We start from the raw sequence: 67,469 nt of genomic DNA, 5'->3' as shown, positions 1-67,469 counted from the left end.
CAGACGCGTGCACGCGCGTGCATCTTCATAAATCTTCAAATGCCTCGCGTGCTGCGAGGCACGGCGGCGGTGCACGGCGCGTAAGATTTGTAAATAGAACTAGCGCGCGGAATTCCTAGCCGTCGGGGAAACATTCGCGCGGGGGAATCGCCGCGCTGGTGCTCTCCTGCAAAGTAGCACACGCATCGCGCGCGCGCGTGTGTGTGTGTGTGTGTGTCTACCTGCGCGAAACGTCAACAAGTGTGCACAAGTGGAATTCCGTATCCCGGATTTCTCCCGGAGATGCGCCCGAAGAATATCGGGAGCGCTCGCTCGCGCGGATTCGCGAAGAGAAGTCACTGCTTCTGTCCCGAGTCTCGCCTGTCCGCGAGTCGCGGACCCAAAAAGCAGGATATCCACGAGGAGACTGCGGGGAACACGCTAGATTGTATATCCCTCAAGATCTCCATTGTACCGACATTGATTAGCGCTAACCGCATTTAATGATATCCGCTTTCTGTATCGTAGATAGGGCCGCGATCCGGGCAGAGGAACGGCGGCATACCTGCGAGAACCTGTGTCGATCGATCAGAGACTGGCTGGCTTGCGCGAGCCAGCCGCGCACGTCGAAGATCAGACAGTAGAGTCGTAGACAAGCGGAGACAAGCGGAAACGAGACAGAGAACAAAAGGGGGGAAGAAAGCACAAATCGCGCCGCGCGCGCGCGGAAATTGCGGAAAGAAAGGGATAAACGACGCGCGCGCGCGCAAACATGGAAGAAAGACAACGCGAGATCGTCGATGAAAAGATCCTCCCGGGTCGGATCGGATCCCAGACATACGCCTCTTCCTCTTCCCAGACCCGCCTCACCCCTCCCCCCCCTACCCCACCCTCATCATCATGTTAAGAATAACATACATGCGCGGCAAAACGCGATCGCAAACGGCGAATTCGAGAGAGCCACTCGAGCATCCTCGCCGCGAGCGCGAGCGCGCGGCGTGTTGAACGAGAGGAGAGGAGAGGAGAGGAGAGAAGCGAAGCGAGAGACGAGAGACGTGTGCAAACGTCGACGTTGATTGCGATCGTATCGTTGTGGCGTAGAGCAATCTGTTAGTGCAGGGGCCTTATCCTTACTGCGTGGGTCCTCCCATCGAGGATCGTCGCGGTCGCGCGAGAGCCTTTCACGCCCGCCTCGGCGTTTCTGTCCGTCTCGGACAGGAGGACACGAGGCTGGGCTGGGCTGGGCTCTCGTGTCTCTCCCTCGCGTTCGAGTGCGAAAGGAAGATCTCCTGGCTGGAGAAGCAGCCGGAGCTGCGCGGGCCGACGGACGATCTTCGCCGGGAACCCGACCTTTTACCATTACGCAAGGCAATCAGCTAAGAAATAAACTTAGTTTTTATAGGATATTGAGAATCGCCTCGCGCCCTTCCCCGGCGGGGCGCGGAGTCGAAGGGCAAAAAAATGAGCCTTTCCTCCTCGTATCGCAAAGGAAAATAAAGATCGACCAGCGCGACCGGGCCGTCGCTCGCGATCTCCTCGCGTCGTGTAACGTCGCGCGACCGAAGAGGCTCGATTGGCACGACCGGCGCGACGACTCTTGAAATTCTATCGCGACCTTCCGCCGATCGCCTTCGTCGCTCGCTAGACAGCGCGGTCGCCACTTTCAGTCGAAGGGAATCGAGCCCGGGACGAAAGAAGGAGAGCCGGTCTTCGAGGAGTCTTCGACCAGAGCTGAGCGTCCTGTCTCGCGTCCGATCGGGCTTCTTCCGCGCAAAATATCGCGCTTTCTCCCGCGCATAAATCAAGGTGATGAACTGAGAGAATCGCGCGTGTGACGAGGAAGTAGTAAGCTGTCGACCACGTAGCCGAAAGGTCACCACTTGACGCGGTACGTTCAGGTGCCAAAGAGAGAAGCAAAGGAAGGATAGCGAAAGACAGAGGGAGAGAAAAATCGATCGTGTGAAGAACTCAAGTCGCCGCGAGCGGCTCAATTCTGTGCCAAGTTACTCTAAACGTGTAACCGTCGCCGTCGCCGTCGCCGTCGCCGCCGCCGCCGCCAGCGGCATCCAGTACGTGTGCCAAATGGTCGGTCATTAATTAGTCGCCGCCGCCTGTTTCGGATCGCGAGTCCCCGCCCTGACGTACCACCGAGTGTCGACGAGGTGCGCTCGCGTTCGCTTTCCCCGAGCCGCAAGCTCAGCTCTCTGAGCTTTTCTCGACGCGAGCCGTTCTGGTCGACGCGTTCAATCGCCGCGCCGTCTCTCCCGGCGATCCATCTCGCGACGGACCCGCGCGATGTCTCTCGCACGTGGGTTCAAAACGCGTTGATTCGTCACTTGTTCGGGGCTTCATCATACGTAGAGAGCGAGGGTGTTTTTCAAACTTTAGAGAAACGGTCGACGAAAACCGCTGAATACGTTTCAGACAATCATCGAGGTGTTAACGTCGCTGATATTTTTATAACGTAATCTTCTTTCTTATCGTGTCGATATCTTATATGTATATGTGTGTATATATATATATGTACGAGAGATCGCAGTATAACTGCATTCCTAGGGAGCGTGAGAAAATGGGATTTTAATGTCGCCAAGTGTGAGAGAGAGAGAGAGAGAGAGAGAGAGAGAGAGAGAGAGAAAGAGAGAGGGAGAGCAAGAGGTCTCCTCCAGTTTAACCCGTTCCGCGCACAGTATATTCTTCCGGGTCGCGCTGCAAGCGCGAGTCTTAAACGTTTCAGGCGCCTTGACGTGTCGATATCTGGCCATCGTTATTGAGAAACCACACGAGCGCTCGTGTCGATTACCGTTTTTCGAAGTAGGCCGGTTCTGAATACCGGCTGCGAGCCGCTCGTGGATATCCGGAGCAGGATACCGCGATCCTGCTCGGCGCGCGAAGCACGTCGCGGCGATCTCGTCGAATCGACGCGAAACGTCAGGAAGGGACCGAACTTATGATCGTTTTCGCGGCGGAGTTCGAGTTGAGGTGAAATTAGTGAATTTCGAATTACGAATTATATTACGAATTATACGAGCATAGGGGGCTTCTTTCTTCGGTCGTTGTGCGCTTTGCGGTATGCTGAGAGAGAGAGAGAGAGAGAGAGAGAGAGAGAGAGAGAGAGAGAGAGAGAGAGAGACAGAGTGACTTGCGCTATCTCACACGAAGATTAAACAGAGTCGAAAATTTTTTCGCTCTTGTTAGTGTAATTACTTCCCATTGACTTTTTCTTCTTCTTCATCTTCTTCTTCTATTACTATTTCTTCTTCATCATCTTCTTCTTCATCTCTTCTATTCCTCCTTTTCCTCTTCCTCCTGCTCCTCCTCCTCCTCCTCCTCCCCCTCCTCCTCCCCCTCCTCCTCCTCCTCCTCCTCCTCCTCCTCCTCCTCCTCCTGCTCTTTCTTCTCTTTGACAATTAATAGACTAACGTACCGGACTCGCGGCACAGTCTGTTGTTCGACCTGCGACCTTTCACGAGAGAGGCGGGGGTCTGATCTCGAAAGCAAAAAGAAAAAGAAAAAAGAAAGAAAAACGAGACACACCGAGTTAGGTAACCGAAGTAATCTTATCTTGTAACTCGTCGTGAAGGTGTTCCTTTTTACGAGAAACGTAAATCATATCAATTATCGATGGAGAACAATAAATTTTAGATATCCCCTTCTTTGACGAGAGAAAAGTGTGTTCGTCGTGGAAGTATTGTATTTTCGTAGAATAAAAAACGCGACTCGACTGTACGGGGAGGAAGAGGGGAGAGAAAGAAGAACGAACTTCCTCGAGTTATTCGTTATTCTCGACGAGTGGTGCGCTGAAAGGAGAAAAAAAGAGAGAGTGTATTTAAGAGAAGCGAGAACGCGCGCTCTAATTTTTCAAGACGGTAGCGACTTTTTTATCGTTCGGCCAGGCGACGAAAGAAGCGTCTCTCCTCGATTGGGAGAACGCGCCATTGCGGATTGTTGCGACCCGATCCATCGTCGAAGTCTCCACGTAACCCTTCCAAAACGTCGGTTAGTCCCTTCCGTTTGTCCTCCCTCTGTGTTCGCCGTCGAGAAGCGTCGAAGAGAAAAAAAATGAAAACCACGAAAAAAAAATAACAAAAAGAGAAAAACGCGTAAAACATTAACGAGAAGGGTAACGTAACGTCCGCGCGGACGAACGAGCCCTTTGTTTCTCCTCCCAACGCGATCGCGTCTTCTCGACCCCTCTTTGTCCCCTCCAACCCTCTCTCTGTCTTGGATCCCCGTTTCCTTTATCTTCCTCGGCCAGGATCGACTTATGTTAAAAAGCCTTTACGAAAACAGGGTCATAAATACTTACGTGTAATACGAGTATTTAAAATTTTTAATGCAAAGAAAAAAAAATCGTAAGAGAGAAAGGGATTAACGAAGCGAGGTGTAGTAGTGCGATGTAACAGAGATGAGAGAGAGAGAGAGAGAGAGAGAGAGAGAGAGAGAATGAGCGAGAGCGGGAGAGAAAGAGAGGAATAAACTTTTTTACGAGAAGAATAAGTAACGTGAGGTGTATAAAAAATGTCGCGAATACGACTCGCGACTACGTCTTTCAATATCGTCGCTCATTTGTAAAGTGTCGCCCCGAAGACACGTGCGCGCACTTGGAGACACACGTGTACGGAGCGCGGAGATGTGATCTCACAGTCGCTAGAGCTAGGCGAAGCCTTTAATCCTTTCAGCACCGGACCGAGAGAAGATGGTAGTGTGTGTCTTCCAGAGTCATCTTCCGTCATTCGGACCGTCCTGGGGCCTACCGGGGTCTTGCGTTAATTAATCCCGCACTAATTAACGTTACATTTCATCGCGTTTATTCCGCGATCCTGCAGCCTCCTGCAGGGCAGGGCTTTGAAATATTTGTCTGCTGATGTGCCCAGCAGTGAGAGCCCAACGGGGAAATTACCTGCGTAGTCCTCGGCGCGGTGGGTGCTGAAGGGCTTAAGCGAGAGCAGCAGGCGCACTGCACCCGATCGCGCGCGCGAGATACCGATGTCGGCTCGGTCGTCACTAAGTGTCGTCGCGAAAGCTGTCAAGCGATGTCACCAAGTGAATCACGGGGGAACGTCGAAAGTACCGATCGCGAGGATTCACGGACGGGACGTGCCCCGACCAGGCTCACGTGGTGGCAGGCCTTGTCGTGCTTGCGCCACGTGGCGGCGCACGTAGCAGGAAGCAGGAAACGCCGCAGCTTTTGCCCGCGAGAAGTGCAATCCGTCACGCTCTTTCGCGATCGGTCGCCTCGCGCACAGCGTAAAAGTACATTATTCCAGGGTAAAGTTTTGTAAAATCGTCTGGTACGCAATATTTTATGTAAAAAAAGTACACATACACACTTACATATAAACGTGCGCACACATACACACACACACACACACACACACACACACTTTTAACGAGACATGCTCACGACTAGCATGCTCACATGCAGAACACGCGATGGGTACAAAGTGAGAGAGGGAAAGGAGAGAAAGAAAAATAGAGAGAATGAGAGAGAGAGAGAGAGAGAGAGAGAGTTAAGAAGCGAGAGAGTGAGTGCGTGAATGAGGAGAGAGAGAGAGAGAGAGAGAGAGAGAGAGAGGGAGAGAGAGAGAAGATACGCTCTCGTGATGCTTGAACGCATCGGAGCGCGAGAGCGAGAGACGAAATAAAGCACCTGCTGTAGGCCGGCGGTACGTACATACGTATATATACATATAGGGATATGTATATATATACATACATACTTGCATACAATATACAATTACCGTAAGTGTATAAGAGATACTTTATATAGCTGTATTCTACGTCGTCACTACGTATACAGGCTTGCGAGCGTTGACAGGTGATTTGTCTCGGCTGGCGCGTTAAGGAAGTGCTTTTAGCATAGTGGTCGCGTGGATGAGAGAGAGAGAGAGAGAGAGGAGAGAGAGAGAGAGAGAGAGAGAGAGTGCGTGTGTGTGTATGTATGTAGGAGAAAGAGAGAAATAAATGGGAAGACGAGAGAGAGAGAGAGAGAGAGAGAGAGAGAGAGAGAGAGAGTGCACATTAGGAGGAAATTTATATCTCGCAGTCGACATATCTTTGACTCGTTAGTTTTCGAAGCGTCACACCGTTCAACGCGTTGCGAGAGTATCGACAAGTCGGCAAGTTACGCCGACGTGTTGCGGAAAGGACGGAACGTTAGTGCGGTTGCCGAGGAGCGAAACAGTTCAAGCGCAAGTTCGCGTGGAACGGCTGGAGTTTAGCTGCGTTGAGCTCGGCAGCCGCACGCTCGACGTGGCCGGACGCGAACGGACTCGGCGAGGAAACACACAGGCGATCGTCGCCCAACGTCGATCTACATATCAGAATTTAGTTAGCACCGCGGGGACCTCCCGAGGCCGATTCCCAATCCCGACTCGGCGTCCCGAGCCAAGAAGTTCGATCGAACGTCTCGTGCTCGACGTACGACGAGAGGAGAAAGCGACGGTGCTCGAGAACGTCGCGGAGAAACGGCTCTCGGACTTCCCCGATCTCTCACCCCCTTTATTATTAACCCTCGGACTCTCCCGAGTCTTTTCACCTCCCCTTTCCCCTCGGGAGGGGGGGGGCGGTTCTCACTCAGTGCATCTTAGCTTTAGATACGGTACACTTGTTTCGTTACGATTGCGTCCCACGTGGAGACACACGCATACACACACATACGCACACGCTCCGCTAACAATGGAATATCCTCGCACGCCCCCACGAGCTGTATTATTCTAATAGTTGTTATTATTATTCTTTGCATCATCACTCCGTATCGCATCATCCGTGTGTGTAAGCATGCAACATTCGTTGCTGGGCCGATCGATTGCGGAGGCGGACGCTAGAAGGGGAGGAAATTCTGGAAAAATGAGACTTCTCTCCAGAATTCTGCAGTCGACTTTGTGTGGGTGTTCTCGCTTTTCGTTTCCGAGTTTCTCACTTTTCTTTTCCCCTTCCCTCCGCTGACGCGATATACATACACATTATTATAAAATGAAAATCACCCTTGCACGCATTGCACACACACACACACACACACACACACACACACACACACACACACACACACACACACACAGACACATACCCACACACACTCGTACTCTAAGAAAAATACTCATTGCTGCGTCATTGTCACTTTTAGCGCTCGATTGCACGCACTGAGAGAAAAGTACAGTCTTAATTACTCCCGCAGTTATCTTAATTAATCGACACGTAACACGATATCATTTCCCCGCGATCAGTTTGAACATGGTGTGTGTATGTGTGTATGAGAGGGAGAGAGAGAGAGAGAGAGAGAGAGAGAGGAGGAAGAAAGAGAGAGCGAGAGCATTCTGCTAAGATAAAAGAGCGGCAATACGATGTCGATTGTTCTCGTAATACGCAACGTGTCACAGTATACGACGCAAAACTATTAGCTGTGCCAAGTAGCGGTTTTTTTTTTTGTAAGAAAAGTGAAACGAAATAAAGACGATTGCTGCAAAACGAAGTCATATGTCGATCCACTTTTGATGCAACGTGCTCGCACCCGTCGGGAGTCTCGTTGTCGCGCTGTTCGACGCGACTTCATAACAAAAAGAATCGCGATCGAACCGACAATGTTTTCTCTCAGCGACAACGATCTCTCCTCCTCCGCGGAGGAGGAATGTGTGAATCTGCGTGAAAGGAAAAAAAAAAAAAAAGAAGTAAAATAACGCGGCGTCTCGCGCGCGACAAATTGCGTCCGCGGGACGCGCGGACGTGCTGTCGCCGTACGAGCGCACACTGTCATTGTCATTGTCATTGTTGACCTGCGGCGGAGGAACATCGCAACAGTCAGCTTCGCCACACGACGCGCGTCACATCCTGATTAATTGGCGCGAGTTTAATTGGTCAGGGCGCGGCTTCGAGCGCGCGTCTTATCACCCAAGCTGGACCTTCATTCATTCGTCGCGGCGAACGACGATCGCTGTGTGCGCGCGCGCGTGTATGTGTGTGTGTGTGTGTGTGTGTGTCATCTCGTATCGTTTTCGCTCTTCTCCTTTTTTTTCTTTCCTCCCTTTGTTTTCCACACCGTTTCTTTGCTCAAGACGCGAGGTGTGCCAAGCATACCGAGTGATCTAAGGTGTTTGAAAGAGGAGATCGCGCAGATCGTGAACTTGGAGAGAGCGTAGCGCTTTTAACGAGGACGCTAATAAGACTCGAAAAGAGGGACCATAAAGCTGAACTTTTAGGAGAAACTGCGCGCGTCGAGTGATAGCGAATAATCTTACTGCGATCACATTCAACTGTGTATCCCCCTGCCCCTCGTAGATGAGCAATCAGAGCGCGTTTGCGTTCGTCGTGTTCTCACGGGTGCCGCGTGTGTGGCGCCGAGCTCGATCGTCTGCGATTTTCAGTTGATTCCTTTCCGTTCGTCCTTGTCTCTTAGTCGTCGTCCGCGCGGCGGACGCGCGCGCGCGTCGGACGTTGTTCGGGAGTATCGAAAATCGTACGAGGATGACGTTCTCGGCGTCAAATACGGGCCTTTGTTATATATTTTTTATTCTTATTTAGCGCTCCCCCCTCTCCTTTTCGAACACCCTAGAATCAGTCGTTCTTGAACGGCGCGATGGATATCAAACGAGCAACGGAGGAAAGGGTGGTGGTCGAGGGTGGTTCGGGAAAGACTCGATCGTTGATCGATCGATCACGCCGGTTGATCGTTAAAGTTTCTCAGCCCATCGCACCGTTCGTGAGAGTTAACGCGTCGTTTTTCTAACTTATTCATTGTACACGAATGATCCGAATCGCTGACCGCTGGAAGAAATGAAGAACTCGAGACACGTCTTTCGCGAGACGTCTTCACCATTCTCCGATCAGTGCCCGATGAGTACACACATACACACATATACAAAAGAGAGTCGCTCCGTTTTTTTCATGATTGATTCCGCTTGACAACCCCGTCTTGATTCTCGCGAGTTTGAATGAAATATTCTTCTTCAACGTTCTTCTTCAGCGGTCGGATCGAGAGAACGAATATAAAAGATAGTGAGAAAGTGTGTGTGTGTGTGTTCGTGTATGTGTGTTGAGTGAATGCGTGAGAGAGAGAGAGAGAGAGAGAGAGAGAGAGAGAGAGAGAGAGAGAGAGAGAGAGAATGTATGAAAATAAAGTGAGAGTGAGAGAAGGAACGCGGCTCTGTACCACCGCTCGAATAGAGAGATCTGAAGAGGATCCATGATTGCCGGATTGTCGTACGTTCTATGCTTTAGAAGCGAGATGATTTTCAGACTTGGCGGTCATACGCACACATCAGAACGAGATAGAGAAGAGGGAGAGAGAGAAAGAGCGTATCGAGATGAAAGCTATGTGTAAATCACCGGTTATCCTCGCAGTCGTCGAAATGCTTAAGACTGGTCGCCACGTGTATGTGTGTGGGTGGGTGGATGTGTGTGTGCGCGCGTGTGTGTGTGTGTGTGTATGCATGTGTGTGGTGCAACGCCAATTTCACTTAATCAAACTTTCCCTCCTTCTCCGTGTATCTCTGTATCATGTGTCTGTAATTAATATTGCCATCTCTCGGGCTATTTAATTGCTACTGGTCGTTGACACAATTCAGACTGCTTCGCGCGCGCGCGCGTGCGACGCGTTGCACTCCTCGCTCGCACTTAACGCGCGGCAATTTTGCGCGAGAAGAAGACGCCGCGCGCGTCTTCTCGCGCCTTCGTTGAGGATAAATAGACGCTCGTGTGTTTGTTGTACGGCTATTCGGCGATCGCGGTTCCCCTCGACGTTAAAGATGTAAGGGCAATAAACCATTGTACATTTCTCGAGTACACTTGTATTTGAATGTGTAAGTTGCATAAAAAAGACAGATTTTTTAGATATTGCACTGTCATATTTATTATTCTAAAGTAACGAGACCGATCGGCTCGCAGATCGACTGCGCTCACGAAATCGCGTGCCGCGCGGCCGATTTCGATCGCGCGTGGGCTGGGAGGAAGTGACAGGATTCGTCCCTCCGAGACGATCCTGCGCTTCTCCGGGGATCGAACGGCGGCGCACGAGCACGGTCGATCGCGCGCGCGCGAGCGCCATTATGAATTAATATTATTAATAATAAAACAAAAATGAGGAAAACAAAGAGGCGAAAACCGAACGCATTGTTCTTTCCAATAAGAAAAGAAGCAAGGTTTTTAGTGTTTTCACTACGATTGATAAACGATTCTATTATTATATAATATTATATTAATAACAATATTATTACTGTAATGTTTGTTTTTGGTTATTAAAGTGTGTATATAGTAATATATTCTAGAAATGATCGCTCACGTGCATTTACTTCCACACCGAACCTCCAGCTAGTGAGTAGAGAGCTAAAAGTTTCTTCTTACACATGTATTTATCTAATTTTTGATAGAAATTAATTTCACATGTAAAAACGAGACTGAAATATGATAAATAGTTAAATAGTTGAACGATCATCACCTCTACTGGCAACTTGATACATCTCGACGAAAATATACAGCATTGTAGTTTTAATATTCCTGGCAACTTGAAACTACTTTAAGCTGTAAGATACCTTCGGAACGATCTCATTTTCATAACGTTCATTGTAGTTATAGCTTGCTGAATTTATTTATTCTTCCTGATAAGAAGACACCCTTCAATTTTTGGGTGATTTACAATTTGCCTTTCTGTACGATTAAATTATTCTATTTGGAAATAATATCGTTCTTACGATCTGCAGTTTGCTCATAAAATTTATAAATAAAAAGTTTGTTTTTTATTTGTGCTCGAATCACAAAACTTAGAAATATAAGGAAATTTAAGGAGGACTAATTTGTACTATATGAATTATGCTACTTGTAACACAAACTTCGCGTCTTGAAAAAATTTACCGACACTCATAAAAGTTTAACAGAAATTAACCAAGCGTTGATTTGTAAACTTTTTTAGAAGTGCATTCAATAGTACACGTCGAGTCACGTGAGACGACACTACCTCCAAATCTTTTTCTCCACTGAAACCGCTCTAAAATAATTAACGGTTCAAATATTCACAGTTTTACTGTTTACACTTATTCTTTACATTTATTCTTGAATACTTCCGGTGGAAGAAATTCGAGGATAATCTTATTTTACGTAATTCATCAAATACTATCGATGCAAATTTAAAAGCTTACAAAGACGCTTCTGGTTTAGTATCGGCATCGACAACATACTAATAAAGACCGTTGGTCTTATGGGATTTAATGTACCAGAAAAATCTCGCTGAGCGTCCTCTTGGAAATATCGTGACGGGAATATGAAGCTGTAGCTCGAAATAGCCACAAATGGTGACCACAAATGGAGCCACAAATGATAACAGATATGGAAAAGACATCGGAAAGTATCAACGTCGACGAGGTAATGCTAAAAACTGTTAGCATTTACGAAAATGCTAACAATCTTTAGCATAAATTTTCATATTGGTAAAGGTGTCCCGAAGGAGACACTGGAGATAATTCATGACAAGAGTCATGACAATACCGATTGTTTCAGCTACACCGAAGGTAACACGACGTTTGTATCTTTACTTTAGAAATTGACGAATCACAACTTATTATTCTTCTCATATTCGACTGTAGTTGGTCAATTTCTTACAGCTGAAAGCGTACTACATCTATTGTAAATCCACCCTTACTATGGTAGTACTATGGTAGTTTGAGATTGTTTAATAAGGAATGGTGTAATGGGGAAAACCATAGACATCTAGTATATCTAGTCTGCGCGTTCTTCCAAATTTCAAGAGTAGGGGTATAACTCTCGTAGAAAAGGAAGCTCTGTGTTTTTACTGTTCGTTCTCTCTCGCACAGTCCCGATGGAAGGGGAATAGGGGCGGTGGTTACTGTACAGCACTGTACAGCAGTTGTCTCCCCTATACCCCTTCCATCGGGACTGTACGAGAGAGAGCACGAACAGTAAAAACAGAGTATATCTTTTTCTACGTGAGCTATACCCCCACTCCTCGAACACGCAGTCTAGATTTACTATGTCTATGGGGAAAACCTTAAGCTCTAAACACCATGCCAGGCAACAGGCAATAAGAATAAAAATAGACCAATCACAATAGATATTATTCTTGTAATAGTCGATTGTGATTGGTTTATTTTTATTCTTATTGCCTGTTGCCTGGCATTGTATTTAGGGCTTTATTCTTATTTCCCGGAGCCAATTGGTCTGTTCTTTGTAGCTGCACTGCGGAACTAGTGCAATGAGTTAGAATGAGACAACTATATTTTCTCTCACTTTAACTTATTGCACCAGTTCAGTAGTGCAGTTAAAAAGAACAGACCACAATATTGAACTGAACTGAACTGAACTTTGAGATTGTTGAGGTTAGCTCCTGTGCCTCCTCTGCTCTGAAGTTAGTGGCCTCTGTAGCTTTTTAAACACGTGCCAGATTCATAATATATATAATTGTAAGTAAAATGGATTCAAACAATGAAAGTGAAGAAAAAACAAAAAATTTTCATGAATTGGAGCTAGATGACAGAATACTAAAGGTGAGGCTTGCAGTATTGAACTTTAATATTATTAGGTTAAGTTTGGTTTAAATATATACAACGTAATATCTCGAGAATTACACGTTTGGTTTGTTTGTTAATATATATCAATTTTGAAGAATTAAATAAATTTTTCTATGTATATTTCGTTTTACGTCTTAAATATAACTAATCAATATTAATAATACTGTTTCTATTTATCATTTTTGTATCAAAAAGAACTTAGAAATTAGCATATGTTGTATATATGGTAAATATATTGAGTAATGAATTACACAGGCTATAGCGAAACTAGGCTGGCCAGAACCTACATTAATACAGGAGAAAGCAATACCATTGTTGCTGGAAGGAAAAGATGTCTTAATCAGAGCTCGTACAGGATCCGGAAAGACAGGTGCATTTGCTGTGCCACTTATTCAGAAAATATTGGTGAACAAATGTACTCAAGAGAAACAGGAGATTAAGAGTGTAATTGTCACACCCAGCAAAGAGCTGTGCAAGCAAATTCAAGAAGTAATCGTAAACTTAACTGTAAAGTGCAGCAGAGAAGTCAGGGTAGTTGATATCAGCCCTCAGACAGATTTGAATGCACAAAAGCCATTACTAGTTGAAATGCCAGATATTGTTGTGGCTACGCCAGGTCGTTTGCTGCAACATTTGAAAGCAAAAAATTTAGTTTTAAAACGCAGCCTGGAAACATTAATTATTGATGAAGCTGATCTAGTATGTATTTATCTTATAGAAATATTGCAAATTAAATTGTCTCATTGTGTAATAATGTCTCAGAGAGATTTATACAATGATGTTCAAACTGGTGTTAATTTCAGATATTTTCATTTGGTTATGAGGATGACATGAAGGCAGTCTTAGCTTACTTACCAACAGTTTATCAGGCAGTTTTAGCATCAGCCACATTGTCTGAGGATGTTCAAACTCTAAAAAAATTAGTTCTGCATAACCCTGCAATTCTAAAGCTGGAAGAACCACCTTTAGCCCCGCCTACTCAATTGGCACATTACACTTTGGCTGCTGAGGAAAATGACAAAGCAGCTATTTTGTATGCTCTGTTGAAATTACACTTGATCAGGTAATATATTTCGGCTAGTAGTGAGAAGAGCTTGCAGAAATTCTTGCGAATAAAAAGAGTATTTATCAATCACTCAAGGATTCTACACTCTGAAATTATGTTAGAAAATTATAAGTTTACATTTAACAATTGGTCCTTCATTAATTTCTTTAATTGCAGGGGAAAATCCATAATATTTGTAAATACGGTAGATAGATGCTACAAGTTGAAGCTGTTCCTGGAGCAGTTTGGTATTCCCACTTGTGTCTTAAATTCTGAGTTACCAGCTACTTCGAGATGTAGGGCTGTGACACAGTTCAACAGTGGCACTTACGATGTAATAATAGCGTCGGACGAAAAGGCATTAGAAGAGGTAAAGTAAGGAAAAAAAAAAGATGGATATTGTGTGAACTTGTAGGAAGATGCATGTCATCACCTCCATTTTTTATAGCCACATGTAGTAAACAAGAAGAAAGGCAAACGAAAAAAGGACAAGGAATCGGGCGTAGCGCGCGGCATTGACTTCCAATTCGTGTCTAACATTATCAACTTCGACTTCCCGTTAGATGTAGACTCTTACATACACAGAGCAGGACGCACCGCCCGTGGGAAGAATCAAGGAACCGCCCTCAGCTTCGTGGCGATCAGGGAAAGGCCTCTGATGGAGAACGTGGAAGAACAACTGAAGCACACTTACAATCGCAACAGTCTATTCAAAACTTATCAATTCAAGCTGGAAGAAGTGGAAGGCTTTCGGTACTTTTCTTCTCTTGATTTTCCTGTCGCATCAGGATACTGCGATTACAAACTACGAACTGTAAACCTGTCGCTTTAATTTCAGATATCGCGCGAAGGATGCTTGGAAGGCAGTCACAAGGATCGCTGTTCGGGAAGCACGATTGAAGGAGATCAAGCAGGAGGTCATGAATTGTCAGAAGTTGAAAAGTTACTTCGAGGATAACCCGCGCGATTTGCAGTCGTTGCGCCAAGACAAAGCGTTGCATACCGTCAAACTGCAACCACATTTGAAGGACGTACCTGAATATATAGTGCCGCCTACCTTGAAGGCGCTCATGGGAATCGGCAGGAGAAAAAGAAAATTCGACAGGGATGCAGCGGCGTCAGGAGCTACAGCTGCTAAATCGAGATATCGAGCTCGTGCTTCAAATCCACTGATCAGCTTACAGATACCAGAACAGAGCAAGTGATTCTCTTTATATATTGATTCGAGAGGCACATTGAATTTGATTCGACTGTTGAAAGAGGATTTTTAAAAGGTCATTCATTTCAGCTTGTTCTGTTCTTTATTATTAATAAAATTAATTGAATAACAATATTGCTGTATGTCATATTCGTTTACCAAGAGTCTATTACCTGTCTAACAATTTATTACCTACAATATCTGTATATAAATAATTATGTACAAAATTATGAATTATACGCATATATATATATATATATATATATATATATATATATATATAATTTGTATTTGTATAAGATGGAGATACCAAAAAATTAAAAGTATTTGAATATATTTTCAACAATATTAGTGTATCTAGTCACAATTTGTATATATAGCATACTATTTGATCACTTCTTACTCTCCTTTGGTTTATATGTTTTCCGTACAATATCATTGAGGCCCTCTTTGTTCCTTGCAAGCTCAATAGCATAAAACTGTATTCTAGTTGTGAGAATGCTGTTTTCCTCAGAGTATTCTCCAGTGCAATCTGCTCTCATCAATGTACCAAAACTATAGTCCTCTACAATGTTTTTAAATTGCTGGCAAAAAGGTCTCCATTTTTCCTTCTGTTCATGAGACTTAAGGTCCTCTTCACTTATTTTGTCTACCTTCATATCAGGGAAGGTTTCTCGGAATGTTTTGTAAATTATGTCGTCATGAGGTGTGAGTCTCAAGAGTTTTGGATCAACTGAGCATAAAATCTAAAACATAACATATCGTTTCTCTCCTGTCACATTCGTACTTTTTTTTTTTTATATATTTTATATAATAATAGCGAAACTTACATTGAAGTAAACTTCTGCGTGCTCCATAGCTTTCATTGCCCACATTCTTTCGACACTCGGCTAAAGAATAAATGAAAAATTGAAGCACAAGGAAAGATGAGTACATATTCCTCTCCATATAAATTTAAAGCAAGTAATAATTTTTCTACGCGATATAATAATATACATGTTATTTGTGCATTCACCACTTACGTCATTGACAAATTCCTCGGCGGGTCTCGACAATACATCGAGACCAGGATGCTGCTGATGCTGGAACAATAATTTACGATTAGTTGGGTTATAAACGAGTCCGTCGTAAAATTGTCGATGAGGGGAGAATAAAATCCGCATACCATACTAATGTCTGTCATTGTTTCACCCGCAATTACTTCAATTACAGCGAAAGTGCAAACGTCTGTTCGAGAACAGATAAACACAATCTTCGCAATTGATCCGATCGCACACGCGACGTTCGCGCAACACAAAAACTTAGCATGTGCAAAAAGTATGAATCAGGCATCGACGAGATATTATAAAGACTGTTGATCTTACGGGATTTAGCGTACCAGAGAAATCTCGCTGCGCACTAGCGCCCTCTTACGAATATCGTGGCCGGAATATGAAACATAGCTCGAAATAAGCATGGATGGTAACGGATGTGGAATAATGAGAAAAAGGTATCGAAAGATGAAAAACAAAAAGCCAAACGAATGCAATTAAATGTTATTTATCATCATTGAATATTAATTTATAAATGCATATATGGTATATAAGCATAATTCTTTCAATAAAAAATAAAATAAAATAAATTTATAAAAAAATAAAATATATAAAATGAATTTATAAATGCATATGATATATAAGTATAACTCTTTCAATAAAAAATAAAATATATAAAATGAATTATAAATTTATAAATTCATACGATATATAAGTATAATTCTTTCAATAAAAAATAAAAATTCAATAAAAAATAAAATATGGCATACGTTAGTTATGTATACACACAAGACGATCGGCTCCTGCTCGCTCCTGTCACTATTGATCTGTTTTTTGTAGCTGCACTGCTGAACTGGTGCAATAAGCTAGAACGAGAAAACCTATATTTGTCTCACTTTAACTTATTGCACCAGTTTAATAGTGCAGCTACAAAGAACAAACCATATGAGCAAGGGAGTAGGATTAAGAGCAGCCATGAAATATAATAGTTGTAGATGGAAGTGTGTACTGCTCTCTACAGATCCAGATCTCACTCGCTCCACTCTCGTTATCGTAAGCACCCTCTGATATTTTACCTCGTCGGTGGCAGCACGGCCATCGACAACGCCGCGATGCGTCTGTCTTTTTTCCTCGAGGAACGATTGTCGATCACGGAATACGATACGCGAAAAACATGAGGCGCCCAAGAGGAGTCTGTCAAAGCCAATGTCTATCAAGAGGAGTCTGTTCATGAACTGGAAGATACGCATGAAGGATCGTATCCTTAGGTACAGTACACCTCGATGTATGACGATGAAATAACGCGATGGAATCTCACAAGAGTTCCTTCTTTTCCCGGAATAGCGTGAGATCATCTCTTCCTATATCTACGCGCGGCAAGGAAAACTTAGCGCTCGCGTAAGTACGCAGTTGTTCTTGTGGTTCGCGAGGAATGTTTTCAGCGTTACTCGTATAACAATATCGCGAGCAAGCGGCGTAAAAGTAAAACGGCGTAAAGTCCACGTGAGATCCCTGAAAGAAAATATTTGTCGCACAAGAAAGTTTCGACGGCGACTCGATTAGCCGGCTTTGCTCGTCGTCCACGCGATTTCGCGCAACTTTGAACCCCGTTTAAATTTCCATCTAATCCCAGCGCACGGCAGCACACGAAGCACCGCTCTTGCATGCTTCTCGCAACGGTTTCTCGCATAACGAAATGTAAATACGACGACGCGCGCTCGTTGCGTAAAGCGCCGCGAGACACAAGCTTACGCGCGAGCGGCGCAACAAAGCGCGCAATTATCCGTTGATTACTGCCGACGTTTAACAGGTTCTTAGGTAACTGCGGCTCTGGCGAAACAATTCCTTTCTTCACCTCATTTCTCACCTGAGCCCATAATCTCGCGCGCAAGATACGCAAGATTGCGTATCGGGCTGCTTCGTTTTTCTTATCACAAATGTCGCCGCGCGCTGAGTGTAAATTGCTCGAGACTTATCATCGAGCGACGTTATTCGCCACAATCCATTCATTGGAACGGAAGCTATAACGGGCTGCGATGAGCAAGCACCTCTTCAGCAGCCGGGCGATGGAGGAAGTCTCGCTAGTCACGTTTGCGATTCGCTCGCGATCGGAGCGGTCGATTTCACCGGTGCGACGAGAGCCTGGCGGTTCGCCTCGCTCGCTTCCCGCGAAGAATTTCGTGTCTTTATCGTCCCGCGAACCGACTGACACGGGAATACACTTTGGCGAATAGAGTATTGCACACCCGTCTTATCCGCGATAAGATTTTATCACCTTCCACCCGAAGAGCGCGTGTTATGAGTCGCGCTGGCCGTTATTCACGCGAAATTAAAATAGAATTTTTTGCGCGAGTTGATAACTAGCTGCTAATTAGTCGCCCTCTCCTCCCCCTGTCGAGATGGGAAACGGACAGTTCAGAAGCGGTAATTCCAGAAGCTACCATGAGTCTCGGATGGCCGACAGGATGTAAGTCTCTTCGCTCATTCGCGTCCTGTTCTCTCCCAGATTTCTAAAAACCGTCTTAACCTTTAGAGGACCGGCATTTTTTCTTTAAAATTTGCAATTTTTTTCGCGGAAAATTTATATATATATTTTTGTTTGTTAGTGGCTTCTCTATAGGAACCACCCCGGTCCAGAACGGGACGGCCAAAATAAAAAATTTTCAAAATTCGGATCTTGGCATTTTAAGGGCATTTTTTTATATCGCAGATCATCATTTTTATATCAGATTATCGAAATTTTACAAAGAAAGACAATTATTTACCTAAAATAAGTCTATATTACTATAAGTAATCTCATACGGTAATAAAACTTTCCTTTAGCATAATCCAGAGCTAACAACGTGGACGTAGAAAATTATGTAGCTCCTTTGTTTCTTTATATTCTTTGTTATTTTAAAATTAAAAAAATTTTTTTATTTTTTTATAATTTTTTAAATTTTGGTTTTAAAAAATTTTGGTTTTGAAAATTATTTTATTTCAGAAACTGTTTTTCTGTATTTTTTACACTTATTTGTTACTTTTAGAGTGATTGTTATCACGCACTGTGCGCAATCGAAACTCTAATAGTGTTGTGTGCTGATTTTATATAATTCTGAAAGTGGATCTATTATAAATAAAAACGTACTGAGATGCAAATTACTGTGCAGTTAAAACGTGTACTTGTTAATAAATGTTTACTTACAAGTAAGGTAAAAATCACACGGACACATATGCAAATATATTTTTAGAGCACATAAATATCGACATAAATGTATAAATAACTATAATATAACTATAATTTAAGAAAACACTGAATGCCGATTTATATGTGGCTCCTATAGGAGCCACCCCGGTCCTCTAAAGGTTAAGGAAGTTTTAGAGGCGTCTAGAGAAGTAGGAGATATCCGAAAAGAACAGAACGTCTTTTAAACGAAATCCTTCTCTATTCAAAAGCGCCCTGAAATTTCTACCGTATACGAGCAGTCTGAATGTTTGCTACAATTTAATATTCTTCATTTGACGAAGCCCTAAACTTAGGATTCGGGATACACAATGGGTTGAGCATGGGTTGACGGACTTATGACGCTAGATTTTTGTGAGCGTATAAATTTGCAAAACATCTGAAATCAGCAACATTTACTCGTGCGTATTTTTCCGCACGCGCCACGACGAATGCGGGAAGCAATCTCTGACTAACACTGCGTCGCCGTTTTCCTCGATCCTGGCGGCTCCGAGCGCGTCGTTGCGGTGAAACGTTCCGTCCGATAACTCGAGCATTTCCGCGAGTTCGCGAAGAACCTCTCCCTCGACCCGGAGGAAGAATGTCGAGAGACATTCACTACCGGTGGAAGCGCGCGGGCCGCACGATTCGGCCTTTCAGAAGCTCACAAAGACGCTTAAGCCCGTGTCACACCACAGGTTGAAGATCAAGGATTGCGGATTGAAGATTGAAATTTGACCAATCGGAATAAAGCGAATCAAGACCGTTCGTTCGTTGATTTGTCGTTGAAATCTAAGCTTCAATCCGCAATCCTTGATCTTCAATCCGTAGACCGTGTGACACGGGCTTTACGCCGTTTCGAGGTGCCCGTTCGCGCTATTCACGCGCGAGATTAGGAGCTCTTCCGCCAACAACGGCGCTTTCTCTATTTCGCCCAGCTCGCAAACGTAGTACGTCCTCCTTCCTTTCAACGCGCGATCACGTAGGTAGGTACGCCGTTCCTCTCGCGCTTAGAAAGCGCGACGAGGCGCGCCAGCTGACAGAGTCGTCGCGTCGGCTGCGCGCTTGTTATTATTGTTTGTCATCGGCACGGCATTGTGATAACTCGGCATGACGATAAGAAAGCGCTGAGCAGCCAACGGCCACGCGCCGCCCGGCGCGTCGGACTCACATATCCGCATTGATTTGTCGTCGGCCTTCACGCTCGTGCAACGCAGGGAGGGGGAAGTCGATAGCAGTAGCAAATTACTTCGAAACCGTCGCTGTGCGTTACATGCACATACGAATGCGATACGTAGATACACGCGTCACAACACGGTACTCGCGTCGCCGAGCGCGACTAGACTGGAGGATCGCGGCGAGAAGGCAGTTCGTGCAGAGAATCCGTCCGGATGCTCGCTCGCGCGATGTCCTCGAGACAATTCCTGCGGCCGCTCGGCCGCCGATTCACGGACACGGAGTCCTTGCGCACCTGGTCAAGCGGGCTGCGTTACGCCGCCCAGGACCTTGAACCTGATACCTGCCGGCGGCGTCAGCTGCGCGACGACGACAGGTGAAGCGAGCAGCGCGCGCCGCCAAGTACGACAATCGAATTCCGATACGACGGCGCGCGATCCTTGCGTCGTTTCCTATTCCGTTGACTTTTACTCTTTGTCCGATTGCGCTCGGCTCGGCTCGCGGCTGGCTCGCGCGCCGCCACGTCGGGGCGGTTGATTAATTAGGTTGCCGCGCGGTCGATTAATTAAGGTATCGCGCGCTGTGCGATGGCTCGATCGAAGTTGCATTCGAGTGTGCATCCGAGGTTGTGAATTAATTTATTTGTCGCCGTTTCTTCTTCGTTCACTCTCCGTGCTTTCCTCTCCCTTCTTCGTGCAATGACGTCTACCACGACAATTATTTACGATCGCTCGGCGAGTAATACATAATTAATATGTAAGGACACACGACAGCTCGGTCAAAGTTACTCTTCCTCGTGGATCGTCGCCAGTGGATTATTCTGTCCCGTTTGTTCTTTAATTTCGATTTCGTTCTTTCCAGTCTCTGACTCTCTCTCTCTCTCTCTCTCTCTCTCTCTCTCTCTGTCCTTCCCTCCCTCCTCCTCTCTTCTCTGTCAATCTTTTTTCTTTGTTTTTTTATTCTAGTGTCTTTACGACATTATGTACTACCTCGGTAATTGTACTAATTATCGTCTTTCTTTCTTCCTCTCTCTCTCTCTCTCTCTCCCTCCCTTTCTCTCTTTTTTTCTTATTCTGGTATTACGACATTGCGTTCTATCCCGGTAATTGCACGAATGATACGTAGTCGCAGCTCGTGATTCGCCGTAAACTTTAAACTTTGATCCAGCCGAGGCGGAAAGATGGAAACGCTCGTCGATCGATTCTGACGGGCCGCGTCGCAAACTTTGCACCCGTCGCGACATGGTGGGGACTCTAATGTTTCATCGAATCGATATCCGCGATCGTTTGAGGACAGGTTCTGCGCACGCTCTCGGCGGCGCGTAATCGGACGCGATATATTTTCGTCGTTCGATAATCGCGCGACGCGCGGCTGCGCGAATCAACACGCGTGCGCCGAGTCGTGCCTCCTCTCAGGTGCGTACCCACCTTCTAGATAAATGGTAATGCTGAAATAATAAATAAAGCGTATACGAAACACGGTGGAAGGTGATATCGTTCGTTACGAAGAACGATACTTCTCGCGTGATTCCCATCGAAATCATTTTGCCCCCTGCACAATGATTTCGCGCGTCGTGTACAATCAAACCAATCACACACATACGTACAATATCAAATATTAAGCTAAACGTTTAACACACACGCGACGTCAATTACAGTTTCGCACGAAATCCTCGCTACGTAGAGATCTGTTTCGACTTTGCCGGCGAGTTTTACAGCTGAAGGACCGCTTCGTATACACCCGCAATATTTCATATGAGAGAGCAAAAAATCTTATACCTACATGTACATTCAACTTTCTTAAAAAAAAAGAAAAGAAGAAAAAAATTAGGCAATAAGAGAAACAAAAGATACGTCCCTCAGCCGTTTGAGATCGAATGTAACTTTTGTTTCTCACTCGGACTTGGCGCGCCGACAGATACGGCGGTGCTCCTTAATTCCCCGCACTCTTTGATCTCGCCGACGCGACGTTACGTCAGCACGTCACTATTGCGTCCTCTACCCTACCGGCGTACCGTCGGCCTTGCTTTTGTCCCTCCACTCCTGCTCACCACCGGGCGTTCGCTCACAGGACCCACGGCGGTAGTCAGCCCGTACGCAGCAAGAGCAAAACATCGATCATGTCGAGCTTGGAGCGCGATCAGCTGGGCCAACGGGGTAACGGCGACGCGCCCTGCGTCGGTCTTCTACGCGGCCTCGACCACATCAGGGACCCGCAGCTCAACAAGGTAGGCTCGTCACGCTTGTCACGTAACGACAATTAAATATCGCCCGCGCGATAATCGGACAATAGTTAAATAGCGCCGCGCGTTCGATGTTTGCGCGTGGCGAAAAACGCGTCTATTATCGACACACTCTCATATTTATTGCCAGTGTACGAAAATCTGTAAGTATCAATATAAGCTATATAGATTTTCAGTATTGACACAGTAGATATCGGAACGCAGCCATGATCGACGGAGCAAGTGACGAGAGAATTCGCGAAGAGCCACGTTGGGGAAGTGCCATGAGAGGATCGTTAAAACATTTATTTTGTTTTATAGCACGACGATAGATAAGCGAGCTCGCCGGTCGCCTCGTCGGTTCTCAGTCGAAAATTTCTTGTCGACTCTCGCGCATTGAGTTTCGTCCACGAAGCAATGTCGAGGGGAATTTTTCGAGGCGCTCGTGTGTTTCTTTCTATGAAGACCATGCTACGCGATAGTCGTCGGCGGGATTCCGATCGATCGCTCGAGGGTAGAGCCGCGTTAGCGGTTTTCTACCATGAGACTCTACCAAAATAATGAGGAAACAACAGGGAGTCGCAACTTTCGAACGCGTTTATTGGTACGCGATAATTATCAACGAGATTATAGCTCGATCGATAGCCACCTGTTAACTCTCACCTGGACGGGCTTGAGTTTGCGTAAGGCGATACGATTGATCGCAAAGCGACGTGAATTAAATCCGAGTTTCGATCTCTCGAGCAACGCGCGTCGCCGCTATTTAGGCCTTGACAGACCGAATTCTCCAAGCAACAAAAGGTTTCCGCGAAAGATACTTTCACCGGACACCCGAATCTGATCCACGGGAACGTGTGATCGTGCAATTTTTGAACTCTCGTTATTCCGTGCAAAAGAAAAAAAGGAGGAAACCCGCGAGGAATAAGGCATCTGGGACGCATGCTTAACTCTGGACGTCCTTGTTATTTCAGCATGTAAATACGAGTATTTAAATTTTCAGCATAGAATATTCGTATTAGGGGCATATATACATGCCTTTAAATAACAAATTCGCCAATAATTCGAAACGTGATAAGAACGCTATGATTCGACGGCAGATTTAACATAAAAAAAAAAATATATATATATTCCACGTTGAAAGTTCAACTTAAAAGCCAAAAATAAGAATGTCCACATGTTATCAGCATTTTTGCCTTAAATGTATATCGCGCCATTGATACTTTTACTTTACAAACATTTATACGAGACGGAAACTAGAATATCTGAAAACTAAGATAGTTTCACTTCGCGTCGAAGAATTTTCAGCCACGGACGAAACATCAGAGCGACCAAATGAATGTCATACCATGTTGCGAAAGAAATCACATTTCGAAAAATTTCGATAAATCGCGAGCTGTGATTTATGCGGATTGACGCATGACACGTGCGAAGGAAATTCGGCGATTTCCTTCGCATGCGCTAGCCGAGGGAAAGCGCGTTGCGTGAAAATCACTAACGGTTCGAATGTGATAAGAATGCTATAATTCGACAAAAAATCATAGGATGGCTGTGCAAAATATAGGAGGTGGGGAGTCCCTCGTGGTAACGCAGCAGCACCGCGATTGTGCGCAGTCTCGGCAGTGCGTTTGGTTGTTCGCTCGACACGGCCCTGGGCCGTATTATGACCTTATTTACCAAATTTTCGCACGAATTTGGGTGGGTCCGTTCGCGAAGTCCCCAGGACGAATTTTGACAGGTGAAGGATCGGCGCAAGTGATCCGATCCTGTCGCGCTGCCCGAGAAAGACAAACGCCCAGATACACACATCGACGATAGTTCCACGCACATATTCCATTCTCAATTTTTTTCGCGAATAAAGCGCCATGGAGATTGCCAAGGACACATTCTCATAGATAAGAAATTAGCACAGGTTACGCGAGTGATTAGAATTCGATCGCCAGTCTACGAAAATATATTGTTTAATATTATCGCCCGTCACGACTCGCTCGCGGCTAGAAACGACTTCGGGACGTTTTCCGATCGGAGATCGCACGCTCGTCTCGGCTGTGTTCAGCGAATACAACGAATGACCGAAAGACTCTTGAAAGATGGATGTCGTTGTTACAGCTAAGAGCACACACCAAAATCATATGTAATTTTTCTCGAACAACATTTGTCCGAGTGCAATTGCAGTGTTCTCTGAGCGCAGTCCTCCGCGATGACGTTCTCGTTTCACGAAATGAACGAACGAACGAGCGTGCGTGCGTGCGTGCGTGGGTCACTTGCGGTAGGTCACGGAGTCACTTTATATTCAAGAATTCTTAGGGCGGCCTCTATCGATCCGCGCACGCCGGCCGAAGGGATGCCGTGCCGTCACGGGGAGTCAAGAACCCCGGCAACCGTTTCCACGGCCGGTTGTTTGTCGCGGGATGCGGAAATTCGGATGTGCGAAAGTTCAACGGTAGATATCGGTGAGAGTGCTCCGTGATGAAGGAGCTGAAGGACTGGTGGTGCCTCGTGCCAGAGCAGGATCGAACGCCGCGCATCCCCGAGGCTTTGCTCGCTCTGGATGGAAGGGTATTCGTCCTGCTTGCTTGTTCCGTGCGGTTTTGCAACCGGATTCGCACGCCCGAATCCTCCTGTCCTCCCGCGGTCCTCCACGGGACGAGGAACTCGTTTTCCGCTTTTTGACGCTCATCGGATTTTTTAACGGTCACTCGCCCTCCCACCCCTCCCCCGTTTCTCCCTTTTACAACGTCGCGTGACCGTTCTTTTAACATCGAGGAAATGCCTTTTGTATTGTGAAATTGTTTGTGGGACTAGTTTACGCTCAGTCGACGAAAAGTGAGTTTCAAGTCTCATTAATTGTTTTTTTTTTTTTTTTTTAATACTCTTCGTGTATAATTGAATGCGAACGCGCGACTTGAGTATCGTTTTATTCCGCGCAAACCGTAAGTTTCTTCAAAAATAGCAGCGAAGAACATTTCCGCAGATAGCCTTGTGTTGTTATCATATTACTCATACCTGGATATAGACTTATCTCGAAGATCCCGTTAAAGGATAATAATATGTTTGTTTCTTGACCGTTCGGGAAAATAGTTTTAAGCAGCGTGAATATCGAAAAAAAACGTATTTATAGCTGCCTGCGGAAAACTTGAAGAAAAGATGTAATAATAATATAAAAATTCTTAACGCGTTGTAGTTAAATTGCATTGAGAGCATTTTCATACATTCATATTCTTCAAAAGCAAAGTTCGAAATTAGAGAAACAACTGTCTCCGAGAGAGAAAAAATTGTTATCAAGCATTACGGCAGCGAGTGCTGTCGTAATGGAACTTAAATAGAAATTTTGATTAGTCATCTATCGAATATGCAAACTAAGAAATGGTTTGATACGACCGTCTCGGTGGAAAAATACAGGCTCGGCGTAACGAGCGCGTGAACCTATTGAATTAGATACAATTGTGAGACAATTGTATTATACATTATTTAATTAATTGTATTATACATACAATGTATAATGTATAATAATACAATATTCATCGAGGTAATCAAGTCTTTCACATTTTGGAGGTTAGATATCAAATTTAATTAGAAAATTATTATTAGTCAATATTATTCATGTATGTATGAATGCTCCATATTTCTTGAGAATCAATTTTACATAAAAAACGCGATGTAATTATCACCGCGGTAGATACGTTATCTGCATTTTCATTGGACGAGTACGAGATGTAATATTACATTGTTATCGAGAACGTATCGATTCTTATCTATTTATTTTCTTTTGTACTTTTTTTATATGGACCTAGATAACTCGTGTCGCGCGGCAAACGTGTCCGTATTGTACAAAATTTGTTTCAGAGAGAAAAAGAAAGAAAACTAAAGAAAATAATTAAATTGACGACTGATTAAACATCGAATTTCTCTCGACGGGAATTTTCGAGTTAAGAAAGAGATTCTTGCAAAGGTCGAATCGAAGATTCGCGAAAGCGGAGGGGAGCGAAAGCGGAGGACACGTTCGCATCTCGTTACGTAGTTTATCACTTGTGAAAACGGGAAGTGCGAGTTGCATGATATTATAATATCACGATGCAGCGCGAATTGACCTAGCCAAAGGAAATGCAGCAGACGTCTCGATCGCCGGTGTGAACGCGAACAGAATTCATTTATTGTGTTGCGCGCGTAAGTAATACGTACGTAACCCCAAGTCTTTCCGGGTGGCGGAAAGTAATGAAATCATCGTGAGAGAAAGAGAGAGAGAGAGAGAGAGAGAGAGAGAGAGAGAGAGAATGCGGTTCATCAACCGCGGTTAAATAACAAGCATAACAGGCAACGAGTACAACCTCGCAAATCACTGTGGTCTTCGATGTTTGACGTTTCACTGATTGAGACATTTGTCACGTTATCGCGCTATTATTTTATGTCGTTACGTTGTTCCGCGCGTTCGCGGCTCGACGATTTTTCGGTCGAGAGGAGATAAGGGGACAAAATAAGGGGACTGGAGAGTCAGATTGCTGAAAAATCGTGTTTGTTTTTGATAATATTTTGTGACGAACTGAATAAATGCGCAAGAATGAAAATTTTAGATATATTCATACAACGTATGAAGAGTAGAAAAATTTTGTTTATTAACAAATATTCATGTAAATATACGATATATATAGCTGAAATATACTCTCTTTTTTTTTCTCAAGTTGTCGTTTCTGCAGTAATATCTGGGCTCTCGATGGTCCGAAGCGAATTTTAGCTAGAAATCTTGAGGAGGCTTATCATTATCCGGTGAACCACTACAAAAAAGAATCGAACAAAATTAACAAAATGGCAGCTATTATTACGAAAAAATTCAAATTTTTCAGTTCTTTCACAATATAAAAATTAATATCTCGAAATGAAATATTTTGATGTAATTGTCCATAGTTTATCTGAGAGCCAGATGAACAAATATTATTGCTTTAAAATTTCAAATCGATACGAAGCTCAGTTTCGGAGAAATCATTGCAAAAAGTTGAACAATAAAATTTCGAGAAAAACGCGTTTAAAATTTACGTGGACGTATATTTATATGAGTATTTGTTAATAAACAAAATTTTTCTACTCCTCATATGTTATATAAATGTATCTAAAATTTTCATTCATGCACATTTATTCAGTTCGTCACAAAATATTATCGAAAACAAGCACGATTTTTCAGTAATCTGACCCTCCAGTCCCCTTAATGTACGTAGCCGTTCCGCTCGTGAAATCTCCGTTTTCTAACAAAAGATACTCGTTATTCTCTCACATCATGGTGAGTCGTGATTATTGCAATTTTGCAAAGCGAGAGAAACCTCTAAGATCTAAATTTGAGTGAATCTTTTCGCCAAAGTCGACGAAGTGACGAAATCAAGTGAAAAGGCTTGTTCGTGGAAAGGATTCGACCCTCAATCACCTGTAATTTCGAAAGCACCGAATTTTCTGCGGCACACACCGAAGCGCGAACGACAATTAATTAATCGTTCAGCCATGTGCATCGCGCGTATAATAACGCTCGTCGATATAATTGTCGATGCAATCGATGTTAATCTATCCGCTGCAATGAGGGGGAAAATTGCACGCAAAATGCGAACGAGCCGAATAACCGCTCGATTTCAATAACGGAACAATCATAACGCGTTTGTGACGGTGCCGCGCGTTTAATCGGGCGACGGTTCAAGGCTGATCCGACTGATCTGACTAAACATTCACTTAAAAAATCACTGGCAGTGTCCCTGTTTAAGATATAACCATGTCACTCTGTCAAACACACTGTGTGCATACACCTCTCCGTCCATAGTTCGTCCGAACATACGGAAACTTCTTTTATTCATGCCACATCGCGATTATAAATTGCAAGTTGTGACCTATTGCGTAAAACGCGAATGACGTTGCGCAACGCGATGGATTGTTCGCGAGAAACGAAGAATTGAAGATGCGGGGCTGTTAAGCGTCGATCCGGCCGCTCATAACATTTGCATTTCTCTAAATCGCTTTTTTATTACCTATTTTATCGTACCTATTTCTGGCTGCTGTGTGTGTAAATGATTCTCTCCTTGTATCTATCTCGACTTCGTCTCTCGTTCTTTCGCTTTGATTCCTCCGTGAGATCTTTATTTAAAACTCGGCCCCGTTCAATTTTTATCGTCTTTCGCGTAACGCGCCCGTCGTAACGAGCTCGCTTAAGCGCACCACGTTCATCACTTCGTGCCGCGGAACACAACGCCGCGAGCGGTTGCGCTGGCGTATTATCCTTGATGGTGAAATGTAGATCATGGGAAGTAGCAGTCCCGCCGAAGGCGGACACGTGTCCGGATCGTCTCATCGTATCACCGCGTGCGTCGACCAAGGCGCTCGCAAAAATCGAGGTGGAACGACCATCAGCTGATCGCCTTTCACACGCACTCGCGAGCTCATGAGCGAGCGTGGCGTCAGCCGAACTTGCCTCGTCTCTCCTCCCGGATGTGATCGTCCGAGCGACATCGTCGAGTAGGGATGCCGATCTTTTTCTTTTTTTTTTCAAACAGATCGATCTAAAGATCGATTCGAATCACGAAGAAAAGAAGAATCGGTTTGTAAAGAATCGATTTGAATTCGGTATGCATGCAAAGTGAACTACTCATTAAAGTATACTATCCGTCAAATTTCTACACTCTAAAGTAGGCCTCGTGTAATTCATATATAAGTTTAATATGACTTAAAGAAATTAAACAGACTGTACTCTTTTGGTTGTGTCGTGTGTGGCCACAACGAGATAGAAGAAGATCTTTAAATCTTTATGCTATGAGGATTTAATTAGTTTGATTACAACAGATCAATCCAGGGTTTTTAAACGTTATTAAATAAGAAATCACGTTTACTGTTATATGCATATACATATATATATATATGTATATAATATATACTATTATATGGAGTGGCTGTGATTGGTTCGCGCGTTCCGTTCCGCTGAAAATTTTCGCCCGTGGGACATCGGCCTAAAGGCAATGTAATGTGCATCGTGCAGCCATTAAGTGAGTTCAAATATTACAACTAAAAAGAATTAAAAAAAGAAAACCTATATTACTAGTAGAAACTGAAAAAATCGTGTTGACGATTTTCAGAATTTACAGATTCGCCTCTTTCGCTAAGTCGACTCGCGAGTCTTTTCGCAATTCATCATGCGGCAAAAAAAGCGCGGATTGCGACCTATCGCGATATCTTGCGCGAGAAAAAATGGCGTTTTCGTTTCTCGTGACACACTTGAAATTTCTGCGAGCGAAACTCCAACAGCGAAATAGCGAAAGTAACAAGTTCGAGACCTCTCTCGAATTCGTACTCGTACTTTGCGCGAGGAACTTGGAGAGTACTAGAGATGTGCGAACTATTCGAATTCGAATCGAATCGAATCGAATCTAATGTAATTCGATTCGATTCGATTCGAATCTGAATCCCTATGATTCGAATCCGAATAATTCGAAAATTTCGAATCGAAGATTCAATTACGAATCAAATATATTAGCGTGCATTATATTTGCATGCATCAAGTACAAAACGAGACATCCGTATGTTTGAACCCTTAACTTGTAATTAACTTAACTTATAATTAATAACTTAATTATAAATTACTTTAAATATTTAAATATATATTTTACTTTAAGATGATATATTACAATATCAATATCCCCTTTCATATTAAAACCTTCCATCATTGTGTGCATGTTTAATAGTCATGTTAAATTTTTTAATGATTCGATTCGATTCGAATTCGAATGAAATTTCATAGATTCGATTCGAATTCGAATTAAAAAAATGAGATTCGATTCGATTCGACATAAAAATTCTTGATTCGCACATCTCTAGAGAGTACTTACTTTCCAATCAGCGACGAGCGCTCTATGTCTACGATCTCTACACTCGAGCTCGCTCACCATTTCAGGGTATGGCGTTCAGCATCGAGGAGAGGCAGATCCTGGGCATACACGGTCTCTTGCCAGCAGCTGTGAAGACCCAAGAGGAACAGTTAGAGCTCTGCCGTCGTAATCTCGAGCGCTACACGGATGATCTCTCGAAATACATATACCTCATAGGCCTACTGGTACATTGAACAAGGCGGTTGTGTTATCTCCACCATCGTCGTATCATTCGCGCGCAGAGGAGACACGCTGGTCGTCTCTCCTCCCGCCCCTTCGCCTCTCGTCAGGCCTGCAGCCCTCTCTCTCTTTCACACTGACGCACGGTCTTGTTTCATAGGACAGAAACGAGAAACTCTTCTACCGTTTGTTGTCAGAGGATGTAGCCGGTATGATGCCGCTGGTGTACACGCCGACCGTGGGTCAGGCGTGCGAGAAGTTCGGCCTGGTGTATCGCAGGCCGCGGGGCCTCTTCATAAGCATTCACGACAAGGGCCACGTCTACGACGTCCTGAAGAACTGGCCCGAGCTGGACGTGCGGGCGATCGTCGTCACGGACGGCGAGCGGATACTCGGCTTGGGCGACTTGGGCGCTCAGGGCATGGGCATTCCCATTGGGAAGTTGTCGTTGTACACCGCGTTGGCCGGCATCAAGCCGCATCAATGTTTACCCGTCACTTTGGACGTGGGTACTAATAATCAAGTGAGTGAGGATTTGTTGTTCACGTGACTCGTAAACCACGAAGAAATTCGCGGTTGGTGAATCTCTCTCCGGGAGTAGACGCTCGTTGTACTCATAGACTCGCGCGGTGCTTGACAGATAGAAGGATAGTCCAAACTTTGGTCACAGAGAGAGAGAGAGAGAGAGAGAGAGAGAGAGAGAGAGAGAAAGAGAGATATGTCTGAAAAGTCTCGAGCTACATCTACGCCTAGCTTTCACGCGATGTGTAGGACAATGAGCACCTTACGTTCATCTTGCAGAAATTACTGGACGATCCTCTGTACATCGGTCACAGACACAGGCGTGTCACCGGCCAGGACTACGACGAGCTGTTGGACGAGTTCATGCAGGCCGTGGTGAAGCGATTCGGTCAGAACACGTTGATTCAATTCGAGGACTTCGGCAACGCTAACGCCTTCAGGCTACTCACCAAGTATCGCAACGACTATTGCACCTTCAACGACGACATTCAAGGCACCGCGTCTGTCGCCGTTGCCGGCTTATTAGCCTCGCTTTGCATCACGAAGAGGAAGCTCTCGGAGAACACGATCGTGTTCCAGGGCGCCGGAGAGGTAACTGTGTTGAAACACTTGTTCCAGTACACTTAGGGTAACTTGCGTAAGTTGCGGCAATGCTATTAACAGCGCGTTCCACGATTCTCCAATCGCAATCAATGACGACGTAGTGCTGCTTCGGATCGTGATTAACTTCCAAGTGTTACATCGCCGCGTGAATTTGATAGAGCTTGGGGCTCAGCTTTCGCTTCGTGGTCGAAAAAGCCGTGCATCTTCGTGCGCGTTCGTGTGAAATGTTCTTACTTGAAAATTTGATATTCAGTGATCACATGATCGCATCGATCGGAACAGCGGTAAATCGTGGAGCAGCCGTGAACGATTCGACATCCTCGATAAGAGACAAATGAAGTTTAAACCAAACTGAAGCAACTTGATGTAAAAAGATGACTAAAACTTAAAATCGCTCGGTCAGGCGTCATTAGGCATCGCCTCGTTGTGCGTGGCTGCCATGCAGAAAGAAGGAGTGAGCAAGGAGGAAGCTAAGAGCAAAATCTGGATGGTAGATTCGAAAGGACTGATTGTGAAGGATCGTCCGCGCGGTGGGCTGACGGCGCACAAGTTGGAATATGCGCGCGAGGGCGAGCCGAATGACACTCTGTTGGACGTTGTGAAGATGGCCAAACCGTCGGTCATCATCGGTGCGGCTGCCATCGCAGGCGCTTTCACGACGGAAATATTGCAGGAAATGGCGCGAAACAACGAAAGACCGGTCATTTTTGCTCTGAGCAACCCGACAAGCAAGGCAGAGTGCACTGCTGAAGAAGCATACATCGCTACAGAGGTTTGTAAACTCACTCGTACGCAACAATAATGACGTTCACACAATCGCGTCGCACTTGGAAGATATCTTTGACGAGCTTTCACGACAGACTTTTTCTTATCCTGTCTCAAGAGAAAATTCAAGGGAAATATTTCTTTACCATTTCGGATCCACGATTGCGTTGCAAAAGCGCGAGTCAGCGTAGAGCGTCGCGAGGATACAGTCTTCCTTGACACAGCAATTTCCGCTGGGAACATGCATTCTCGCGCGTGCAATTACGAGCTGCTGATGAAGCTATTTGAGGTATTTAATCGATCCGTCGTTTGAATCGCGCGCAGGGAAGATGCATATTCGCGAGCGGCTCGCCTTTCCCACCGGTGAAATACAACGACAAGATCTTCCATCCCGGTCAGGGTAACAATAGCTACATCTTCCCTGGGATCGCGCTGGCCGCGATATGCGCCGGCATGCGTGTAATTCCCGAGGAGACTTTCCTGATCGCCGCGAGGGCTCTCTCCGAGTTGGTGTCGCAAGCCGACTTGGACAGCGGCAATCTTTATCCGCCGTTGTCCGACATACAGAAGTGTTCGATGCGCATAGCCTGCGCGATCATGAAGTACGCTTATGAGAATTGTGAGTACACAAATATTACGTAGCTCAACATTATCGCTATTATTACAGTGCAAATCTTGTCGAAGTGTGTGTTTTAGTAAATCAGAGATATTAATGAGCGATAGTAAATCAGCGATATTAATGAGCGATTATCGGGTTTCAATTTGTAATGTAAATCTCTCTCTCTCTCTCTCACACAGCGCTGGCGACCGTTTACCCAGAGCCCAAGGACTGCGAGAGCTTCATCAAGGCGCAACTATACGACACGAGCTACAAATCATCCGTGCCGCCCGTATATTCATGGCCAAGCTTGTAATGCCTCCGAATAATCCAACGAGGTTTGATTTTGGGTCCACGAGCGAGAACACACGCATTACACATGCAAGCGCGCATATACACAAAAGTGTTCTCGGCAATTGTCATCAACGAATTTCGCTTACGCTAATCCCTAAGAGCCTGTTGATCGGGCTTACTTTATCCGAAGTACCGAAGCGTCCGTAAGAACGTGACTATATAGTTTATAAAAAGAAAAAGGGCAAAAAAAAATAAAAGGAATTACTGAGGTCGCAAAACTGAATTCGCTCATATTCGATGCGAAGCAGCGTTGCTCGCGAGTGTGCGTCGTCGATCGACGAGCGTAACGGTTTGCTGGCTGAACAAATAAATCTTGACGCTGATTTGAAAGAAATGTATTTATTGCTGCTCGTAATATCGCTTTTCGCAGACATCCCCTTTTCGACGAGCAGCATGTGTAACATTCGTCATAATTCGTAGATGTAGTGAAAACCAAGGTCAAACTTTTCTCTTACGCGGATGATGATACGATCATGCAAATCAAAGATTTCTGTGACTAAAAAAGGTGGGGGTGGGGTGGAGGGGATAGATCTTTGCATGTGCGAACACACGGCACACATCCTCGATTTATGCAACTAAAATCTTCGTAAAACGGAAAACTTGGCTCTACTAACGTACGGCAAAATTTTACTGGGACTTAGGCCAGAAATAGGAAACCGTCGACGGTGAATTAGCGAGACGAGAAGTGAAAGTAATGATGAAAAATGTCGCAGATCCCGCGTACAGTTCGACAACGAGTCACAAATCAAGAGAGTTGATCACGACAGTTAGACACGTTCGAGTGCGGAGAGAAGAAAAAAAAAAGAAAAAGAAAAAAAAAAGAAAAAGACGCAGAAAGGATCGCTGAGAGAACATCCTCTAAGATAATGATGTGTATTCTTATGTTTTAAAATGTATTGTAATTCACAACGATGAATTGTGGATGATACTCCTGACACACTTACTCGCTCCCTCCTTCGTCCGTTCGCTCGTTCACTTTCTCTCCCTCTCTGTCTCAACTCTACCGACATATGTACGCGTAAATCTACCTGTTATATCACTAGTTCCGATTACTTACTGCTAGAACACGTTCGTGGTCGTCAATTCATAACGAACAGATTATTACAAACTGCGGACCCGAGGGTGATCTTTACTCCAAACTCGTTATCGTGGATATTATAACATGGTAATAAATTTAAGGGACAAAATGTACAGAGCGCTTAAAAAATTGTTTACAATTTGCGGGACTCTGTTACGCTACACTGAGCAGACACACTGGCCTTTACACGCGCCAGTAACAGGGACCTCGTCATCGTTTCATGATCATTTAATCCGTGGTAAAAGCAAATTGCAGACGCAACCATCAAGACCAACCTCTCCTTTTTTTCTTTAACAAGCGAGTCAGCGGCCCCTGATCGTTCGTCGTCGAATACACTCGAATTAGCCCAAGTTCCACCGCACTACTGCTATCCCTACGTACGCATAACTCCGCTTTCCGAGAGATCAAGCGCGGATCATGTCGTGAGAAATTTCCAAAAAAATTTAATCGATGTCTTTACATGTATGCGCGCCATTCTAATAGCCTTGCACATTACATCCTTGAGTTTCGTTGCTACGAAAGACATGTTTTCATGAAAACTAAAGATATCAGAACGAAGACGTAGGGCAGTAGTGTCGTTGAAAGTGGAGTGTCTGTCCAGTAGGGAAGTCGGTCCCTTTCCTAGCTTCATCGAGAGAGCGAGTGTGATCGTTCGTGGGTCTGTTGAGAGTCACCGGCTGCCCGCGGGTCAGGCAATCTTTGAGATGCCGGCAGAGCATCGAAAAACGAATGTGTCAATGAGTCCTTTAGGGTGATGCGTTGCGAAGGCTCATACTCTAACATTCGCTGAACGAGGTCAAACAATTGACGATGTTCTTCGTCATCTGATAGCATATAGCGCTGTAACAGACGAAAAGAAAGTGTTACGGACTTACGAGACGCGCGTGATATCGTGAAGCTCGTGTCAGACTTCTCGTTGGCGATTAAAAATATACTTACGATCGAGAACTCATAAGAATTTTAAAGAAAATTTTGGCAGATTCTTCCCGGCGCAATTAGCGCTGCTGATGTCCAATGCGTCGATTCAATATAATTTCAATCCCCGACGCGCGAAGCGCGTTACGGATTCAAGCCCGACAAAATTACTTACGTGCAACGGCTTGCAATTGTCTCGCACGTATCTGCCAGCTGAACTCTTGTCGTCCCAGTCCAGCTTGCCATGATAGAAGTATTTGGTTTTGGTCTTACGCGCCATGCGATGCGGTATCGTGCCAAGTATACGCTCCATCATCGCCAGGTGTTCGCGATTATCGTGCGTTTGGAATAACGTGATGCCCAGGTATAACTCGAACAGGATGCAGCCGATGGACCAAACGTCGCAGGGCTGAGACCAACCCAATTCTGCAATTCAAGAGAGCAACGACGTAACCCGACCGAGCGTGTGATATAACGCGTGTGTACGACGCGCGCGTGCAGCCGGCACGGATATTTTCAGAGAGATGCTCACCTAAAATTACCTCAGGCGCTCTGTAGTGTCTCGTGCTAACGATCGTACTGTGATGTTCGTGATCGAACGTGGCGCTGCCGAAGTCGATGAGCCTGATGTCGGTTCGCTTCACGCGTCTCACATCCCTCCGCTTGAAAAGGAAGAGCTTTTTTGAAACACTTTAGAATAGTGGCTTACCCTACATACTATGTCGAAGCTCGCAGACCAGTGGTCGACGAAAGGAACGGGCGCTAACGAACGAACGTGCGGACGACAGAACATACCTTTTTACTGTTATACGTGCTGTCGTAGTCCGAATCGACGAACAGTATATTCTCCGGCTTAAGATCCGTATGCGTGAGCTTGTTGTCGTGCAAGAATTTCACCGCGTAGCACAGCTGGTAGCCCATGTGCCTGACGTGTTCCAACGGATACGGCTGATAACTGTTGTCCCTCTACGAAAGACAAACCTCGGTTAATGTCAAGTCGGGAGGATTGTTGTTGTCCTCGTTGTCCACGGTACCGGTGGTGTGTTATACTTACAAGGAAATCGAAAACGCTCAAGCCGAGCATCTCGAAGGCGATGCACATGTGTCCGTGATAATTGAACCAGTCGAGCATCTTCACGCAAAGACTGCAACGCGATGAATAACAATTAGCGATCTGGATTACGCATCGACGACGGACGACGTTCTTACTTGTGTGTGGATTGGAATAAGCGGGCAAATAAATGGAAAATAATTGAACACAGTATCGATCGACGAGTAACTCTATCTAATACTAACTGCTGGCCTTCGGGATCCTTGAGGGCGATCTTCTCCAATGCATTTATCTCCAGTTTCGCGGCTTCTCTGTACTTCTCCACGTTCTTGATGATCTTCAAAGCCATCACATGATCCCTGCAACATTCGTCGTCATGATTCACGGTACCGGGAAAGAGCGTCACACCAATTCAAGATCCAGCGTCCCGAGAGGAGACGGGGAGGCGAGTCGTCGCCCACGAGAATAGGAAGAAGAGAGACGCTCTCACGGCGTCGTAAAGAGCGATCGCGTCTGCCGGCATCGTCGTTGCCATCGCGAGAACCGTGATTCCGTATTCCGCTAAAGAGATCCAATTCGCGGCGGTCGGGAAGGCCCGGCTCGGCCCGTAAAACAAAGTGCAAGGCCATCCTATTATTGCGACCACTCGCGCGTCATTTCGTGACAGCGCCGGACGGCTATTTCTGCGCCACGCCGAGACCACTCGCGCGCTCGCGCTCGTCGCAACGCGCGCGCAGCATTTAGGATTTCGTCTCGGCGCGCAAAACGAGGATGACGTGCGCACTCGCGCGACGGCGAACGCGACTGCCGAGGGCGAAACGGCAGACAAAGAGTCAGAGAAAAAGAGAAATATATGGAGAGGAGTAAATATTTAGATAAAGAAATATATATATATATATAGAAAGAGAGAGAGAGAGAGAAGGGGGAGAGGGAAAGAAAGAGGGGAAGAGAGAGGGGGGGAGAGAGAGAGAGAGAGAGAGAAGCGAAGACGCACGGGACGCGAGAGATAAATTACCTACATACTCGTGTGAGCTGGCACACTTACATTTGCTGGTCCTTAACCTTGACAACTTTTCCAAAAGTACCCTCTCCTAGGGTGGCCAGTACTTTATCTGCAATGTAAAAATCGGGGTAAATGCCGTGCGAATACGGGCCTCGCGGCCCACGGAGAGCGCTCGCCCGCGTTGCCCGCGCGCGCGCTGCCGGCGATACGGAGAGGCGCACCCTCCCGCTCACCTTCGGGCGGGTGACCCGCGTCCCGTCGCTCTCTACCGAGATAAGGGAGACGGAGGAAGGCCCGGCGGTCCAAGGAGAACCGTCGCGCGCGGAAACAAAAAGGGGGAAAAACGTCAGAGAAGAAACACGGGCGAGGCTCTTCCGCGTGGGCGCTCGGTCGTTCTCGTGCCGGCTTTATAATATCGTATGTCACGCGCGCGCGCGCGCGCGCGTGCGCGGCTTCGCCATAACGAGCAAATGAAGAACGGTAATCGTGGCGGAGAGATTTTTACCAATGACATCGAACAGAATCGCTGCTCTTCTAGAGCACCCTGCGACTGGGTTGATAGCCCTGACAACCGCGCGTCGTAGATACGTACGTGCGTACGAAAGAACGAACGAACGAACGAACGCGCGCGCGAGACATGGCATTTACTGTCGATCGCGAGAGAGGAGGAGAAGAAGAGGCCGTCTCTCGTTTTTCTCTCTTCTCTTTTTCCTCTCGTCGTCCGCGGCGCGGCGCGACGCGACGCGTAGGCGAGACGTCGAGAGAGAGAGAGAGAGAGAGAGAGAGAGAGAGAGAGAGAAAGAGAGAGAGAGAGAGAGAAGATAACGGCGAACGGGACGCCCGAGAGGAACGACAGTGTGAACAAATGAGCGAACAAACGCGCGAGAGAGTAAATGCCAGGTGTCCTCGCGCGGGTATCAAGAGCAAGAGGAACACGTCATCCCGAGGAGGACGTATCGAGGAGATAGCGCAAGCGGACTTTCGTCTCTTTTCTGATTCGTTTTTTTCTCCTGTTACTTTTTTTTCTGCTTTACGCTTGTCTTTTACATCTCTGCTCCCTTCCTCCGACTGTCTCTGTCTTCGTATCGTCCTCACCGTGCCGCGAGAACTGCGAGGTTTGCGTGTCTCTCGAACAGGAGCCGAGAAGGACGAGATGAAAAACTCTTTATTTGCGCAGACTTCCCGATAATCGTCGTCGTCGAGGTGACGAGCTCCCTAACGTACCGTCGAGACACGTGGTGAACGCCACGACGTCACTGCTACTACTAATCTTAACTTTTTTTTTTTCTGAAATAAATCGTTAGGCAGAGACAAACAGATAGAGATTGTTCTACTCTTTTTTTTCTCTTTTTTTAATCTTTTTGTCTTTCGCGTATTTATTCCGGCTTGTAGCACGCGGTAGCGTTTGGAAAGTTCAATGAGGAGAACTCTCGATCGCGCAACGCGTGCTGACGCGTCTGACAAATGTGCGGACTAACGAGTGTATTATCCATATAAAAAGTGTATCTAGTATGTCAATGTATGCGCGTAAGTGTACATTGAACGACGCTCAGCGAGAACATCGACAACATCGACAATGTAATTAGCGCGTGAGACTGTAATTCTTGTCGTGGTGTAGAGATTGTTCCACAGTATGTAATGCCTACTGTTTAGGCGGGGAGAAGTGAAAGAGAAAGAGAAAGTAAGGAAAAAAGAAGTGTGCAACAGAGAAGAGAGAGAGAGAGAGAGAGAGAGAGAAAGAGAGAGAAAAAGAGGCCTATTGTAAAGATTAAAAATTGCATGATAGAAAACAGTAAACGAAATGAAAGAGAAAATGAAGTATCACAGAGAGACAGAAATGAAGTTGAGTAGATAGAGGCATATAGACAGACAAACAGACAGACAGATCAGAAGAGAGTGATACAGAGACAGAGAAAGAAAAATGAGAAAGAGAGAAAGAGAAAGAGAGACAGAGTATGGGCAGATACCGCAGATAACCGTCCGATCGATCGATCAATCAATCGACCTGAGGCTTTGCTTAAATCTACTACAATGAGTGTATTCACGTATTCACGAACATCTATTTGCCAGGGTGTCGCCGGATTGGTAAACAAGGTGGCCGTCTTCGTCGTCCTCGACGGAGGGCGGTCGTGGGCTCTATTCGGGCCGGCGTATCAGTAATCGACGCGTGCCAAGAGAAGGACCCAATCGCAGGCCGCGGACCACACCACCGATGGTTCGATACCCCGTTTCGCGTCAGTCAGGCCGATTCGTTATCGTCGAGTGGAAGCGTTGAGTCGTGGCCAGAGTGTAGTGGTTGGCGTGTGAGTACCCGGTGAATCGAGCGCCGTGTTGTGGTAGATGGTAGTAGCCAAGCCGGTCACATCCGCGTCCACGTGGGCAGCCATGGGATCGTCGTCGTCGTCGTCGTCGTCGTCGTCGTCGTCGTCGTCGTCCACATCAGGAGATGAAAAGAGAAGAGCGGCGCATCCACCAATCGTCCAGGTAACACCACCACGTGTCATCCATCCAGCGTCACCACACCACCGCCACCACCACCGTCGCGAGTCGACCGACAAGACCCGTGTAACACGCGGCAGAGGACGTGTGTAAGCACGGGACGAACGTACGAGTGTGTCGGTGGGGGTAGGAGGGTAGGATAACATCATGGGCATCATCATCAACATCGTCGTAGTCGGTCATCGTCATCGCCACGGCCATTATCACCATCATCATCATCATCATTATCAGCATCATTATCATCATCATCAATGTTCATCATCGTGATTGTGATTATGATCATCATCATCAGCGTCATCGTCGTCATCACCATCGCCATTATCATCATCATTATCGTCGTCATCATCATCATCATCATCATCATCATCATCATCATCATCATCATCATCATCATTATCATCATTATCATCATCGTCATATTATCATCACATCATCGAGTGAGAAGAGATAGAGAGAGAGAGAGAGAGTGGCCAAATCGATCCGAGCGCCCGCCAGTCGACCAAAGTGAGTGAGCGAGAGACCAATCCGTCGTGTGTGCCATATCCACATCCACATCCATATCCATATCCATATCCATTCCATTCCATTACAACGGAGATGGTAACCCAACAATCAGAGAGAAAGGGGAGAGGGCAAAATGGTTTGCCAAGTCAGAAAGTTGCGGTTACGAATTTACCATTTTTTATTTTCGGCACAAAGCGCGTGACTATGTACCATTCTTTTTTTTTCTTTGTTTTTTATCTCTCTTTTATTTAGTTTTGTTTCACGACACTCGTTTCCCTACCCTTTTTTTCTTTAACTTTTAATTACTTATTCGTTTGAGTTTCGTTCGCCTTTATTTTCTTTTTTTAATATTTTGCCTTTAATCTCACTCGCCTACTCGCGCGTTTTACGTATAACCCGTGTTTTAAAGACCCGATTATGCGTGTGCCTCGAAGAAGAATCCCGTCTCGGACACGCGCACGGCTCTATTGTTGGGCTTAGAGCACTTCTTACGGCATCAAACGACCATGAATGCGCATTCTAAACGTAACGCAGATAGATAGAGAAAAGCAGAGAGAGAATAATGTGCGTTATGTACATGTACAAATCGCGGCAAGGTATATGGCAAATGATTTTTGATGACTATATATATATATATATATATATATTTTATATATACATATATATATATATACACACACGCATGCATTTTTCTACTCCATTATAGATCGGCGATTATTCTACGAACGATACGGCGAATTGTTTCTCGTTTAGTCGCGATGAGGGATAGAAGAGAAAAATTGAAAAACTAAAAATGAAAAGGAAAACGGACGGTTTCTTCGAAGTGCTCATAACGCGTATTTTTCGTTTTCTTTTTTTCTTTTTCTTTTACGGTTTTATCTTTTTGTTCTTTAACACGCTCGGAGAGATAGCTCTTGTTAAATTGTTAATTGCTCGATAGATCGTCAAGTACTTACGTGTGCGCGCAAACGGCTGCTCCACGATGACCGGGAGAGATTGTCCGATCATCGTGGGACAGAGCCGTTGCGACAATTACGGCATGGCGACACTGATCGACGATCGGATTTTTCGATCCTACCTTATCGAGAAACACGACGCGCGAACAACGATCTATCTATTGCGGATCGCCGATCGCTACTAGATCATTACTCTACACACGGTGGAATAAAACGGAAAGGAAGAGTGGAGAGGCAGGACCGCGTATACTCTCTCGTAATTCTCGCGTGTGCTTCGTCGTCGAGACGGCAGCAGTCATCTAAATCGCTATAATTATCACGATGTAACTCTGCAATTCTTTATTTTGCTGAGGTGTCGTCAAATTTTTTTTCAAGTACTGCTAGCCGTTGGCGCGCTAGCGTGTAATCTTGGATCCTCGATAAACGCGTGACAAAATAGACATTTTTCTAAGCCGACTGACGAATGCGTGACGAATGTGAATCGAGTCTTAGCATCGATGTAAATAGCGCCTATGTCGTGAATGCATTTCACTCGTGGAACGCGACTCTCCCAGAGTCCAAAGGAACCGAATCGAGAAGCTGATCTTCTCTCGAGCCTATGCCTTCAAACCTATGAAAAGTAAAAATTGCTCTTCAAAAATATCAAACATTTTATCCATTCTGTGAATGCTCCATTTGGAAAAAGAACTCCTCTTCCTATCACAGCTGAATCCGACTCTGCTGCGTTCATCAGACTTCGGACTTTGTCGGAGGTAACGACACTGCACTACCGGAGGTAGTTCTTTCGGCGGCTCTGACCGAGTCGCGCGTGTCAACAATATCAATAACTAGTTAATCAGACCGATTTTCCGCCGATACTCCGGTACCACGACAGCATGAAGATGAAGGAAGAGAGGAGGGCGCTAAGAGGAGAGGAGCTCGCACACCACCAGCTGCACACGCACCACCTTACACACAAAATATAAACAGACGCACGCGCACACACGCACGAGGTAGGCAACAGGGAGAAGGCGGGAGGACGACGACGACGACAACAACAGCGGCGGCAACGGACACGCTCTCTACTTAAAACTGCGCCGCTTTCGCAAGCGAGCGAGCGAGCGAGCGAGCGAGCGAGCGAGCGAGTGCGCGCGACCAGCCCGGGTGCTGCGGTTCGACAACTTACAATCGCGTCGTGGACCGCGTCCACCACGTTGCTAATCGCACTCGCGCCCGTCGACGCTATCACGGTGCCCCCCTTCGACGCGTTGTCCTTGTGATTGTTATGCTGCTGTTGCTGCTGATTGCTCTTCCTATACTTGCTGGCAATGATGTCCGTCGTGCTGGGACGCGCGTTCACTTGTCCGCCCGACGCCAACTGGCTGTACGCGTCCTCCATGGCGACGTATTTCAGGATCAGACTCTGAATCTCCTTTCGCTTGGCCGCGCGGTCCGAGATGGTCGGATCCTCGTCATCCTCCGCAAGCGCGTCGTGCACGCTTGGGACGTGATCGTGATTCTCGAGGAAAGTCACTTGCCCGTCGACGATCGGCGTCTTGTCCCGATCGATCGCGACCTGCGACTTGCCGCTGTTGGCGAACGCCATTGGGTCGATCTTGACCGGTCGGGACAGTCTGAGGGAGGTCGAGTGTGCCTCCAGTTGCTCGCTCTTGCCGTTCCGGTGCAGTCGCACCTTCCGGCTGCGCGTTTCCGCATGGCCGGACTTGTGTCTGCCGTAACGGCGATAAGCTTCCGAATTCAGCAGAGTATGGCGATCAGTGCGGGTATAGGCGGGTGTCTTCTCGCGCCTGGGTTCCCGGCCCATCGCCGAGCTCACGTACGGGTAAGCTTTCTCGCTCAGCAGCACGCTCGTCGGACTCTTGATGATGCTGCGCGTCATCGAAGGCTCCAGCGTCTTGTCGTCGCGCACGAAGGGACTGTCGTCACGGTGATAATAACTGTGATCACGTTGCTCTTGCTTGCGGGAATAGTCGCGGACACTCCGCTCCGAGCCGTCGACGTGTCTCTTGCCGGCGTACTTGTCCAGGATCATGCTGTACTTGTCCTCCAGGCGACTTCGCGTGTTACCAAGTCGACCGATGTTCGGTGATCGCCTGGCGCTGGCGCCTCCCACACCGCGCTCGTTCAAGGTGGACGTCCCGCGCACTCTCGTGGTCAGTTTCTGGAGCAGACTCGTGCAGGAGTCGCTCAGCATCTGCGTGACGCTCGTCGTGGTGGACGAGCGAGCATAGCGACCGCGAGTTCGCGAGGTCGAACTATGTCGAGAGGTCGACATGTTGTCGCGCGGCGCGAATATGAACATCTGGAACGGCGACGGTGGCTCGAAGGTCTCTAAATCTTACGAGGAGGAACGATCCTATCTTGTTCTCTCTCCTGAGAGAGATCGTAGAGGAATATCGACGAGCCTCGACGAGCACTCAGATCAGCATTCGTCCTAACGAATCTCTCGCGAGAAGATTTCAGAGCGACATGCTCGGGTTTCGGCGGATACGTCGCACGAGAGGAGAGGTCGCGGAAGAAGAGCAATCCACAAAGGCACCTAGAGACTGACGAGAGGGTCTTCTACGGAGGTACATCACTACGACGGAGAGGCGCGAACACGCCGACTGTGCGCGCGAAAGGAACGCCGTCGAGGAAGACACTAAACCATGACCACGACGACGGTCATGGAGACGACGACCACGACGACGACGACGGCGGCCGGGCGGCGGTCGGTCGTTCACGAAGACGACGAAGACGACTACGACGAAGAGGAGGCGAAACTCGGTGTGCCCCGCCAAATACTCTCTCTCGTCGCACTAAAAATATCAGAGAGCAGTGGTGAGCCCGCTCGCGACGCGAACGATTCGTCCTCCTCTCTCGAAACCGACTCTTCGAGAGCGATCAGAAGCGGAGCGACGGAGAGGAGAGGAAGAGAGAGAGAGAGAGAGAGAGAGAGAGAGAGAGAGAGAGAGAGAGAGAGAGAGGAGAGAGAGAGAGAGAGAGAGAGAGAGAGAGAGAGAGAGAGAGAGAGAGAGAGAGAGAGAGAGAGAGAGAGAGAGAAGTTGATAGCGCAACACGCGCGCGAACGAGAGGGACGGATAGAAATAGAGAAAGAGAAGCTAAATACAGGTGGGAAGAAGAAGAAGAGAGACGGAAGCCGAAGGAGGAGGAGAAGCAGAACATGATGAAGGAGGGATATCACCACCACCGGGTGGTATTACGTAAATTGCTTCGCGCTTCTTCGGTACGGGATGTCGAAGTTCGGTACACTCCGGGAGGAGCTTGGCGATCGCCGTGCATGCGTGCTTCCTGATGCGTATGTAACAAAGGAAGAAGCACCGTTCGAGCTGAGACGCAAACGGCGACGTGTCTACGCGACACGCGTAACGGGAAAACACGCACTTGCGTTTTCGCATGAAACGCAACGCCGACGCAACGCAACGCGACGCGTCGCGTCGCTACGCGCCTGCACCTTGACACACATAGAAATTACGAAACGGCCGCGACGCCAATTCGATGTGGAGTAGGTCTACCGCGTGGCCGAATATTGGCCACCAGAGTCCCAGACAACGTGGGCGCTCTTCAACGGGTGAAACACGATGTTACAACTGGCGAGAACGAGAACCCGTCTCACACCGCCTGTTTCCCGCGTGCGTACGAAACGTAGGGTCTCTAGCGCATTTGTTTTTTAGAAAATGGAAGGAGCGAGGTAAAAACATACCGCTCGCTTTAATGCGTCGAAGAATACAGGCGAGCACGTGCCTGACTGACGAAAGGACAGCGCGTCTTCGAGCAGACTCGCTGCAACGAGTTCTGACGTGAAATGAAACGACACGGAAAGCAGGGCTCGTGAATTCGGAGTTATAAACAAGGAAATAGAACCTGGAAGGTGTGAAGTAAACCCTAGAGAAGACTAGACTTAGCTAAAATCGAAGGCCCCGAAACGCGGTTCGTGGCACTCTGGTACTATTAATAAAGCTCGGGTTGTGTCTTCAAGGTCGCGACGTCGAGGCGCAAATCGTCCTATCGTAGGTTTTCCCTCCCGTGTCTGATGTATCAGTATAAATAAGCGACAAAATCGCGGCGCAGTTAATCCGCGAGACGGCTTCGCCCACGAAGGCGTGTGTGTCGTATCATCGGTTTCCTGAAACATCCCCGAAATATTTCCTGGCCGACCCGGCCGATCAATTTGGCTCGAGTTCGGGATTGGGACTATTTAAGAATCCGGATGTATACGCGCGCTCTTTTTATCGGAATAACGAGCGGCGAGTTAATACGTCGTCCAACCAAGCAACGACGTGACGGCTGGAACAACGAGAGAAACCATCTCGCGGCCGTCGAAATTCCGGCAACGATCTCGGGAGCGAGCGCGTTAATTAAGAATGCAGATCGACGATGACAATTAGCCGGGAGTGGGAGTGAATTGAGGGCGATGACGAAGTTGCGGAAACATTGGCATCAGCCGGACCGCCGCGAACGCAGTGAGTGAATCATTAAGCGTTGTAGAATTACAGAATCCCTCCCCCTCTTCTTACCGAATCGCTCGCGTTATTATGATAACGGAAGTGCCAGCGACACCGTGCAAGCTATGTGCCGAAAGCTCACTCTCGCTCGCCTGCGTGCTCGTTCTTCCGCTCCCTACTTCAACAAGACATTGACCAAGGTTAGGCTATGCTATTGGGTTAAAAGCGGCGAAGTGACGGAGAGAGGACGGGAGGACGCAGCGCTGCTGGAGCGCTCGCGTCGTTCTCCAAGCTGCGTCTCTCGTCTTCTTCTGCTTCTGCTTCTTCTTCTTCTTCTTCTTCTTCTTCTTCTTCTTCGAGAACGGGCGACGCCAAATATAAACCGGTGATAGCTTGAAACGCGTGCGCCACGATCGTCACGCGTAGAGAAGACCAACTCGCCGCCGTCAGCGCGCTGCGTTTAAATGTTAAAATCCTGGCTAGTTGACCAGCTCGGCAGAGGCTCGCGTCGTGTCACCGCTGCTGTTACATGGCGGAGGGCCAACAGAAATGGGCGCCTACGCATTCTTCGTGTTAACCCTTTCACCGCGGAAAATATAGTTGCGATTTTTTCGCGTTTATTTTGAGGATACCCTGTGACTGCTTCGATAGGTCAAAGTGAGAAATCGAATCTCGACAAAGTCTGCTGCACGTTAACGCCGACGAAGATATATCAGCAAGATATTAGCAGCGGAAAATGGAATTCAAATCGAGTATATTTTACCGTTTCTGAAATCTGCGAGCAAGTAATTCCAATTATTCGCGCTTCATTCTACTTGGAAGCTGTTAAAGCACCGCCACCTTTGCGAGACTTTCAACATGTTGCAGTTCTATAACTGAAACTCGTGGTACACGTCGCATTCCTCAGTGACGAACACTGCACAGCTATATTCGCGAAGACGACGAAATCGACAATATCTCAAAGAGAACATCGTCGAAAGTGGCCGGCAACGCGAGAAGAGGACTCTGAAGTGAGCGCAGACTCGAGCGATTAATTTTTACACCAATTCTGCCCGTCGCTTCTCGTCTGATTAACAATTATTTTTCCAACGGCAAACAAGAGACTTGATGAAGTGGACCGTGACGTGCGATGTGTCTCGAGTCTGCAGTCACCGCCTCACGGGGTCTCACGGTTCACAGGGAGAGGAGCATCGGGCTAGGTAGGCCTCTAAGGAGAACCGGCGAGAGTGCGATCGCGCAAAAACACTGAGCATAATAAACACGCGTAACACACTCGAGCGGCGAGGCGCCGCTGTTTATTACGCGAAGTGGTCTCGATGCACTCGTGCTACCTCGGAAGACGACGTATCGTTAGTCTCGGGCGTGACGTCGAGTTTCACGTCAAACTCCCTGCTGGTGGCCTGGGCGGTAGCGTTGCTGCGCTGCAACCACGCGTCCCAGTCGTGACGCGGCCACCAGGGAACGCTCCCCGGCATCAGCATACTCAGTTCTTGACTCGCCAACATCCGGTAGGTCGACGACGACGGTGACGACGACGTGGCCGATGCTGGAATATTGTCGACCAACGCGCCGTGGCCGTCGCCGTCGTCCAGTTCACTCCAACTTGCAGGATCCAGGATGATCGAGTGCCTAGTACGCGGTTCTTCAGCCAGGCACCTACAACACCTCCACCTTGCTTCGTGCCGGCTCTCACGACGAGCACATCTTGCCAACTGCAACCCGCGCGTATTTCTAAATCCAGGTTGCGAACGATTCTAGGTCGCCGGTCGGCCGGTGGTGCGTCGCCGGGCTGTTCTTCTTCCTACCGACCGCGATGCTCTGGTGTACGCGTCGTCCGCTTCCGGCGGACCAGCCTGTTTGCCGAGGCGATGTTCCTTGACGACGATGACGACGAGGAGGAAGAAGAAGAAGAAGAGGAGGAAGACGACGACGACGACGACGACGACGACGACGTTGCGTTGGCCATCTGGCGCAAACTCGTACTAAAACCGCGGTGAAACCGCGTGACGAGTCCCCCTCGAAAATAGTCGCCGGTCGAAAATAGCCGACGTCGGGTAAGAAAGAAGAATCATCGGCATTCGCTCCGGGTATACGCGCCGTGTATGCTCGTTGCGCCACGAGATTCTCCAGAGACTGTTCTCGCGCTTGGTGAAGCGCGTCGATGTGCTGCCAGCACCTTTCTCACTCTCCTTCTCTCTCCCTTTATGTGCGGCGCTACACGCCTCGTGTTTTCATATTTCCATCGTGTATTGATCATCGTCAGCGGGAATTTCCCGTCGCGCGTTAAAGCTCGATAAATAGCATAAAAACTAGTTCGGACCTTCGACAATCTCAGCTGGACTCCACGTCGTCAAAAGCAGACTTAGAAACTTAGACTCCGTTGCGGAAAGCCCGCTCTCTCGCCCGCTCGGTCATACCGATTCCTCCTTGCGCTTTTCTACGTCGACTATTATGGAACTCGATGATTATTATAAATAGACAATAACGAGAATCTCAGAGAGAGAGAGAGAGAGAGAGAGAGAGAGAGAGAAAGGGGAGGGGGAGAGAGAGAGAGAGAAACTACTGGATAAGAGTGCATTTTATGCGCGCGGCTAATCAGTTTTCCCCTGAATTGTTTTAAATCTATATTTATAGAAAAAATAAAAAATCTTGCGACGAATTTGCGTCTCTTGAAAACATTGGATTTGAGGCATTTTCTATGCTTTTTGTTTATTAACACATAGTTTATATTTTTCTCGCGTCGGATAATTTTGGATAGACGCATTCGTGAAAATAGGCGCTATTTCACGTATACATACCTAACATACCTTTTCTGCAATAAATTCCCTTCGTATACGAGACAATATAAATTATTTATCGGGATATCGTCAAGGTACGAGAGAGTACGAGTAGGATGCGGCCTGCCGCTATCAGTGTATGTTTGGATTGGATTGGTCAATGGTACATGATCGAATCGACTATTCGCAGGTCGTCGGTCGTGTGTCGCGTGTGGCGCCGTACAACGAATGGCGGGCAGGAGCGCGTATAAATTACTGACGCTATACTACGTGTACTATGTGGTCCCTTGGACTCACCTGACTCCTGGACGGCGATCGATGGCGATGTCGCTCTTGGCTGGGCGACGAAGTGGCGTGATGGCGATGCATACGTGTACGCCGGGAGGACGTGGGATGTCCCAAGTAGACGCGATCCCGATCACGATCGCGATGTCCATGCTGCCGGCCACTGCTCGGTGATCGTCGATGACTGCGCTTGTATCGACGTTCCTGGCTGGTGCCACGCTCGTGCTGACGAGACCTCAGCACTCGCTCGCCGCTGAAATAAGACGTGGAGAATTAGCTCGTTGGTTAGGAAAATCCGTCGCTCGATACATTGCTGTCGCGACAAATATCAGTGGGCCATTGGGTGTTAACGTTAAAACTACCAAAACGATGAAAACGACCCGTTTATAATTTCTTATAAAAATTATTCGAATTTACGTCACGATACATTTCACACTTTTAATGTGTGTGGACACTGAATACAATTAAAAGAAATAAATCAACTTTTGCATAACGTATCTTTTCAAAATCTGTCATTCCGATCCGCTTCAGTAGAAATAGGTCGTGTTAATCGTCTGCAGTCCTGCAGGTGTTAGGAAGAATGTATTTTACAGTTGTAAAATTTTCAATTTCACCGAAGAAAAGATGCTCTTGGCTTGCTTTGTCGTTTTTCCATCGTTCAATGTTATCGCTTTGATATTTGCTAGCTTCAACTATTAAACAGTCACTATGCGGGGTAGGCCAAAACTCAATATATACTGGGTATTTCGTGCAACGTGATGCTGAATGGGCGGAAAGAGATTAATTACGAAAGAATCGATTAAAAGTGCGAAGTAAAATTTCATTCACGCCAGGTTTTGCTTGTCGACAGAAAGGGGATGCGATTGCTGTACCTTTTAACCATGTTGACTGATCGAAAGAGAAACAGTGACAGGTTGTGTCAATAATAAAATAATATAAAGGATAAAGAAAACAATTCAAAACTGTGATAATGTTTGCGAATACAACTGAACAAGAAAATAATTGAGTTTCTCCTCTGTCAAGGACACACGTGTTTCAACAGATTCTAAAATATACAATTCTTCGTCCGACACGTTATCGATTTGTCTTTTATGAATAACGAACAAAGAATTTCTATCATAGAATCTTGTAAGTTACTGTACATTTGTACTTATCGTTCAGCACCTCGTAATGTTAATTGGTACATTCGATCTCCTGAATCGTTATATACTCGTTTAAAATAGTCGGTTTATTTTTTTATAGGATATAAATATGTCAAACGATAGCGCGACGCCAGAGTCGAAGAACGTTTAGCACGATTTAGAGCGAAACTAAGTGAAAATCAAGGTTGGGTCGTGTCACGTGTAAAATTCTATTCGAGTATAGAACCGTGAGATGACCTAATTAAACTGCCTTCCTCAAATAGACTATCGAGATTGCCCACTAATGACACCTCGTTTCACATTAGTCTTGAACATTAATAAGAGCTACGCCGGAACCAAAACACGACGGCTAACGTGATAACGATGCCAGGCACATTTACGTGTCGACTAATAACGTTGCTACATCGGAACAATTTCTTTCTTTCCTGACACGATCAAATAAATATGCAGAAAATGAGCCGCACGAAGCGCGCGTCGTGTCGAGGGGAAAAAGACTCGTTCCGTCCCCGCCGAAAATTGCATTCGCGATAAGGCCAACTGTAAAATCGCGCTAGTACAATATATATTCTTGCAAAATTTTACTTTTCTACATCGTTTCTTTTGCAGAAGCGAATGCATGTTTTTTTCATTTCGTACAAAAAAAAAATTTCTCGTATACTCGATAAATAATAAAAAATGATAACAATTCCGAACAACGTTGCACGGTAGTCTCGTGCGAGCAATGAGTGACGGATGACGTTTCCGTAGCGTTTCCGTACGAACTTGATCGGAACGCAGGATTTTACACGTGACGAAATTGCAAGCGATAACAGTGACCGCGTAAGAGAATCGCTCGCGGATATAAATATCCCGCGCGCTCGCCGAAACAACGTTGTCCTCTCGCGGAGGGATTTGTAAAAATATACGGGAGTATTTTTGTCAGCTGACCGCGACGCTGCGACTAAGAAGGCTCGGAAATTCGCTCGCGACGCTCCGATGATGATTCACAAACGGAAGTCCTTCGGCGGAGTTCGCTCTCCCTCTCCCTCCCTCTTTCTCTAATTGGGCAGAGCTCCAACGAACATCGAATTTCAATTGTTTCATCGCTCCCGATGGAAAAATGCCGCAGCGGGATTAATTTGTCGTTTGATCCACCCACCCCCTTCCTTTCGCGCGCGCACACGGCGGACCATTGTTTCACTCTGTCGACGTATCGTTGGAGCATCAACGCCGATGGAGACAATAGCGAGACGCACGCAAAAGGATCCGATGGTGTGATCCGTTTTGAATGACACGCCATTGGCGGCATTGTTTCGCACCTTTTTCTCCTGCTACATCACGGTGCATCAACCGTGTGATAGGTTCACGGTCAAGCGAACGACTCCGAATCAGACGACGGTAAACCGACGGACGGACCGCCACTTGTGCAGCTTTTCGACGAACCGTCGGATGCTAATCGACGGGACGATCGGGGCAAACACGAATTTGCAATTCACGACATTATTTCGCTGATGAGGTTGCCTGTGTTTAGATCGATAGTCTCGCACTCGCTGCCTCCGTAGACAATAACACCGTCGATTTTAATCTCCTCGAATCTCATTTCGATCAATTTGCAATAGATTTGTGGAATTTTCCTGAGACACAACTTTCGTTGATAATATATTTGTTCAAAACAGTTTTCCCTCTAATTCTGAATTCGCGATCGATACTTCGGCGCTGTGAGGGTTAACAAAAGGACACGGTACTCTTGTCACATACCACAGTGAACCACAGCGGATCACAGTTTTCCAAAGAAGGATATCAGTTTCGCTTCCACATATACTTTACCTTGGCATCCAGGAAGCAAAGGCGACGTGGAGCACCGGCATCCTTTAAAGCTCCGCTCGTCCTGCGGCCTAAATTGCAATCAACGGGAAATCTCGAGGATGCTCGGCCCTGTCGTGCGAGAGAAATAACCGCGAGAAATATAGCGCACAAGTAACTCTCGCACGCAACACGCCGTGTCGAGAGCATCGCGCGAGAAGCCGAGAAGAGAAAATGTCGATTTATCGAGGCAGATATTTCCAGCGGATAGCGAAGTTAGAATACGTGCGAGAGCGCATGTTTTCGCGCCACGGCTTAAGATACGGCTATATTTAAATCCCCCTCCAAGACCCCATTTCGACGACGACGTCGACGGAGGCACAGTATGCTTATTTTAAGTAGGATCATCGTTACCACCTCGTGTGGATCATAATAGCAGTCGTCGAGTATTTGAACGTAAACATTTACGCATTGCCGTCAGGATGATCGATGCGCACTCGCGTCGGCGGATTTGGATAATCGCTATCTTTCGTTCACTACGAGAGGTATCATCCCCCTCTTGCATCGGTCGACCGTGTTGCAGCTACGATTGATTTCATTAATTAATTTCGCGTAACTTTTGCGTACGCTCGTGGGAATCTAAAACGTTTCATTCGCCGCAACGCGATTAGAAAGCTACGAGCGCATTAATAGCCCGATGCCCACGGAGATCTTCATTTCGACTATTAACCCTGTTAGCGTTTTTACGCATTCTGCTAATGGTCCGACAGGCCGCAACAACTACAACGCAGCCCGCGATTATCGCTTTCATCAGACACGCTTCTGCGGAAAATCTATCGGGAAAATACTTTCACTTGCGCGCGAGTGCAACTGACTCATTTTTAAAAGAGAATTCAAACGAATACCAAAACAAGCAATAAAAAGAAAAAAAGAAATGATCGAAACCACAAAACTTCAGCGGCAAAATCAATCTTTCATCCAAGGACAGTTTTGATTTCTTTCGATTTGATTCTTTCTGATTGCGCGGCGAAACCGCCAAACGAGACAAGATGCATGGAGGGTCTCTCGAAAAAAGAATAAAAAAGAAAAACGTAAAACAGTGAATTGACGAAAGAAGAACAGTGGTTCCGGGAGGGAAGCGTCACACGAAGCTCGCCTTGTAACTCTCCTCTTCTGCCGTATCTTTCGCTGATGTCTGCACGCGACGTGCAAGTTTCGGCAAGTATCGAGCTGTTCGACCTTGACCTTAGCCGAAGTTTCAGTGACCTAAGCGTGGTCGGGCGATCCCAGCGGAACAGATCGCTGATGAATAGCTGCGTTATGCTCTCACGACGGTGATTCAACGTCTGCGATTTTAACGGAAGCCGCAACATCGCCGCGATCGATCGTGCTGCGCGCTACAGCGAAAGAGAATGATCGATTGCGAGAGACCCAGATACCCAGTTTTCGAGCTCGATCGGTTTTCACCGATCGCGACGATTTTACGATCGAGAGCAAACGGCGAGATCGAACGGCGTCGAACGCGACGCGCCTGTCTGACGCGCTGTGCTTCGGATAAAATATCGTTAACGACGGCGGATCGGCTCGCTCCGTCGGACGTTTCACTTTCGATCGCGAGTCGCGTGACTCGAAAATGATCGGCACTTCGAGAGAGTCGCGTCGTTTACTAAAGGAACGAAGGAAACTCAAAGGCGCGAAGTTTCGAGTATCTCCGTGTGAGAAACGCATAAATTCTTCCGCGAGACGAACGCAACCGCACGGCTTCCAACAATTATGTGTTGATTCACTCGGACGCGGTGTGTTGTTTCTGAAATACATATCTTATCGCTAAAAAGATCGCGCGCGAAAATAGACTTTCGTCGAGCAGCTCGTCGAGCGCGCAGTCGATTATTATTATTATTATTTTGCTGTTGCGCGAGAGCAGACGCGTATTATTCGCCCGCGATTCGCGGCGTCTGTTGCTAATCGACGCGATTAGCGGTACAAATTTCAGCAGCACTTCTTGAGATTTGGTGTCTGAGATGAGAATCGCGACGTGAAGAAACCGGATATTAAAACGTCGCTGTAATCTCGTCGCTTTCGGACTCGAATCTCCTCCCGGACGCAACGACAAGACGATTGACGTCAGGCTACTTACGAGGTATCGAGAGAATTCAACCCGGCGAAACCCTTGGTTTCGATACTCGGCAAAAAAGAAGGACACAAAGAAGAGAGAAACTATGAATTACGTCTACGCAATCCGCGTGGCGAGTCATTTTCGCGGCGAGCGTAATCACACAATACGCAGCGGCGCGCGGTTCACTGAAATCACCGTGACGCAATTGCGTGTCTACAAGCCGGCCAATACTGTCTCTCACCGACATCGAACACGTGACTCTAAAATCGACTATGAAGCCGAAGAAAAAAAAAGGAACGAGCTGAAGACATCCGCGTCCGCGTCCGAAAAGAGTCGCGCGCGAGTCGTCGCGCTGTTTCTCGTCCTTGCGCTTTTGATCCCTTCGATCGATCGCATATTTCTTTTTTTTTCTTTTGAACAGGAAGCGCCGCCCATAAATTACTATCATTTGTTACGACGCGGAACAGCCGCGTCAGGCAGGTAGGTGTATTTGAGATTTGTGCTCCGATACGAGAAGGCGCTTTATCGCGGATTCAGTTACTGACCTAGAAGATCAGGAAGTAAAGCTGAGAGAAATTACTACTATTCATTAAACAGCGCTCGGCCGCGACCACGCACTGCCTCCTCCAAGCAGCCTCATTAAAGGAGAGAAGATGTATAAAGAGCGTTTTAATTAATCCGGTAATTCGTGCCTGCATACCGCGCGGTTCACGCGCGCGCGTCGAGATTGTGCGATTAATATGGAGCGCGATGAGAATGTAAGTGTTTTCGGCCTCGTATCGGCTTTTTCGCGAGCGGCTCGCGCCGAGTCTCCTTGCTTCCTTTTCCCGTGGAAACGCGAAATGAGGATTAATTATACGGTTATTTAATGCCGAAGCGACGCTTACGGGATTTCAATTGGTGAAGCAAACCGTCGTAATTTGAGGTCGGCAGTTACGAATTAAATTTACTTGCTACGGAGTTCACCGGTTGTTTGTTAATTAACGAAATTCGTCACCGTTCACCTCGTCGACGTGGAGTTATTGTCGATTTCGAGTGGAGCGAATTAGTAACGGTTAAAAGTGATTTTTCACCATCGGCAGAAATTTCCACGATCGTTTCACGCCCGAAATAATTGCTGAAAAGGAAAAGTGATTAAAATTTCCGGAACGTATTGTTATCTTTCGAACTGTTATCTGCTGTTATCTTAAAATTAAAGAAAAAATAAATAAACGAGATGCGAAGTATTGCACCACTTGCGAAATTACGCGTTCTGCGAACGCATTATTACGTCGCCTGTGAAATTTTCCACGTAATGTGAGCGGAAGTATTTTCTGAGGACATTTCAATTTAGTTAAATCGATTCCACGCGTTTGAAGAGTGCCTTTGTCGTTATCTGATAGAATTCCGCCGTGCGTTACTGCAAAGTCAACATTGATAAAACACGTGAATTGCCGGATGAATCAAAGCGCTGAAATCCGAGCTACTTGAAAAATCCTACGCCGGGAAACCCAATTATAAAATAATCAATACAATTTCGACCTCGTATAATTGGCGCTTGATCAGCAGCGCTTGACCAATTTAATACGTACGATTAAAAAAACGAGAGCACACGCGAGAATATTGCATCGAGAGAAGAAATAAGCGGAAAATTTTTCCTAACGGTGAAATTAATACAAATTTAAATCAGTGTCACAATGACGCCTTTCGCTTGTGTGTCTCTTTCCCGACCAACAATCTGACTCATTGGTCTGCTCGCAGACTATTATCCGGCGATAACAGTCGCTTAAATAAATCGATGGACGTTGTGCCCAGTGCAACAGATTATGGCACTATAAATAAGTGCTCCCATAACGATTCATTGCACTTCACGGAGCTTGCGCGAAGGAGGCGTTCATTGGGCATCGGCGGTCCAAATTTTTACTCGCGTCCGAGAACAAGCACAGATTTTATATTCTACACGTAACCGCAGCGAGAGAAACAGCGAAAAATTCGAGCACACGTTTGAAGTTGTCTCGTGCCACCGTCGACACCATATTTTTTAACATGGCTTCTTTACCTCCGCAATAACGTCTACAAGACATCTTAAATTGTTCAAAAGATTGCAACGCAAGATTGCAAAAAAAGAAGAAAAAAAAGTAATAATTTGAGAGATATCGCGAGATGTAAATTCGGTGTTCGTTATCATTTCACAATGCGACGATCTCGGAATAACTATCTTCACGTTGCAGCATTCTGCCTTTTTATCGGTCCATAAATCGCGCTAAACAAATATGTTTCCTGATAAATGCGATATCACACGGATGACACTCGCGGATCGGAACTCACGTATATTTCTCTCTTTCTCCCCCCCTCTCTCTCTCTCTCTCACTCTCTTTCTCTATCTCTCTCTTTCCTTAAATCGTTTTGAACAACGAGAGCCAAGAAGATCTTGGAGGGACTTGTTGAAGCTCGAGCGCACGGATCACGACTGACAACCATGAAGAGACTTCATGGAGAAGCTCTATTGCCGGTTAGAACCGACGTGGGAACGGAGAGGGAGAGATCGTTCGCGGCATTGGCCTCGATGAAGCTACTGCCTACCTCCTCTCCTCTCTCTTTCCCTCTGCGCACTCTCCCTCTTTTTTCTTGTAAATTTCCCTGACAATGAGACATAGGGAGACATAGGAAGAGGGAGAGGCACTTACACATTAGAGCTAACGGTTCGAATGGAACGGTTCAAAGAGAACAATAGTAAAAAGAAAACGGTTGTTTAGCAGCATGACACTGACCAGACGATGCACCAAAATGAAATAGTTTCAAGGAAATTTTTGCAGATAAAAGGAGAAATGTAAAATACACAAACAAATGGTTGCTTAGTACTGTGACTAATCGAACTGTCACATCTGACTGTCGGATTCTTTTTTCAATTAAGATTCCATAAAAAATCATCAGATGAGTAGCGTTTTTTATTCCTAATCGAGTAGAATATTAAATATTAGGTCGTAAAGAAAGTCATCGCCGATTTTTTTTAGGAAAGACGATTTTTTCTCATAGAAAACTTTATTCGGTTATGTATCGACCATTTTGTTCTAACACCTTTTGCTACCTTTCAATCAACTTCGTAATTCTGCGCTCATAGAAAGTCTTGTCATTTTAGAAAAAAAATTGAAATTAAGTGATTTTTTCACCTTCATTTGAATCGAAATTTACACCGTTCAAAAAATTTTGTAAAGACTGAAACAAATGGTAATCTGAAGGTGCAAGAGCAGATGAATATGCTGGATGTGGCAACACATTCCAACCAAGCTTCAATAATTTTTGGCACATCATCAAACTTGTGTGTGATTTGCATCGCCATGATGCAACACTATACCAATTTTCACCTATTCACCAATTCTGGTCGTTTCACGCGAATAGCTGCATTCAATTTACTCAATTGGCGACAGCAAACATTCGAATCAATCGTCAGGTTCATTGAAAGCAGTTCGAAAAACACCACACCTTTCCAATCTCACGATAACAATTTCTTTTTTTATGAATATCTATTTTAGATGTCAATTGAGGTGATTCATATCGCCTTGCCTATGATCGTTTTTGTCGAACGTTATTAGACCTGTTCGTTTTGTCTGCACTGCTGAACTGTTGCAATAAGTTAAAGTGAGACAAACGTAGGTTTTCTCACTCTAACTTGTTGCACCAGTTCAGCAGCGCACACAAAACGAACAGGCCTATTATAAACGATCCATTTCTCGTCGCCAGTTTAAAAAAATGTCGGTTGTCAATTTCTAAAATAATTTTACGGTTTAGCGTGAAGCTTGTTACTAAAAAATACGACTAACGACATCTGTGTGCGTGTGTGTGTGTGTGAGATCGGCAATCACTTTCTTTACAACCTAATACTTGCAGGAAAGCTTAGACGATTCGAATACATGTGTGCAGTCAGAAAACAACATAGTTTTTCCAGATCGGGTTGTAATATCGCTGATACCTGATTATGCAGCCACATTTAGAAGTGCAACGAATTGTACATTGTTAAAGATAGCAAAAGAAGTATCGTTCGATTCAGAGGTCGACATGACTTACCTGTATGTTCCCTTGCTTTGTGGACTCTCATAATCGACACGTCTGCGTTTATGCTCGTACGGCGATTCCAAAGAACAATGTGAGCGTGTTCTCGAATGGCTGCGAGAGCGGTGACGCCTTCTGTTTCGTGGCATCTGTAAAAAATAAAAAAAAATTATTATCCTCTATATTCTCTCGTGAATCTTCGTTCTCGTTACGACGTTCAGTTCCACAGACTAGATGTATTTTCACATGTAACTTGCGATATCGACGGAATCACACACTTCTATCAGCTTCTCACCGAAGTTTCTCGAAGAAGAAAGACGAACAGAGAGAAGAAGGGAAAGCGCAAAGAGCACAATATAAGCGAATAAGGGGATAACTTGTAACAAGCTAGATATGTACAGATCATTGATCTTCTGGCAAATTTTAACGATTTGCGAGCCGTCGTCGCCGTGGTAATAAGGTCTGTTCGTGTCGCGCGCATTTTTTGTACTTTCCTATTGTATCCTTTTTTTTTCCATTATTTCTTTACCTTCTTCTCGCGAGGAATCACGTTTGTTTCGCTTTAAAGAGGCAGGAAAATAATTTCTACCTGCTGTGTAGAAAGTGTACACGTCTGCGGACGAACCTGCAGAAGCGAAAGGATTCAACGTTCCCTCCTCTCATTGTCCGGAGGAGCGTTTGCTAAGCATTGATCGAGTCAGTTTACTCGATTTCCATTTTTCATCCGTATTACGGGTAGAGTAGGAGGGACGGTAATTTAGAAAGAGAGAGCGAATCGTTAAGAGCTGGATTCAACGATCCGGATGTGACTTAGCTTACACGGAGCTAATATTGACGTCAATTAACGTCGGATCTGATTAATATAATTTTCCTGTCCCATTGATTTCACTGTTATTACATGATCAGAACTACGCGGCTACACGTTGATTTTGGATTAAACAGATTGTTGTTAATTTTATGAGTCGATTTTCACGTGCGGTTGTTTGTTTAACTGGCTGGAAACAGAACGCAACAATTCGGACAAAAGCTATTTCCTGCAGAAAGAAACTCTATTTCTTCGTTTCGCATTTATCACAGCAGACATCCTACAAAGCAGCCTGAAAACTTGTCGTTTTAAACGAGTCGGCATAAAACCGTCTATTTCTCAATATTATAAGACTTTGCAGCAAATTGTTGAAGGACGAAATTTAACGCCAAATAGTTTTCCATATCAAATCTGCGCTTAATCTGAGCCAGTTTTCTTATTCTTCTTAAGTATGATACGAAATAGAAAATACGTGTACACTCAGACTCTGAATAAAAGAGGGAGGAGAAAAGCGAGAAGCGATGTAGAGCACAGTAAGCATAAATAAAACGGAAAAAAAAAACATGCAATAGTTATGTAAGTCTCGAGCAAAGAGACCGGTTGAGACGTCACATTGGACTCTCAATAATCAAAGTCAGAATTGTGCACGCGTTGGAAATGAAACGTGCGCGTCGCGCACACGCACCGTACAGCTGTATACCTGTATAAATCTAAAGGATAAATTACTTTTTACACTATGCGCAATCCAGATGGCATGCGATTACAATTGATGAAGATGAAATGAGACAAGATGGAGGACACGCGCGCGCGCGCGCGCACACACACACACACACACGAAGGCCGACAAGCGCGAACCGAGTACACAACTTTACTGAGAAATCGCGAACAGTTCGAGCGAGTCTCGTGGAGTCTGGAGGATAGGAAGAGCACGACGAGACAGAGAGATGCGCGACTGAGTAGCGTAATTCAAATCAAAACAGATAACATTGTAGGAGCCGTTCTTTCTTTTTTTTATCTCCTTCTTACTCGTGTCATACTGCGTGGGAAGATGGGCACATACTTACGTTGGGAAGACGAAACAGGCTCACTTGGTCCCAAATGAAATCGAAGACTGACGATATCCAGGAGCGTGAGGATGATGCTTGCGGTATGACACTGTTTTTCGACAACGACGTGGACATCGGCTCAAAAAATTCTGCAAAACGTGGGCAGAAGTCGCATTCGTCAAGGCGTCACTGAGGCACGATACTACACCGGAGATTAGCTCCGCACCGCTCGACGACGACGACGACGGCGGCGGCGGGGGGGGGGGGGGAGAAGGGGGCAGGAAACAATCGGAAAAGTCGAAACGAGACACGCTCTAACGACGAGATAATCCGAAGAAACTCCAAAATCCGAAGAAACGGGACGAGGCCTCGTGTGCTACGTCACGCGAGAACGCGTACGCGAAAGTTCATCGCTGATACTTCCAGATGATCTGGCTATAATAAAATACTGGAAACGCGCGCGCTCGACACCGGAAGTAGGCCGCGGAAAGTAACGCGCGTGATGCGACCGAACGGAACGAAGACGGAGAGACATACGAACGATATGATCGATGAAGCGTGCGAGAGACGAGAAGTTAGGTTAGTGCTTCGATATGAATGTAGGCGCGCGTGGCTGACTTGATGGCTAGGATCGATGATGGCACGGCTGGTCGTCATCGTCGGCGCCCGTCGTCGTTGTACCTCGAGGACGACACGGCCGAGCCATCGGGGGGTAGCTCTCTCCAGGCTTTGGTCACAGCCCGCGAGAAAGATCTCGAACGGGTCGCGCGTGCGGCGACGCCGAGACGCGACGCAATGCACGTCCCTTTCGACAATCGGACACGGTTTAAGCGAGGGGCGAGAAGCGAAATTGCGCGAGAACGCAATAGGCACGCCATAAGGGGCCTCTGAAAAGCAACCTCGGCGGCCATCTTGAAGTAACAGACAGTGCACTAAGTAGGAGGCGAATGCAACACACACGTACAGATATCCCACTCGGATATTATAGGAAATTCTGCCTCGTTACTCGTATGCGAGAGTCTGACGTGATTATGTTACAGTGACTTACGTTGGGAGATGCGGAACAGGCTCGGTTGGTCCCAAAAACGAACTCGTTACACACAAAATGCCAAGAACACGACCGTGTGCGACGTACGATACTGTTGTGTGACAACGACGTGGACGTCCGATCGATGCGACTGGTGAGCCCTCTTCGGCTCGGCTCGGCTCGGCTCTCGGCGAGCCAGGGGCGGACCTATGCACTTGAATTATGTGCTGTTGCGGCAAAAAACTTCGAGCACCCCGAAGTACCAGCGAGACCGTTTAACAGTTCCGATCAATAATATTGTACGCGCCGTTTGTTTTTGTTCGTCGATACTCTCATTGTTATGTTCTTAGTACTTGAAATCGACACGAGATTTAGCGGGGAAAAAAGAGAATCACGAACAAAGTACAGAAAGTGCAGCGGAATCGAGTAGATTCTAGGTGCGATGTAATTCTGTACAATTAAACCACCGGCAAATAGAGCCACCCCTGCGCCCCCGGAACGATGACGCGCGAATCGGAGCGAATACGCACGAAGTCAACCGAAATCCGGCCGATGCAACTTCCGACTGTAACTTTCGACTGTGCACGTTCGATGTGTGTAAGTTGCGACTGATGCGGAAAGATTCATCCGAGCGCGATAACGCGTTACGTATGACAAAAATATGATAACGATTAGGGCCATGCTACGTAAAAGAATATAAACGGCGAACGAATCGATCGATTACAGCTGTAATTTTAAAATGGCTTTATATTCTTGAAAATTCTCTCGATTACATTTCCATAGATTCGTTGGCCGTTTAAATTCTCTTTTTTCACATTCGAGTAAACTAATTTAGTTTTACTATCAGAGTAATCTCTACAATTGTTAGGCCAGTCCTAAAGTTCTCTTTAAATTTTTAGTCATATCTGTGTGTGTGTGTGTTTATTGCATTCATTAGGATGCAAATTATTCGTCGATCAAGTAATCGCTGATGTCGCCTATAATTCTCATGTTTTGTTAGCATTCGCATACCTTCTATCATAAAAAATCATAAAATAATTTTCCGCCGAAAAGCAGAAAATCAAGCCGAGCGTATTTACTTTAGATACGATATTTTAGATTTTTATATTCTTCTAGAAAAATGGATTTTTTTTCATAAGATATCCTCAATGGACGATCTTTTTTCGTAAAATATTCTTAATATGCGTAAACGACTCTTACATTGTAGAACTCTGAGGTGAGTTTATTCAAGTTTCTTGTAAGGCATCAAACGATATTGAGAAAATCGAATATTCATCAAAGCATATATTAAAGGCGTGTTTTTGCTTACTTTAGGTTTATATAATACTTTTCCTCTCGACTATATACATAAAAATATTCAGATAACGTTAACCGCAACGATAAAGCGATACGCGTGGCGATTAGGCGAGAGTTTCGACGAACGCTCGATAGCACCCAAAAAAGGGAGTTTTACGAACGTACTCAGGAGCAAGAAGTGGAGCTCGAGTTGATGAATTGGGAACTTATCTAAAGGAATCAACTCGATATATTAATTCACATTAACGACACAAATTTTCTCACATGTACACCCTGCGACAGAGACAGCGTGGAAATAAGGAAAGCGAATCCCTCAGTCAAGTCACCCCATTCAATTAATGGACATGTATTACATCGCGGACATGTATTACATCAAAATATCGCACCGATAGTCACGCATACCTGTTTCCACTTCAACGTCAGCCATTCAATGCCGTTCCATACAAGATTTTCAATCGTACGCCAAAACATTGTCAGTTCCGCGACGGATTACAAACCGATGGCACGATATTTACACGCGACCGGCATGTATAAGCGCACATTTATCGTTCTACAAGGTATACATGCAGCACACGAACGTGTGACACGATTGCGGACTGCTGACCGAGAAGGCTCTCGTAGATGGCACCACACTGTGAGCGTCACGCGAGTGCTCGACGGGAGCTGTGGTTTTATCAATTTTCGGTATTCACGCTCCAACGACAGTCAAATCAATCGATATACACATATGTAAGTATGTCGTTAATATTTATCTCGCATGAAGCGCATGAATGTTTGCGAAAGTAGGCGGAACATTGATTAGCCGGAAAACAATTGGCACGATACTTCTCGCGACGTTACAAATAAACATTTATACGATTTGATTACTCGTAAGAGAGAAAGAGATACAAAGCGCAACGTGTGCAATTGTGTGTATCACGAAACGAAACTGTGAGCGAAAATTTGCCGGAAGAATTCGAAAGAATGTTCCAAAAATGTCCGAGAAGTTGAACTTTAATTAGGCGTCTCTCTGCACGGACGTTTCATACATTTTAGGAAGGGTCTATTTAAGAAGGGTCTATTGGAGGTCACAGGAATATCTCAGCACGATTGCGCAGGAAAATGACTTTTTTTTCCTTTGAACACGAAGCTCACAGCACGTTTATTCACGGTTTGAGAACTGGAACTATCGGAAAGCCTCATGTTTGCGTGCTTCGTTACGCTTACCTGGCTTATTACACCGAACGAAATATATTTTGATCGGTCACGGGAGAAGTAGTTCGCCGTTGTCGTCGCTATCACACCCTCCAGAATCGTCCATAATTCCCTGCAGGTCTGCTGCAACAAATAATTTCCGTTAAGCTGTATGCTTCACGCGTTCTCTGACACGATAACGGAGAATAATATTTTGCAGCGGGGAGAAACATCAGTCTAATTAACGTATCTCTCGGCATACCGACGCCAGATTGTGGCGCGAGTGTTCGTGATAATTATTTCGCTAACAACGAGCGAAATTAAAGAAGCGAAAGAGAAGGAAGAATTGTCTCTTCTTCTCCAGATTTTCAAACGAACCAACAAGCTCGTTACCGCGTGAAATTATAGCAATTTATAGCAAACGTTGGGGTGAAATATTCTGCCGAGGATGCGACATATTTAATGCTGACAGAGAGATATGCTTTGTGCCGCTGTCATCTCTTGACAGAAAGAAAGAAAGAAGCTCGCGTGACTGCGAAAAAAAAAATAAATCTTTTTTCGCGGTCGACAGAACGTCGATAGCACGAGTGCAAGTTCGATTGTCGCGCACGCAGACGCCATGTCTGACCTGAATGACAGGAATGGACTGACTCGCGTCAATAGGTCACAGCACAGCCGCAGAAACAGGACCACAGCTGCCGAATCGCATGGTGTTGTACCTCTCGGACGACACCGAATTAATTCCGAATTAATCCACGGTGGATTATACGGAGTTAATCCGCGAGTTCGAATCTTCTCCTCGCTGCGACTCTTTAAATTACGATGACACGTACACGTGGTACAAACGTCGGATCGAGAACGGACGAGAAAGACTCTTCGATGCAAAATCGCGACTCGGGGAAGGAAGACCGAGGCAGATGCGAACGCGCGGAAATGCACGTCGACGATTATCTGACGAAGAACGTCAAACGTTTCGATCCTCTCCGGAGCTTCCCCAGCGGTGCGACTGAACGGGAGTTGAGATCTATCCGAGGGTCGAGAAGTGGTTGCGATCAAGGTTGCGACCGAACGAGCACGGGCTCTACCTGCATAGCGAGATACTGCGGTCGATCACGACTGCCTGGAGCTGCTGAGTAGCGTGTTACGCTGCGGACCCTCGGGGAAGACAGCCGAGAGAGGAGGAAACGCAGCGCGGAACTTGCACACATTTTAGTCCCGCGGCCGCATAACACTCACCAGGAGTAGTCGCTGTAGGTAGTACGCTTCGTCTTCGACTGGCGCCTGCGCCGTGACGCCGGGGTTCAACCCTGCGGCTGCGACATGCGGACGTTTCGACGACGTCGGGTGAAGGTCATCAGCGATGGCTCGTCTGTTTCGGGAATTCCAATATCTGTGACATGCCCTCCAAGTTGTCTTAGCAAGTCTAATTTAAACGACTATGAGCTTCCGAGGCGCGGGCATGTGTGCGTGTGTGTGTGATTTAATAAATGTATGTAGGTAGGTAAAAGAGCGGCGCCGCGCGGAATAAACCAAACGTTTCGATCCTTTGCTTGGATCTTGTTTAATAGATGAGATCTTGTTTAATGGATGGATTCTGTTTAACAGATGGGACTAAAGAAATGTAAAAAAACGACGGAGGAGGAATCGTGAAAAGAATAATAAAGAGGACAAACCCGGTTATTTATGAGATTGAATATCTGAGAGCCTTTACCGCTATCTGATTTAAATGGTCTACAAAGCGCGTTGAAGGACTTCGCGAGCTTAACGGCGAATTTCCTAATTTCTTCTTCTGATCTGATCTTTCCCTCGCGAGAATGTCGAGGTAGATTATCATTTGTATGAGAAATAATTCCGCATACCTATCGTTGCTTCGACATTTTCGCTGAGGAAACGTTTATTATATTTTATTATATTATTATAAATAGCATAACTGATATATCCAACGTATCAGATCATGCACGAAATTTTGTCACGAATTTCGGATCGAGTTACAGATACTCATGTACGTCAGCGAGTTGTAGGTTGAAACGGATTTTACGCTCCAGGGAAGGAAAAAGTGAAATTTTTCGTGTCTATGTTACATACCACCGTATCTCGCCGACCGCAAAAGATTGAATAAAACGAACTTACAGATCGGGAAACATCTACGGGCCAGAAAACGTGTGTGTCTCTCTCTCTCTCTTTCTCTCTCTCTCTCTCTCTCTCTCTCTCTCTCTCTCTCTCTCTCTCTGTGTCTTCGACGGCAGCGTAGGCTGCGAGAAGTCGTCGATGAAAGTCTAGGTCTAGGTGTGTTGCTGCCGTTCCTCGGGATTTTGAATGACTGGTGTCTGCCGATACGACGCGCTCGAGCTGAAAACAAATTGTAGTGAACGAACGTTTTCTGCTGTCACGTAGTCACTTGAAAGTGGCTGGATTCGATACTTCGTACAGCGATTTCAGTCGGTTGCAGTAGCGCGCACCACACTATATAGACTGTCTTCAATTCATTCCGTTTCATGCATTTATCTGCAGCCACGTCGTGTGCGTCTGCACAAATAAATGCGAGTTTTTGCCTGAAACGGAATATAAGCCAGGTTTCAAAACAGTTTGAATATCTTCCTACACAGAGAGAACGATTTAATTGAACAACTAATAAATGCTTAGTATTTAAAAAGTATTTTGTTGCAGCTTAGTTCGCAACGAAATGTTTTTGTTGCGTCAAACAAAACTTTGTCCGATCAGTCAAAAAATTTATTTGGACTATCCCAAATAAGCATTTGTTAGATTCAATTTAAATCGTTCTCTCTGTGTATCCAACGTTCCTGAAAAGTTCTCAGAAATTAAGCTCTCTCAGTACTGGAACATTAAACACTTGCTGCGTTCCGAATTGCATCCAAATGCAAAGTGTTCAAACTGTTTGGAAACTCAGTGCGCATCCAAATTCGTCGTGCAATTAAATGGATCATATGCGACGTTCGTAATGCGCAATTGGGTTTAGCTGATGTTCGCGCTACGTTCGGAGAAATTGGCCATAAATCAGCGGTAAACGCAATGCTACATGCTCGATTTGTCGATGAAGCTCGAAATAGTTTGTATACTCTATATAATGCATAACACAGGCGGCGCAGTGGGGACAGCATCCGGCATCGCGTGCTACCTCGAAAACACCCCCCCGAGTCTTGAAATGGTGTCAATAGGTCATGCGTGGGTGATTTATGAAATCTTCCGGATTTGGAGCACAGCTGGCCTCGCGATTGGAATCACAATTGTGCTCGAGACGCAATATATCTTGTTTACGAGATATATACTTCTGTGTAACTTCCGTAGAAAATCTTTCTCGTGTCGTGTGACTTATTTTCCAGCGCTATCATGACATGACGCTCAAATATTTGTAAAAAGAACCGAGAAACTATCGACGCGAGTAAATGAATGATCGATTCGGATCGAAGATTACTTAGGAGTACTCGCGCCATGATCGGCGGGAAAGCCGCCACTGTGTGCGCCGATGCGATACCGAGAAAAATCCGCGATTACTCGAAGATAAATCTTTGTCGGAGATGCGGCAGTCATAATTTGTTTTTTGTCGTCGGAATCGCAAGCAGTTAGCGCATTAATTATTAAGCGCTTCGAGCGCAAACCTCCACGAGATCGCATTGCGAGATCGCGTGATAGGGTTGCCTCCACACCGTTCAAGCGCGGTGTGACGGGGATCGATGCGGTTGCCGTGGCGACGGGACCGTCAGAGAGGCCGAATCGTGCGCGGATGACGGCTGTTGCCGGCGACGGGGCGGCGGCGGAGACGGAGGCGGAGGCAACGGCAGCGGTGCTCGGGGGTGAGAGAGCCGCGCGACGCGGCTCAACGCGACGACGATGCAGTGACGACGTCGCCGCCGTTGAGAGCTCGTTCGTTCGGCTCTCGGAGGGCGACCTCGTACCTCGTTCGCCGCCTTTCGGCGAACTCTTTTCTTCCAAGACGGCTGGTTCCCCGCGTTCGCCGTTGCACGACGCCGTTCCGATCCGACGAGCGGCCGCGCCATGCGGAGACGGTGCCGGGTCCGCCGACGCGCCAGGACACCGACACCAGGACGACGACGCCGACGACGGACAGACCGCGGCAGCGTCAGAATAACGACGACAAAGAGAGGATGCACCACGGAAGCTCCAGAGAGACGTCGCAGCAGGACACAGCAGCCGCCAAGGTCCTGCTGCTGCGACGATGGAGCGATATGCCGCGGCATCTCCAATTTAATCCGCATATCCTCACCGGCTACAGGCCGCTCATGACCATC

At 46.2% G+C, this 67,469-nt stretch overlaps 5 protein-coding genes across 8 annotated transcripts in view; 3 read left to right on the top strand and 2 right to left on the bottom strand.

The window, feature by feature from the left end:
* Positions 1 to 12,360: 12,360 nt before the first annotated feature.
* On the top strand, positions 12,361 to 14,944 carry Hlc (putative ATP-dependent RNA helicase DDX56). Its single transcript, XM_011148351.3, has 6 exons — positions 12,361 to 12,467; positions 12,747 to 13,190; positions 13,295 to 13,554; positions 13,714 to 13,906; positions 13,985 to 14,289; positions 14,375 to 14,944. Exons 1-6 carry the CDS (start codon positions 12,393 to 12,395, stop codon positions 14,739 to 14,741), a joined length of 1,644 nt encoding a protein of 547 aa, XP_011146653.1. The 5' UTR covers positions 12,361 to 12,392; the 3' UTR covers positions 14,742 to 14,944.
* Positions 14,945 to 15,051: 107 nt separating this feature from the next.
* On the bottom strand, positions 15,052 to 16,072 carry LOC105187513 (protein PBDC1). The gene is made up of 4 exons (XM_011148350.3): positions 15,900 to 16,072; positions 15,757 to 15,816; positions 15,565 to 15,624; positions 15,052 to 15,480 (listed from the first exon to the last, which is right to left on the bottom strand). Exons 1-4 carry the CDS (start codon positions 15,915 to 15,917, stop codon positions 15,127 to 15,129), a joined length of 492 nt encoding a protein of 163 aa, XP_011146652.1. The 5' UTR covers positions 15,918 to 16,072; the 3' UTR covers positions 15,052 to 15,126.
* Positions 16,073 to 16,956: 884 nt separating this feature from the next.
* Positions 16,957 to 34,184, top strand: Men (NADP-dependent malic enzyme). 4 transcript variants are annotated; one of them, XM_011148335.3, is made up of 9 exons: positions 16,957 to 17,033; positions 17,110 to 17,163; positions 22,214 to 22,370; positions 30,277 to 30,435; positions 30,591 to 30,953; positions 31,232 to 31,543; positions 31,959 to 32,327; positions 32,645 to 32,939; positions 33,119 to 34,184. In XM_011148335.3, exons 1-9 carry the CDS (start codon positions 16,972 to 16,974, stop codon positions 33,232 to 33,234), a joined length of 1,887 nt encoding a protein of 628 aa, XP_011146637.1. In that variant the 5' UTR covers positions 16,957 to 16,971; the 3' UTR covers positions 33,235 to 34,184. The 4 variants fall into 4 exon arrangements, with proteins under 4 accessions (XP_011146637.1, XP_011146639.1, XP_011146638.1 ...); XM_011148337.3 differs by lacking the exon at positions 17,110 to 17,163; XM_011148336.3 differs by lacking the exons at positions 16,957 to 17,033; positions 17,110 to 17,163 and adding an exon at positions 17,842 to 18,232.
* Doa (CDC like kinase darkener of apricot) lies at positions 34,084 to 43,580 on the bottom strand. The gene is made up of 9 exons (XM_019843342.2): positions 42,444 to 43,580; positions 39,377 to 39,455; positions 37,362 to 37,428; positions 36,562 to 36,675; positions 36,320 to 36,410; positions 36,061 to 36,231; positions 35,798 to 35,942; positions 35,441 to 35,691; positions 34,084 to 35,190 (listed from the first exon to the last, which is right to left on the bottom strand). The coding sequence occupies exons 1-9, from the start codon at positions 43,578 to 43,580 to the stop codon at positions 34,978 to 34,980; spliced, it is 2,268 nt and encodes a 755-aa protein (XP_019698901.1). The 3' UTR covers positions 34,084 to 34,977.
* A 23,354-nt stretch (positions 43,581 to 66,934) lies between these two features.
* LOC105187512 (progestin and adipoQ receptor family member 4) overlaps positions 66,935 to 67,469 on the top strand; it is a 5,352-nt gene continuing 4,817 nt past the window's right edge. Inside the window, exon 1 of the mRNA XM_011148349.3 lies at positions 66,935 to 67,469. This exon is cut by the window's right edge and continues 61 nt beyond it. Within this exon, the coding sequence (XP_011146651.1) occupies positions 67,326 to 67,469 (144 nt within the window). The 5' untranslated portion in view covers positions 66,935 to 67,325.

The sequence above is a fragment of the Harpegnathos saltator genome, unplaced genomic scaffold, assembly GCF_003227715.2.
Source record: "Harpegnathos saltator strain DR-91 unplaced genomic scaffold, Hsal_v8.6 scaffold126, whole genome shotgun sequence".
Taxonomy (NCBI): domain Eukaryota; kingdom Metazoa; phylum Arthropoda; class Insecta; order Hymenoptera; family Formicidae; genus Harpegnathos; species Harpegnathos saltator.
This window is presented reverse-complemented; position numbering and strand designations above follow the sequence as displayed.

Excerpts from the sequence above, each read along its gene's own strand:
- Doa (XM_019843342.2), bottom strand. The coding sequence starts at position 43,580 with ATGTTCATATTCGCGCCGCGCGACAACATGTCGACCTCTCGACATAGT. Across the intron at positions 37,429-39,376 it reads CGACACCCTGGCAAATAGAT|ATAAAGTACTGGCCACCCTA; the intron begins GTTCGTGAATAC and ends TTTACATTGCAG. Across the intron at positions 36,411-36,561 it reads AAGGATCCCGAAGGCCAGCA|TCTTTGCGTGAAGATGCTCG; the intron begins GTTAGTATTAGA and ends ATCGCGTTGCAG.
- LOC105187513 (XM_011148350.3), bottom strand. Across the intron at positions 15,625-15,756 it reads CCGAGGAATTTGTCAATGAC|CCGAGTGTCGAAAGAATGTG; the intron begins GTAAGTGGTGAA and ends TTTATTCTTTAG. Across the intron at positions 15,481-15,564 it reads ACGCAGAAGTTTACTTCAAT|ATTTTATGCTCAGTTGATCC; the intron begins GTAAGTTTCGCT and ends GTTATGTTTTAG.
- Men (XM_011148334.3), top strand. The coding sequence starts at position 20,359 with ATGCTCGCTCGCGCGATGTCCTCGAGACAATTCCTGCGGCCGCTCGGC. Across the intron at positions 20,520-22,213 it reads CAGCTGCGCGACGACGACAG|GACCCACGGCGGTAGTCAGC; the intron begins GTGAAGCGAGCA and ends GTTCGCTCACAG. Across the intron at positions 32,328-32,644 it reads AAGCATACATCGCTACAGAG|GGAAGATGCATATTCGCGAG; the intron begins GTTTGTAAACTC and ends AATCGCGCGCAG.
- Hlc (XM_011148351.3), top strand. The coding sequence starts at position 12,393 with ATGGATTCAAACAATGAAAGTGAAGAAAAAACAAAAAATTTTCATGAA. Across the intron at positions 13,191-13,294 it reads TTATTGATGAAGCTGATCTA|ATATTTTCATTTGGTTATGA; the intron begins GTATGTATTTAT and ends TGTTAATTTCAG. Across the intron at positions 13,907-13,984 it reads ACGAAAAGGCATTAGAAGAG|CCACATGTAGTAAACAAGAA; the intron begins GTAAAGTAAGGA and ends CATTTTTTATAG.